This window comes from Polyodon spathula, chromosome 10, assembly GCF_017654505.1.
Source record: "Polyodon spathula isolate WHYD16114869_AA chromosome 10, ASM1765450v1, whole genome shotgun sequence".
NCBI classification, from domain to species: domain Eukaryota; kingdom Metazoa; phylum Chordata; class Actinopteri; order Acipenseriformes; family Polyodontidae; genus Polyodon; species Polyodon spathula.
Window position 1 is genome coordinate 37,845,847 of NC_054543.1, and position 64,354 is coordinate 37,910,200.

The 64,354-nt window shown below is 35.7% G+C and overlaps 2 protein-coding genes across 5 annotated transcripts; both read left to right on the top strand.

Annotated features, from left to right (window-relative positions):
- Window positions 1-2,330: 2,330 nt before the first annotated feature.
- Window positions 2,331-10,449, top strand: LOC121322350 (putative sodium-coupled neutral amino acid transporter 11). Its single transcript, XM_041262192.1, has 12 exons — window positions 2,331-2,461; window positions 2,604-2,724; window positions 3,930-4,004; window positions 4,124-4,258; window positions 4,927-4,992; window positions 5,508-5,614; window positions 5,993-6,072; window positions 7,548-7,618; window positions 7,896-8,057; window positions 8,516-8,628; window positions 8,768-8,899; window positions 9,190-10,449. Exons 1-12 carry the CDS (start codon window positions 2,420-2,422, stop codon window positions 9,466-9,468), a joined length of 1,383 nt encoding a protein of 460 aa, XP_041118126.1. The 5' UTR covers window positions 2,331-2,419; the 3' UTR covers window positions 9,469-10,449.
- Window positions 10,450-17,206: 6,757 nt separating this feature from the next.
- On the top strand, window positions 17,207-59,828 carry LOC121322259 (cordon-bleu protein-like 1). Of its 4 annotated transcripts, XM_041261951.1 has the most exons (14): window positions 17,207-17,733; window positions 18,222-18,305; window positions 42,824-43,012; window positions 45,804-46,008; window positions 46,864-47,089; window positions 49,125-49,163; window positions 49,409-49,503; window positions 49,925-50,146; window positions 51,195-51,327; window positions 54,111-54,357; window positions 54,728-54,819; window positions 56,475-57,964; window positions 58,751-58,933; window positions 59,558-59,828. In XM_041261951.1, exons 2-14 carry the CDS (start codon window positions 18,256-18,258, stop codon window positions 59,633-59,635), a joined length of 3,249 nt encoding a protein of 1,082 aa, XP_041117885.1. In that variant the 5' UTR covers window positions 17,207-17,733; window positions 18,222-18,255; the 3' UTR covers window positions 59,636-59,828. The 4 variants fall into 4 exon arrangements, with proteins under 4 accessions (XP_041117885.1, XP_041117886.1, XP_041117887.1 ...); XM_041261952.1 differs by lacking the exons at window positions 17,207-17,733; window positions 18,222-18,305 and adding an exon at window positions 32,701-32,795; XM_041261953.1 differs by lacking the exons at window positions 17,207-17,733; window positions 18,222-18,305 and adding an exon at window positions 32,857-33,391.
- The last annotated feature ends 4,526 nt before the right edge of the window (window positions 59,829-64,354 follow it).

Here is a 64,354-nt window from a genome sequence, read left to right on the forward strand (position 1 = left end):
AGAGTTAAGATATATTTGGATTTTCAGTCCCCTCTGGCTCCTGGAGAACCTTCCTGGTGGGAGATGAGGCCAGCATGGCTGGGCCTCAGGTTGGGAATTGAGCTTCACTTGCCCCCAGACCCTTGCAGAGGTGGCACAGTGTAGTGGAGGAGAAAGTGAGGATGGAGGAAAATTTAAAAAAGCAAGACAAAGAGCAAGGAGTCCAGAGGAGAAGCCCTAGCTCCTGCCCCACACAAAGCTTACAATTAAAGTAAAATAAAACAGATTTAAATATGAACTTTGCTAGGGGGCTTCATGTTGGCACACGATTAATCAGCAATTATCTGACATTTACACATTCTTCCCATTGATGCCTTTTCTGCTTAGTTCCTGCAGCTTGTTTTGTTATTTGTGCTGAATTACCCATTTGGCCAGTTTACAAGTTTCCTCACTGACCCAATTCTGTGCTTCATAGGCCCTGAAATTGCACATCTCTTAATTTTCAGGACAAGGCTTATCAAGTGCACTCAAGTGTAGACATGTTTATTTTAGCCTGTGTGAATAGCTTTTCAATGACATAAAGAACTACAGTGTACAAACAGTAATGTAATCTTTCTGTATGTAATGTGCAGGACTTGAACAAACAAAAGCAGAGCACCTGCTAAAACAGTACCCTGGGCAGCCATGTATTCTGGAGAGATACAAGTTTCTGATTTTTCTGGGAACTAAGGTGGAAATGATCAGCAAAATCCTTTCTTTTGAAAGATCCATAGAGTAATTCTATTTGATAGTGCTCCTCTTGAAATGTCAGCAGTTTGTATAGTCTTTGTCAATAGTCAATGTAGTAGCCAATTTAAATATATCAGAATGAATGTCAAGGACGCTATATGAATAACAAATTAATCTATCTAGTAGAGGACAGACTGTTTACATAAATGTTTGTACCACCTGCAGGTTTTTTGCTTGTGTCTGAATATTTTTTTTTTTTTTTTTTTTTTTTTTTTTTTTTTTTTATTTATGATTGCTTCTTTGAGCCCTCTGGGTCTGGCTGGGTGTTTTCCTACAGTACAGTGAGTTCAGTCCACTGAATCATTCTCAGTTTATGTCTTTCTTACTGTCTATAAAAAAAGACATTATGCTAAATTACTGTTATGGAATGTATTTGATGTATACCCAATTAAAATAAACATATTTTACCTACATTTTTCCCTTTATTGGTAAGATACATAGAAAGGAACCAGGCTGTTAAGGTTTTTGGTTTGTATTTCAAACAAGTTTATAATGAGCTATTATATTTGACTTCAAAGTATCATCATCATTGGAGATCATCTCCAATCCAAATAAACCTTTAAGCATAATTTAATGATGTAATAATATGACTGGTCCTATTTTCTTAATTGGTGAAACAGAATGGAACACTTCCATATAGGGAAATAATTATATCATGTTACACATTATTCCTAGATTGTTTTACACACCCTCCTGTTTTACACCCCCCCCCCCCCCCCCCCTCTCTCTCTCTCTCTCTCTCTCTCTCTCTCTCTCTCTCTCTCTCTCTCTCTCTCTCTCTCTCTCTCTCTCTCTCTCTCTCTTTAATTCTGTCCACCATCTCCTGTCTGTATTTGGCATGGTAATTGGCATAGTTATGGTTAATACAAATTTTCAGAATGGTGCATTATAACCTTTATAAAAAAAAAAAAAAAACATGTTAGCATACAGTCGAGTCATGAGAAGATTTGTTAATCAATTTAACGTTTCTAATTTTGTTTCTTTTCATGTTACTTACTACAGAGAAACACAATTAACCCACTGTATCTTGCCTGAGGACATTATTTGCCCAGTTGACTGATCACACTGGAATAAACGTCAGTTTCAGAACACAAGAAAGTGGTTTTATGTTTTGTTAAAGCACTCTGATAAACCAAGCTACGTGCTCAAAGCACATTGTGGGAGTTTATTCTAAAAACTCTGCTTATATAATACATGTAATATAATACACTAGAACATAGACCACTAATGCAGATCCTTTATTTGAGAAACTCACAAAGGTCAAAGCAAATATTAAAACTCATTACATTTTTACTGTAGCGAATGTACCATATATTGTACGTCTCCAATCTACATCGCTACATTAGGTTTATTCACAGCTGAAGGGTAGGCTGTCCAATACACTCGCATTATCTATGTTTACGTGTGTTTTACTTGTAACAGTGCACCTTTTAAAGTGCCGACTTCATTTCACATGCATACATTGGATCACCTTGGTTGCAAATGGAACAGGCTGGAGTGGGTGAACTTCGCCGTCCCCTGGATATAATGTGTTATTGCTGCTGATACTAACTGAATGGTGGGATGCTGGGCAAGTAAACACATCTGCTCTGACTGGAAGTTTGATTGTACTGGCAGTATATTCTTCGACAGTTGATCCCTAACTTTAAAAATGGATGAGAAAACGGAATATGCGGATAGCAGCTGTCAACAAGTAAGACAACTACAGAACTTAAACTTTCTTTATTTTGTGCATAATGTGCGATACCTACAGTAGCATACTAACATTTCGTTATAGCTTTACTTACATCGGTCCACTTTTATAACTTAACATCAATATAAATATTGTGTTTTAGGTTGAAACAGGTGACAGAACAGAATTGATTCCAGAAAAACAACTCTGTGGAGGTGGAACAAGTACATTATCTTCAGCTAGTTGTAATGTCATCAATTCAATAACTGGATCTGGAATAATAGGTAAGTACCAGAACAGTTTTCAAAATGCATCTTTATTACCAAAAATATTAACAATCGTAATCCTAATAATCACAATAATAATCTGTAAAACATAAATACTGTTTTACATTTTTAAATAATATCAAGATATATATATATATATATATATATAATATATATATATATATATATATATATATATATATATATATATATATATATATATAGACACACACACACACACACACACAGACACACACACACACACACACAATTGTGTAGGCATACCATGGCCCTGACATACAGTATTAACAGTATTTTTAAATCATAAAAACAAACAAACAAAAAAACTGTTTGCTTTCATCTTCCATAAACTGTGTTGCAGGGCTATGGAATAGGCTTAGTTTCAATAGATCATATGACCCTGAACTCAAATCAAGAGAAACAAACAGCTTATGAAAAGAAAAATAGGTTTATTGTTTGAACTCGTGAGTTACTGCACCCAGCTGCATCACTTGTATTTAAGAGTAAGGCTTCACTAACATAAACATACAGATAAGTAACGTTTGTTTTGCAAGTTTATGGGAGTTGACTTCTGGCTCTGCATACGCAAAGAAGGAAAGAGAGAACTGGGCTGCAATAGGACACAAGGACACAAGGACACAAAACAGGACACAAGCTGTATTTATGTGATTTCATACATTTACATTTAGACTTAACTTTTTCAGTTAACAACATCAGAATTAGTTACCATAGCAATACAGTTAAAGAGAACATTAAAATAACTGGTAGATAGATGCCAGTTTAAAAATGCTTTAAAAAATTACAAAGTAGCCTGCCCTCTAATGAGGACAGCAGCACTTAATAATGGGTTAATAACGTCTATAATGGTACATGAGAGTCTCTTGGTATAATTTTGTATTTGAAAGTAACATTATTTAGATCTGACTCTGTTTAGATCAATTGAGTCACAAAAAGGGACCTCACACTTGAAACTTGATGGCTGTCAGTTCGCTTGGCCTGGGTTGGATCCTGGCCTTTCCTAATCTTCACTTAAACCTCATAATGGAGTATTGTGATTCATCACTAAAAGTCCTACAAATGGTATCTTGGTTTTTGAATGACGAATAAATACAAATTATAGTTGTTATAAATATACGATCCTCCCCTATCACATGTGTGGTCTGTCCTGTCGGTGATAAGTATATATTTTTTTATCTTCCCAGGACTACCTTACTCTATGAAGCAGGCTGGCTTCCCTTTAGGAATGATTCTCCTTCTAGTGGTTGCATACATCACTGGTACTTTTTTGTTATTTTTTTAAGTTTTTCTTACAATAGGAATATATAACATATATTGTATTTTTACAGTATGAGTTCAAATGAGTGGTAAGGGTGTCTACATCTCTTTTTTTCCACAGATTACTCAATTATTCTGCTCATAAAAGCAGGGAATTTGTCAGGAACCACTACATACCAAGCTCTAGTTAACAGAGCTTTTGGCTTGATAGGGTATCTTATACTGTCCACTCTGCAGTTTTTGTACCCCTTTATTGGTAAGTGTCTTCTACATTATCTGAAAATATGTATTAGATTTGGAGTTCACGCTATTGAAGTATTAAATGATGTGTTAACTTCTCACCCTCAAACAGCTGATTTAACTTTTCCGTGCATGTAAATAAAACGTGAGTTAATTCAACAGCGAGAAGATTGTTGCGAGTCTTGAATTTTGTGACTAAACATATTACAGGAAAGAACCAAAAAAATAATAATAATAATAATAACCTGCAAAAATCATACTTGCAAACTCAATCTTAATAAAGTCGATATGTCATACATCCCCCAACATGACTAAGCTCTCAGTCAGTATGACAAAAACATGTACATGATACATGTATAGCAAGAGTATGTGCAGAATAGTATAGAATAACAAAGGGCAATGAATAGTTTAATGAAAATTGGAAAAGTGTTATTTATGTGTCTCAAGAAAGATACATCGATAAAATAAGTATGACATGCAGACAGACAGAGAGACCGCCATACAGTACCCCTCTACAATCGGATACTCCGAATAAGTTTGGATAGATGTTTTTCAAATATATATATATATATATATATATATATATATATATATATATATATATATATATATATATATATATTATTAATTAAATGTAGGCGATTTGTCCCCCCCTTTTAAACTTTTTTTTTGTTATACCTTCAGCCATGGTGAGCTACAACATTATCATTGGAGATACCTTAACTAAGGTCTTTCAGAGAATAGCTGGAGGTATGGATAAAAGCTTTTAGGCATAAACGTGTACCTGAATCATGTATATCGTTGTGTTTGTTGTTTGTTGTGTCATTAGCATGCTGCACAGCATATTTGAAGATACAAGAGGGTGAAGCCACATGTTACCTACCCACACATAACTTGCTGTTTAGAACAAATGTTATTCCACTTTCAAATGAGTTTAATAGCCTTCAAACAAAACAACTTTATTTTATAGAAAACTAAGGAAAAGTTATATATTTATATTCGGGCTTAATCAATTGTGATATACTTAAAGTTTATATGTCTAAACTTTGTAAATGAAAACAATTCCACAACAAATGTACTCATTTCTTGTCCAATCTGTAGCAGCCATGTTATTCATTCAGACTATGTGTACTGTAATGTTGTAAATATGAAACCATGTCAATCTGCTGTAGTGTACTCTATACTGTATACAGTCCCAGAATAATAAGGTAAATATTGTATTTCTATCGATTTTTTAAAACTTTTTTTTGTCCTTTTGTTTGTAGTTGGTCCTGACAACATACTTGCGCAACGTCATTTTGTCATTTTAGTAACAACAATTCTGTTTACTCTTCCTTTGTCCCTTTTTCGTGACATATCCAAGCTGGGAAAGGTAACTAATTATACTTACTGTATACTTTCAGACCTTAAATGTGAGGTTTTAAGTTCAATATATTGTCAATAAAAGAGAAAAGTTTAGTGCAGCAGTCCTCACTAAGAATTTGTGGAGGGACACATTAGTTACCATCAAAACCTTCAGGACCATGGGTTAAATCTATTATTACCTTTATGTTCACAGTTTTTACAGAATCTATCACAGAAGCCACAGGCTAATTTAGATCATTAGATTAATTATATGTTTGTTAAATACAAATCCAGAAACATATATATATATATATATATATATATATATATATATATATATATATATATATATATATATATATATATATGAATTAAACTTGTCTTAAAAGCTAATTTCTTGTTTTAGGTTTCTTTTCTGTCTCTCATGCTAACAGTTGTGATTCTTTTGACTGTGATTATAAGAGCAGCTACACTTGGACCACAAATGTAAGTATAGAATCTACAGCTCTTGGTAATATATACAGTACTAGGAGTAAAGATATAATAATACCCAGATAGTCCCACAGAGCAGAGTGCAGGGTGAGTCAGGCAAGCGTAGCTAAAACATGCTCACGGCAGTTGCCGATCTTAACTGGGGAACTACAGAGGTTAATTGCCTAAGGATGATTTGAGTTCACAGGTTGGACTCATGCCTTGAGGTTTCAGTGGCTCTTGGAATATTTAACCCTGTAAATAGCATTGGGATAAATATGTAGAAAAATAACATACTCAATTAGCGCTGGGTGGTATTTGAACTTACATTTTCGATGGTAATGTAGTTTTACCACATTTAAGAGAAACACACAGAGTGATACTGACAGCATATGGAAATGCATTAGTGTGGTTTGAAGACCGGAATCGATGGGCAAACCGCATGATTCTAAAAGAAAAATAAAAACATGAAAAAAAACCACTCACGTGGTTTTGAGTGTAGCGCACAAAGTGATAAAGCAAAATTTCAATACAAATCATGTTCAGGCCACTTAAAAACAATTAGAAAAGCCACTTAAAAACTCTGTAGAAAATATGCTGCACCCCACCCTCCCCATCCAATTGGTTACACATATCTGTTAGTTTCTGGCTCTGAACCTGACATACAGTATATCATGCACATACTGTATGTGCATCTATATATATATATATATATATCTATATATATTATATATATATATATAATAATATATTATATATATATATATATATGTATGGTGCAGATGCAGATTCTGAATTGCATAGATTTGACAGATAGTTGGCCCAGTTTTCATCACTGGGTTAATTGCCCGTGTCATACATTGACTATGGAGTGGGCAATGTGGCAGTAGAGACAAGCCAGTGTGTGTATAGGCTGTGAAATAGGCTGAAAACAAACCATTGATTTCCATTTAACACACCGTTAAACACCATAGCATTGCTTTAAAAAGCGTTTCAGGTAAAAATATATTTCTAAAACAAAGAGCTTGCATTTATGTACTGCTGTGTTTAACAAAAGATAAGTCTCAGAATATTCTGGTAACTATGGAAACATCACCTAAGACGTGTGGACGGTATGAGGTACTGCAGACTGTTTTGATAATAAAGAAGCTATTGCTCTTGTATTATTTAATAAACACAGGTACAGTTATGCTTTGGTTTTCGATTCTTGCTGATTCTTGCTGATTGTACACGGAAATAGGATAAACAAATGTAATTGAAATAGACGTGATCCTGTTTATGCTTTATATTTGAATACAGATTTTTTTTCCCCAGATTTTTCTGGCTATAAGTTCTGAATTAAGCCTTTGGGGATTCAAGACCTTTCTTTAGCATACTAAATTAATTATTAATACATATTTTCATTGTAGACTAAAGCTTGCAAAACAAAGAAAGAATTTCTTTAAAATATCAAAATGTTCCCTGTTTAATTATTGAATTGCTCTTATTAGCCCCAGAACAGATGAAGCATGGACATTTGCCCAGCCAAATGCAATTCAGGCAATTGGAGTTATGTCCTTTGGTGAGTCTTTTAATGGCACATTCCCTATTGGCATAATATCAAAATTAGTTCATACAGTATTTTAACATGTGTTTTACAGGCTTTGGCACAAGCAAGAAACCTTTTATAAATCTGATTTTTATATGGTAGAATAAATACTCTTTCAGAGAATAAAAACAACCTGATTTTAGTATCATTATAATATGAATGACAAGTAGGTGAACAACCTCCTGATTCTAGCAGCTTTTTAATAATGCCAGACAGTTGAGATATAATGAGATTTGTTATTTCCTTGCAGCGTTTGTTTGCCATCACAACAGCTTTCTGATCTATGGCTCGCTAGAAAAGCCCACAATAAGTAACTGGTCCTGTGTTACTCATGTGTCAGTCTTACTTGCTGCATTTGTCAGTTTACTCTTTGCTGGATGTGGATATTCTACTTTTACTGGTTTCACACAAGGTGAATATTTATTTTTCATTAACAAAACAATTATTTTGTATAAAGGCCAAAGGCTAATTTGATATAACATGTATTTCTTCTTTTGACAAACTCAAGCAGTCTTAGCTTTGTCACCAATATGCCCCAGTATTTTGTAGAATAAATGACTCAGAAGAAAAAGTGACACATAAAAGTGTTCATTTTGTTAACAGTTAACTTTGATTAAAAAAAAAAAGTAATACTGAGCTTCCTTGATATTTTGTCGTTCGATAATTCAGTAAATTTTAGTAGGATAGTAAAATAACAGGTTAGCGTTGAATTCTTGTTTACTAATATTCAAACAAATTTAAAGCATGTGTGAATAGTATATTACACTCAATTTAATGTATGACTACAAGCGTTTTTGGTTATAGTGAGTGCACAGTTATTGGAAATGTACTATAGTAGTTTTATTGATTTTTTATCTGTTTACTTTTTAGGTGACATATTTGAAAATTATTGCAAAAATGATGATCTGGCAACATTTGGAAGGCTCTGCTATGGAATCAGCATAATTCTGACTTTTCCTATTGAATGTTTTGTAACAAGAGAGGTATGTATCTTTCTTTAATGTAAATTAAAATATATATTGATACAACATTCTCATGAGATTCAAAAGCATAACATGTAATATTTTAAATGACATATTTATCATTGGGCTCCTGATTGTAGAAATTCGATTTGATTCACAGGTGGTATCCAATTTGTTTTCTAACGGGGCCCTTACAACTGTATTTCACATCGCTGTGACAGTGGCTGTTATAGCAGTGTCTACAGTCGTATCATTGATCTATGACTGTCTAGGCATTGTTTTAGAGTTAAATGTAAGTACAATATGCATATTTTATAAAATAATTATAAAATAAATCACGTCCTGCATGCAGTGTTTCTTAATTTCTTACTGATAACATGATAACTTTGTAATGCTTCACATATTTGGTTGCATTTTTACTGATGTGTTTGATATGTTAATTAAATAACAAAAATAATATATTTAAAATTATACAAACTTATGTACGTGTAAGGTTGCATATGGTTCTTTAGTGATATCTTTAAAAATATTATTTTATCTTCAGAGGCACAAACCAGTTAATCTTACATTGTGTCTTCACAGGGTGTTGTGAGTGCTACCCCGCTTGTTTTTATCATCCCGATAGCTTGCTATCTAAAGCTCTCTGATGAGCGATGGTACCATGGAGATAACCTTATTTCATGTTTGATTCTCATTGCTGGTGTATCTGTGATGACAGTTGGTTTTGTCATGGCTGTCTTGAACCCCCAAGAATGTTCACATGGAAAAGAAATGTTTTATTGCATGTCCTCAAACTCCTCTTTTAATAACATCACATTTCCCACTAACGTAACACTTGCCCTTAATGCTAGCCTTTTTTAAAAATGATGTTGCCCTTCTAAGCTGAATACAACTAGGTATTGAATGCATATTTTAAAAGGTCACTACTCGCAACACATTTAATGAAAAGTGATCTGCTTTAATGTTTTTTTTTGTTCTAGGATAGAGGATGTTGTGCCGTTACTTTATGGCCACCTGCACTTAAGCAAACACAACCTTAAAATGCCACACTCCTTTTAGTTCAGCATGCTGATTCAGTCAGTGCTTATTTATTAAGCATAAGTGTTTGAATAGTAATTGTATAATGCCTTAAAGTTCATGTCACTTTTAGGATGCACTTCAGTTGCAGTATTTATTTTCAAATTTAGCAATTTGAACCTTTATAAAGTTGCCAGGAATCAAATGTTTTGACTATAGACATCTTTTAAACAATTTGCCTCTTTAGTTTCAAGTAATCAATCTTGTTCTTGAAGGAAAATGGATGTGGTAACGGGGTCTTTAGGGGACTAGGGAATGGTAATATACCTAGGTATCATTAAGCTTCATGTTAGAAATCCCTTGGTTTCACTGATGTACTGTTTGTATTATTAATTGGAGGTCTGTGAAAGGTTTGTTCATCACTGCTCATATTAATAAGTAGTAAAAGTCAAGCTGAATGTATGCAATAAGGCAGGTAATTGTTCTTTGAGCATTGTGTGCTTGCCTTTTTCCTGACTTTTGGTTATATAATGTGTGACAGACCAGTAAATATGCATATGTATCCACTGGTAAAGGTACAATTTTGGTAGTTTTAGCAATGTAATACCATTGTTTTATTGTATCTTTTAAGGTTGTTTCTTTTTTTTTCTCCCAATTAAACAATAAACTGCAATGGTTATTTTATGTATTACCTTAAGAACTACAAGATGCAAGTCCAGGTATTTTGTAGACATAATCCTGCATAAATTATGTAATGTGTGTTGATACGTGTTAGTCACAATGATGTAGTATTTTGCTGATTTGACAGTCTTGAGTCTTCCTAAAACTGTGGCCATAAGTACAGAATAAAGTACAAGGATATAACAGTCTTCTGACTGGGAAAATGCTGTCTCCAAGTAACTTCAATGTGCTATGTACAGTAGCTACAGCTGTTATATGACCAGTGGTTTGAGCTTTCCTCTTTTAAAGTCCTGAATTTGTTTAAGCACAAGTCAGCTGTGTGATGTTTTTCTAATTTTTTTTAGAAACAGCTCATTGTTAACTCTAATTACATTTAATTTAATTAATGAAAACAGGTATTGCTTTGCAAAAAGGGGACCAATGTAACATGTGACATAAAGGGTTTGGTTTATTGAACAATAATGTCTATTATGTTCTATATAGTATAATCTTTTAAAATCAGATTCACTAATAGGGCATGGAAATCCAGTCCTTTTGCACAATACACTCTCCTGCCAGATAAAAACTACATTCCACTTATATCATTCAGTGCCACCCGCTGGATAGCTAACACATTACTTCACCTAACTGTCATCAAAAATTAGGGGCGTTTGCTTTGAGTAGTTAATCAGGAACCACATGTTTCACCTCTTCTGGTGTGAGTCCTGCAGTGCGTTAATAATGGAAAATGCATGGAATAGATCAGTTCCAGTTTCGTAATTCCTGCCCTTTAACACAACAAGGTGTCATGTGCAGTGTATTTGCACAAATACTGTACATGGTGCTGAAGGCCAAAGAATAATACCATCAAGAATAATACAGAAAACTGGAAATCCCAGGCAGGCATTAAATATATGAATCAGTATCTGCTCTTCCCAACTACAGTACTATTGTATTGGAGTTGTGCCTGTTTAGCTTCTTAAACATTGGTAGGTCAAAGGAAGTTTGAACCCTCTTTTGCACTGTGCCTTGGCAAAACAATATTGAATTATCGACATGAATAGACATGTTTAGAGTGAAGTCTGGGTTGGGGGGTATTACACTAAGTGCAAAATTAATGAACCATACCTTTATTCAGTCATGTAATAATAACTTGCTTCTCAAAAGTAGAAACAAATTCAAGTGTCAAAAAACAAAGGCATTTGAAAAAGTAATTTATAATAAATAAACAATAGAAGGAACAAGGGCCAAAACAAAGCAATTTAAACACAAACATGGTCAGAATAATTCATTAGGATTAATGTATAGATGACGTCATAGCTTCCCATAAGTGTTCCTTTGTTTCAAACTCCCATCTCAGAAAACCCTGAAGAGTAGCAAAGTAGCAGAGGCTTGGAATTAGATGGCTCTGGGACATCATGTCATTTTGCTAGGAATGAATACTATCTTGCGTTTTGTCTTGAATTTGAATGATGAATAAAGATTTGTTTTAAATCTAGTGTAGATTCATATTTATTTATTTATTTTGCAGCACATATATGGAATAGCTGTAAACGTTGTTGGTAGTTTACAGCCTTCTCATTTCCAGCTGACAGTGTTACAGGTTAATTCTCACCCAGGGTGAGTTCTTTCCCAGGCTAATCCTCACCCTCTCAGGCCAATTCTCACCCCAGTGCTCTGTACATAGCATAATCGTTTTCATTGTATGATAACTAATCTAAACTAATCAGCAGTAGGACATATATTTGTGAATGTACTGTATATATAAAGTAGACAAAATAAGCAACGTTTATTGAACAATAATAGTGAGAACAATAATATAACAAAAACATTTCATACTACAAACCAATAATCTTGTTTAGAGCAAGCCTATATATATATATATATATATATATATATATATATATATATATATATATATATATATATATATATATATACACTTCGGAATTAGCGCCGCAGCGTGTATTTTAAATTGTTAAAAATGGCACTTGAGGGCGGCATTTATTAGAAATACTACGGTTTTTGAACGGTGCAGTATTTTATGATTACATGATTTAAGGCATTTTAAGAAGCAACCCGTGAGATACTCCGATCTGCAGAAATATGCTCTTGTGTTTTGGGGGGCTTGAATACTGTACATTTACTGGCAGTTAATGAGAGCCTATTAGGTGGGAGTTGGGAGGTCTGCGGAGTACTGTACCAGCGAATCAGGAGTGTGTATTTGTTGCTATGGGGCGGGACAAGAAGAGTCATAGCTGTATGACTCCCAGGGCAAGTCTGAAGGAAACCGCGGGGAAGCTTTTCCCGACAAGTTTTAAAACAAAGAAAAAGGAAGTTAGACACAAACATCTTTAAAAATATCAACCAGTCGCACAAGGACTAGCACACCGCCTGGAGAGCAAAGTTTAACCCCAACGCGCCCGCTGCTGTTTCGTTTTTATAAGGAAGTATAAGTAATCTATAATACGCAGGGGAGGTGAGGGCATACATTCACAAAAACAAGGTGCTCAATTCTAAATCATAAAACGTGAAGGTACAAACTAAAGTGCAAAATAATAAAAATATTTATAAGTGAAAATTCAAATCAACCATGGGGGGGGGGGCGCTGAGGTGTCTTGGTCTTTATGTGCTAAAAGGCACGGTGCAAACATAGATACATAGATAGCATAAAATGTAGTCATTAATGAATGGGTTAACTGCGTTTGCTTTCACTTTTAAACTGTTTACTCCGTCTCCTACGCACACCAGCTGTGTAGTTGGCTCATCGATCTGAGTTGCTCCCGTGGAGACACGTTATGTCAAAGTTGAGCTACAACAGTATTACATTGAAAGTCATAAATAGAGTCTATAAAGTCTACGTTAATAACAAGACACATAAACAAGACACATATTTAGGCCCAGGATATGCAGTTTTAGACCCCTACAAACAGCCTGCCCCCCTCCCCCCGCCCTCCACACACACACACACACACACACACCCACACACACACACACACACACACACACACACACCCACCTGCCTTCAATATAGGATTTCCAGCCTCCTACTTTAAATTAAATGAAAAGACTGAGTTTTACATGTTTAATCAATTAGTAGTTCGTCAATAGCTGGTGTTACTAACAAAGAATACACTCGGAATGATAATGGCCATTGCAGAATTTGTAAACCTGCTCTAACATGACCGTTCCAGAAGAGGGCACCTGAAGCACATACGCTAAATGTCAGCCGTGAATGAAATTGAGTTTTACTCACACATAACCTTCAGCTTTTGTAAACTTTGAAGGATCTATGGCATTTGCAATCATTCTAAATGGTTATTATTACAATTACTGAAATACCCAAATTCGTTGTTTGTTTCTTTGTTGGTTTGTTGTTAAGTTTTAAATGTTTTGACCTGAATTCAGAAGCTGCTCTTCTGTTCTAGTTGCTAGTCAGCAATATAAGTAACACCTGTTGGATCAGTCAAAGTGTCCTTGTTATTGCAGGAACTTCTGAGTCATGATCCTTTGAACACCTATATCTTTTCATCAATCTTTTCAATTGCAGTTGAATATCTTTAGCATAAATTTATTCCAAGTGGACAGATATTTACACTGGAGCAAAAATTATTGGAGGATACGCTTGCATATATTTATTGTGCAAAAAGAGACATTTCCATAATTCATAATTTCCACCACCTGGACAATCTCTGTGGACCACCAGGGTCTCTTGGACCCAGTTAGAGAACCATTCTGAACACTATGCAGCTCATTAAATAGCCTCAGCAACCAGTAATAATATCAATGCATATTCCTTACAAAGATGATTACAACTAATTACTTCTTACTGTGGAATAGCCTGGGTGGAAACACAGTTTATCCTTATCTGAAGCAGTATTGTTGTTTTTCTCAAACAGGTTTCCCCTTGTGTATAGCCTCCATAGTAACCAATGCCCTCCTCCAATTGGAATAAAATTGAAACTGAATGACAAAACAAGTTTGTTAAAACTGAATGCGGGCAGGGTTGAAAGTTATGTAATATTTGTGAATCTGTGACTGCACTGTACTGAATAGCAAGGCAGTGCAATTAAGAAGGCTTAATTCATATTTATTTATATATATATATATATATATATATATATATATATAGATATACGTAAAATTCTTTGTAAATATCTAATTCGTGAATTCGTGATTATTTATATAATAGAGATAAATATAATATATAAGGTACGTCATTATGTATATGACTAAAGACATTATACATTGACCGTCTAACAATAATTGTCTTTTTCGAACGTTGTATCCGGTTATTAGCTTGCATCCTTAAGGGTGATAGTAGGATTCCCACTATCTACGGTATATATATATATATATTATATATATAATATCTATATATATATATATATATATAATTGTGGCAGGGCAAGGCCCTATCTGTAAATAATATTGTTTTGTGGTGTTTTCGTGGTGGTTAGCGGATTTCTTCTTTTTTTTTTAAGGCCAGGAGCTGCAAGTCCTAGAAATTAAAAGGTTCTTAGAGTCTGGCAAGCCAATGCCCTCATTTTTGCTGTTTGTAATTTCTATAATTTTGGTAATTGTAAATACATGGCATTTAGAAATTATCAACCCCAATAGAAAATACTTCAACTATGATTTTATGTATTTATTTACTTATGTATTTATTTATTTTAATTGGAATACTGTTTATTCTGAGTTAAAATATTAGTAATGAAGAGAAAGTGTTATTAAACCTGGAGTGAAATATTTAACCTCAACTTTATAAAAATAACAACACCTCCATAAAGATTTAAAATAGTTTTTTATTTAGGTACATTTATACTACTCTGCAACTATCAAAACACAACATGCTGAGTAGTATCCAATAACTAATTCATTATTTAAAGCGAGCTAACCCTCAAAACCCATTTGCACAAAAACATTAATGGGGGGCATCAGCTTTTGCTTATTTCTTCGTAGCTATGTGAATGATAGAGTGATTACACCAACCGTGTTTCACAGAGAAGTCTGTCTGGCAGTATTCACAGTAGACGTCACTTTGAGACACTCCACTTCTTTTAATGAATGACCATTCTGTGGTAAATTCTTCTCGATATTTCTAACAAGCCAACCGTAATCTTTAAGATGGAGGAGAGTGACTTTTTTAAAATTTGATTGGTGATTCCTCTTTTAGTAACTCATAAGTAAGGAGTTTTGCTGTTTTGAGTTTTTTTTTTTATAACTCACAAGCAGCAGTTTTGCTGCAGGATTACGTTTGGCCAGAACCCCAGATGAGGGAGCTGCTGGCTATATAGAACCACCGCCCCTGTGCCACAGCCCGGCTCCTGGGGGTTGGTTTCCTTGACCTGGTCTCCCAGACACCCAGGTTGCATGTTTGGACCTCTGGCTGCTGGGCTTGACTCTCAGGTCGCGGCACCACCAAGCACAGGTGGTCGCCTGGTCTCCTGCTCTGCTCCCCCTGGTAACCCAGACGTCGCTCCACGGTTGCCTGGGCTCACACTGTTTTGGTGGTGGCTGGCAGAAATGGGGTTAATTGTCTATCCCTGCCAAAATACATGTGAGAATGTGGCTGCTCCTAATTGAACAATTGGTGTTAATTGGGAGCGGCCACATCCTATAAATAGAGAGCACAGGGCTCTATTAAGGTGAAGGAGTTGGTGAGTGAATATTGCTTGTTACAGGATTTGTTTTTAATTTAAATAAATAGTTTGGTTTTGTTTTGATGAAGTTCAGTGAAGGCTCTGCCCAGCCTGAACAGTTTTGTTTTGTCCCATGTGCCTTTTTGTTCGTACTTTGTGTTATTCTGTTTATTAAACAGTGCAGCTGCGCTTAAACTGCAGCGTCTCTGTCCCTGCTGATACCACCTGGGCCTGCAACGCTGCCCTGTCACAATATAATACATTTTTTAAGGGTTTCTATGGGTTTACAATGATATATACAGTATATCATTTAACCCCCTGCATTTTACACATGTATGCACCTCTTACACATGAACTTTCAATATTTTAAACCCCCTGATTTGCACACTTAAACAAATATGACCAGTTATAAAACTGAGGTATGTGATAACTGGTGATGCAACTGGCCCTATCCTATGCAGATGCTGCGCAGCAAGCGTTGCTTGTGAAGTGAGGACATGCTGCACGATCACACTTAAGCTCTGACCAGTTTTTTGGGCGCATATGCAGAGGTTTTGGTGCAAGTGATGACATAAATATATTGTAAAAACAAAACAAAACAAAACAGTTTTAAGCATGAAATGCTTAATTCCCTGTATGGTTGGATTTATGTACATGTTATAACAGTACAGTACATTTATTCTAATTAACATGGTGGATTGTAACCTGAAACATAGCCTGTGGTTTGGTTCTGAGAAAAGTATAAGGTGAGCCTCCCCTGATCGTGAATCTGTTAGACTGTGACACATGTTGCTGCTATGCCTGGCAAGGGTGTATATTTTTCTACCCACATTCTCACAAAATGCTTCCTTCTTTGTAAACTGTAAACTGTTGCTCTGAATGAAAGTCACTTTCTGCAGAATTAAGCCAACCCAGAAGGTTGTTTATGTTTTCCCTGTGATTACCTGTACAACCCAATTCAGCCCCTGGGTGTGTTTTTCTTAAGTCTGGATTCCCCTCTGCTTGCACGCTTGGAACCAGAACACTGCATCTCCTGCTTCGGCAGGTACAGATGTCACTCCAGCTGGGAAAGCTGGCAACATATTATAATGATGGTGAGAGATTCTGAAAAAGGGAAATCCTTTTAAATGGTCTCATGATGTGTGTTTGATTCTGCTCCATCATTCTACATTGAGTGCCCTTTACTATAGATTTAGCAGCATACAGTACTTCACTATATACAGTAGTGTTTAATTTATGTGGGGGCTCAAACGAAATACTATAAAAGGACGTTTCTTTAAAAAAAAAAAAAAACAATGTTAAAATCAAATGCCCTATTCATTATTAACAGACACGTCTCTGTTTTAAGCTTCTGTCGGAACGAACTGCTACTTACCTGTAACAAGTAAGCATTGTTAAAACAAAATCGCTCCTTGTGGCAAGAATGGGAACATTAATTGTATGCGTTTTCACTGAGAGAATGTGAAAAGGAGGTCAAACTTGAAAACTGTGTCTCACTCTGAACATATGCTATTTACTTCTGGAGCCGAAGACCGATGGAGAATGTAATCAGTTACACAGTAAACATTTTGTGCCAGGATTGCGTGAAATGCCGGAGCTGTAGTGCCAGAGCTGACATAAGAATGCTTTGGAAAATTAACTTCTAACTGTGAAATGGAAAAAAAAAAAGCTTTGGCTTTGCCACCCATCATCATGTCATGACTTGAAAATGTAGTCTGCTGGTTTAGTGAAAACAGACCGAGTTAGACTGGTGGCGGTTTGAAATAGAGGAGCAGCTGTTTCCTGAAGCAATACTACGGAAAGAAAGGTGGGAGTTTTCTTTGTATTGCTTGTTGGGCATGTATAGGGAAAGGGAAATAAGGACCAAAACTTGCACATAAATAAATACATGTATGTTTTTTGTTTGTTTGTTTGTTTGTTTTTTAAAGTAATCGCATCATTACAAAAGTTGTAATATTGTTTTTGTTTCTGAAATTGCAAATTGTTATTTAGGTTTCAATGGGTACCAATCCGCACAGATCTGCTGCTGTGTGTGGTTAACGTTGCTGTATAAATTTGAGTGATTGCATTTATTCTGTTCTGTTTTCCCTCAATCTAAGTGTTCTGCTGTGTTTGTTGGCTATGTAATCTTTATCTGTAAAGTAGTGCAGAACGAGTTCGAGGGTTTTTGACGTGGCTGCAAAGTGTCCACTGTTGCGCAATGCCAAAATGTCCCGTTTAACAGGTTGACCACCACATAGATTTGCAAAATCTGTGGTTTATGTTTCTGTGTATATTTTCCCTGTCTATTGCCAGAGTTTTCAAAGAGGTCGCAGGAATTTGCACAAGGATGAATCATCACCAATCTCAGGACGACTCGTCATGTCTAACTCTGACCAGGTATTAATTGCAATGGCTTGTTTATTAGAAATGATCGTTTAATACTTTTTAACAAAACCTGGCTAATAATAATAATAATAATAATAATAATAATAATAATAATAATAATAATAATAATAGACAGCAAATAGTTAACAATTCGATTGTATATTGCTTTACATGAAGCTCTTAGCCTCTCATAGAACAGAACTATTGTTCATTCATGATAAACCCTCAGGTAATAAACGGGAAGGCTCCGATCACAGCATCTACCGGACATTAACAATTCAATTTGTAGTGCTTTATTGAACATAATCACCTTTATAATTACAGATTATTGGTACTATATTCTTAACATTTCAATGTATTATTGTTTGTAAGGATGCTTTTTAAAATATACTGGTTTTCTCTACAAATACTGAATAATACAACTTTTAAACCAATGAATACAAAATAAAACGAGTCTGCTTTACTAAAGGGCTGACTTGACTGGCCTGTACTCCCCTGAGAAGCTTCAGTTTGTTTTTTTAGAACATTTTACAGGACTGAGTAATCGCCCTGGATTGAATTCACCAACTAGATATCCCATCTCAATAGAATGAATAAAAAAGGGTGTTGACTTTCAATGTGAATGTGGTGAGTTGGTACTTAAAGGACAAGCTACAGCAGGATGATTTGCAGCCACAGTTTAAAATGGTCTTATGAGTTTACACAGGGGTTGTTAAATGCAACACAGTGCAAACACCTCTGTGTAAATTGTTTTGGTTCACATGCATGACTTGTTATGGAATTCCTGGAATGTATCCTGTCAAGTCAGTTTCAGTCGTGATGGGCAAGACAGCATATCTGACGGACTTTGATTAAAAAAGTAAGAGTAGGTAATTGGTTCCACAAGGACTGTGGCCCCAATGTATGTTTGGTGTGTTAAGGTCAGGAGGGAGATTGATAACCAGAACAGGCTAGGTAGAGTGTACAGGTCCAGAATATGCAAGCCAGACAGAAAAGATGAAAATATAAAAACCTGTGTCCGAAAGGTCAGACAATTGAACAGGAGTTCTGCTGGGGTTACCTACAACAAATAAATGTATTTGTACCACCACTGACCCTTTTCCCAGCATGCTTCAGATGTCAAAAATTAAATAAACACCTATACATTCCATAACATCACATTACAATATTCGTATTAAAATGCCTTTGATTTTTAAGTTTCAATTATAAAGCTGGCTGTGACTGATAATCCGTTGCTAGGAAATGGTATCACAGTCTTCCAAAAAGTTCTTAAGGATAAAATTCCAATCCTAGTATGAGCCTGTCAAACTGTGACGGCTCCCTGACCAGGCACTTATATGAACTAGTTTTATTGGCAAGGCTCTCCTGTAGATAAACTATCCATATTGAACTTTTAAATGGTAACTTGTTTAATTTGTTGTCATGCAAATGCTTCAAGAATTTGCAACGTATGCAATAAAATAAAAATAGATTAAACAAATGACATGACAGCTGTCACAAAAGGGAAGTTGTTAAACTAGTAAGAAATGCCTTAACTGGGAATGGGAAACTATACATGTTCCATGCAGCATTACTGAAATGGGCTTAGTGTCATTTTTGTTTTTCAAAATGTTGCTGCTCCTTTAATATCAGATTGGAAATTCCCAGTAGCTGTAGCGGTTCCAGTATCCAAATTAATAGTCATCTTTTGGCTTAATTGCAGAAAACATAAACTGCTTTGAGGTTTAGCAACGACTTCAGAAATATATGTTTTACACAGTGTATTCTTCTATCCAGGCAAATAAATATGTTTCTTGTTCATTTGAGGTTTTTTTTTTTTTTTTTTTTTTTTAAATAGGGAAAACATTTGCAAAGTTAAGATTATAAGAATTTATCTTAGATGCAAATTCAGCACTGTTCAGGTATATAGTAAGCTTAATTGTGGTTTTGTTCATCTTTTGAAAAAGAAAAATCATTAGATTGGACTTTGGGGCTTCATCCATTCACACTTGGGTATGTAATCTAACCTATCCTTTTATCATGTGATTATTGTTCTTGCAAGAACAGGCAGGGATTCCCGAAGCATAACCTCACTGAAGAAGTCCTAACCTCTCCCTTATTGTTATGTTGAGACTACCAAGACAGAAAACTACTGTTCTTGCATTCACTGAGTAAGTGTACACTTTCTATTAAGAGGGAAAAAAGGCACCATTGTTCTTTATTGAGAAAATAAATTGCTGGCCGTCCACACAAAAAAAGCCGTATGTTAGCAAAAGAGAAGTCTAGCTAACTTGGTTTGTACCGTCGCTGTGCTCGTTTTAGAGGAAAAGAGAACACTTTTCACGGACATCAAAGAATGCCTCATTCTCCCATAATGGAACAAAACAATGAAACTGAATTTCGTTTTGAAAGAAATGCTAATTTAGTCAAAACTCTGCCATTGTACACAAAGCTGCACTTACAGTAACTTTGTTGTTTTGAACCATTATGAGGATCGGGAGGGTCCCCAACCTGGCAAAAGCAGGGCCACGAGATGCGCAGCACAGCTTCACCTCCTGGCTGTCCGAAGTCGCTGGTCTTCGCTGGGGATTCTAGAGGGAGTGTTGCATTGGCTCTGGCTCTCCAGTGGGTTAGGGAAGCAAAACTGTCATGGACTGTTTCTCTTAGTTGTGCTACAACAGACCCTATCAGCCAGGCACCCAGTGAGCTTAGGCAGACACCTGCAGGGCTGGCCTTTGTCCTCCAGAGGCCCGTAGCTTGCTGGGTGTAAAAGAAAAAAATGGTTTGGTCATGACATCGGAGGACGCTCACTGAACCTTCAGTTCCCCTGTGCTGTGTAGGGAATTGCTGCAGTGAGGGGAACAAATAATTGGCCATTCTAAATTGGGGAGAAAATCAGCAGTTAAATAATTTAATTTATTTATCTAAATAAATAAAACATAAAAAAAACACTATCTTAGACCTAGTACTATTGCAAACCCTAACGACCAACTACAAAAAAAACAAAAAAAAAAACAAGTAGCCTTTGAATGGTAGGATATGTGACCTTCTGTTAGTCAGTCAGCTTCAAACATGATGAAGTGTAGTAATTTGCAACTACCAGGCTGTTAGTTGTTTTCTTTGTGATCTCTTCAGGCCTTTGAAAATAACATGTGTATTGCCAGCATAGGCTTTTAGGCATTAGGCTTTTGTGAGACAAGTTTCAAGTGCTGAGGGGATTTGAAAAATGTAATATGTTATCAACTGTGGGTAAATAAAATGGTAAATGACATTTCGCTCCATAAATCAGGGCAAGAAGAAAGCCTTGTCTTTGGAACAAAAATATACTTTACAAATGCAGTTCATGCTTAATTCTGGGTAGCTGTTTTGTCTAGGGAATACTGAGCCTTTTATGTTTTATGGAAAGTATGCCTTATGTGCCCCACAAGTGAAAAACAGACATTGTGGACAACATCCAGAACTCTGAATAATAGTTATTCTGTGTTAGAATGTAAATATAGCAAAATGACCATAAATCTCTAGATGCTAATCACTGTAGTAGTTTTGACCTCAGATCCAATATTTTTTGCATAATTTAGTTGGCAGCTTTTCTGTATGGTTTAGTCAAGCTGTCCCGCAGAAAACATGTGAAACGAGAAACTGGTATAAGTTGCACAGAGCTGCATGGTCCTTCGACGCTGTAGCTTTGAGGTGGCTGCATGGCGGGCTTGCAGAATGAGGGGGTGGCAGCGGTGGGCTGGGTTGAAATAAACAATAATTGGGCTTACCAAATTGGGGAGAAAATAAAAAACAAGTGCTTTGTAAGGCCACTGTTATACGTCAGAGAGCTGTACAATTACATTACTTTGTGAAAGCTTTTGAAGTCCCATGTGTAACTCCATAAACAAGCATCATAAGTGCCTGGCATTGTTTATGCTATGGCTGCTACCAAGCCACTAATTGTGCCCCGCACTGTCTAGACATGCTTATTTACTCTACTCTTACTACTACCATTTAATCTGACTGTTGAGTGTTTTTATTATAACATGGGTGTTAAGAGATACAAATGCACTTGGGGTCAGCAGATGAACAGACACTGAGAAAGATATGTTTACTGAAGTAGTAGGTTTGTTTTTTTTGTCTAACAACATCAAGTGATTATAATGCTACAATATCAACCCATCTCGTTTTATGATTGGCTATTACTGAGGTGTGTTGTACCATATATTTTAAAATGTAAGAACTGCTACTGTTTGCATTAAAGTGAATTACAAAATGACAAATATATATATATATATATATATATATATATATATATATATATATATATATATATATATATATATATATAGTCACCTGGACACAGCAAAGTACAATGTAAAACGTTTATCATTATAAAGCACAATGTATATTACTTTTAAAAGCGTCTTAAGAGCCCACTGGTGAACAAATTCTGCATACCTGATTATCTTTACAGCTGCATAAAAGACTATTGTACTGTATTGCATTATTTGGACATCATTATTATGTGATAAAGTGTGTCTTGTATATATCTTTCAGAACACTGTATGTTCTGTAACCATAATGTCATTAAGCAACTATTTTTTTTTTATCATAATGGAATACATGATTGTATTTCATGGTTTAAAACTGGTGTAACAGGTGGGACTAATCCACTCCTTACTAATCCTGTACAAATTACAAAAAAAAAATACTTGGAAAAGTCTATTTATACAATAGATACTAGGCTCTATCTACTCTTTAAGTGTAATACTCATTTATTTGTTTATTATTTTTGTGCAGCTTTGGATTTCTTTGACTATAAAGATTTCTTTGACTATATAAAGTCTGCTATTAACTAAAATCACCACAAGGTCCCCTTTCCAAGGCTATTGTTTTACACCAGCAAACCTGAAAAAAAAATACACTTCATTTAACACAAGATTTCATTTAACCAAAGCCCTGCACATAATTAAAAGGGGCAGGGCAAAGCCCTGCATGTAAACATAAATATATTGTTTAGTGATGGGAAAATGTATTGTTTTGTTGTAAAATGTGTGTTTGTATTTTGTGTTTAGGTAACACACAATGAATTATGATTTAAAAATGTATGGGGTTGTGTTTCGTTATAACAAGTGATTATTTGTTATTACTTAATTTAAACGTATTTTGTAATTATTTAAATATGACGGTGAGAAGCCATGTGTTATTATTTGGCAGCATGGATGGGGAAGCCCCATCTCAAAAACCCTATGTAGAAGGTGGTCATCTCCCAAATTAATTAATTGATTAATTTGTTGCTAATTAGAAGATGGTCACCAGTATAAAAAACTACAGTTTTCCTTGTTTCAAAGTGGATGTTAGAGAGGAGGAACGGGAGGGAGAGAGGAGAAAAACAAAACCAAAGTGAAAAACCAAAACAACTGTGCGACTGCTGGAAGATCCAGCGTATTTGTTTAATGTACCAACATGTATTTGTTTAATTTAATTTTTATGTGTGAGATTTGTTTTTGAACAACCTTTTTATTTTCACCCTGTGAGCTGTGACCTTTGTATGATCTTTTTATTTATTTTTGTGTTAAAATAAAAATAGCTGCGCAGTACGCTTCTGCACCTGAGTACTGTCTGTGTAGTCGTTGTTTCTGCCCTGATGTCACCACTCAGCCATCCCTGTCACATGTGGTGTCCAGCATAGGATTACCAGCGCCTCCTGGATTTAGACCAGACTAGGTACTGCGGGTAAATTTATTTTGAAGAAAATGTTATTTGTTTTTTTTTTAAACAAGAGGATGGGAAAGAAGGGAAGAAAGCAGAGTCAGCAACAGAAGCCCTAGGAGGAATGGAAGAGGAGGTGGTGGTGACGGGATCCAACCCGATGGGGACCTGCGGACTGGGCAACAGAACAGGAGCAGTGGAGGACTGAAGGGGCTTCCCTGTTCGCCTTGTGCCGTGTTCTGGCGTGACAGGGAGGACTGCCCCTATGTAGACCCACACTTCTGGGAGATCTATTCAGAGGGGAAGGTGTCAGGTGCACCTGAATGGTTTTGGCTCCTAGAACAGATGACCCCATCACCTCCAAAACCTAAGAGGGGAAAGCCCGACAGTCCTGTGTCCGAGTGGGAGAAGCCTGACTGTCCTACGCCATAGCTGGAGGATCCCGAATGTCCTACGCCTGAGTGGGATGAGCTCGAATGTCCTATACCCAAGTGGGAGGGGCCTGAACATTCTACACTCAAAAAGGGGGAGCCTGAGTGTCCAGCGCCCAAAAGGGGGGAGCCCGAGCATCCAACGCCCAGATGGGGGGAGTCGGTGTGTCCACAGCCCAAGAGGGGGGAGTCGGTGTGTCCGAAGCCCACAGTTCCAGGGCCCAAGCCACCAGCAGAGTGGATTACCTGATTACCTGCTGTGTCCACCTTCACCAACAGAGGGAGAGTGCCTGCTGTTTCCGCCTCCACCAGCAGAGGAAGAGTGCCTGCTGTTTCCAGCCTCCACCAGCAGAGGAAGAGTGCCTGCTGTTTCCACCTCCACCAGCAGAGGAAGAGTGCCTGCTTTTTCTGCCTCCACCAGCAGAGGAAGAGTGCCTGCTGTGTCCACCTCCACCAGCACAAGAGGGAGAAACCCTCCAGGACTACCTGCCGCTCCCATGTCCACTGCCATGGGAGGACTACCTGCAGCTCCCAGCACCACCACCAGGCGGAGAAGTGGAGTTCCCGCTGCCGCCTTCTTGGCTTCCCCTCCCGGTGTCACCTCCCAAGAGTCCACACCTGCCGTCGCCTTCCGAGGGACCGATCAGCCCTGTCCAGCACTGCCTAGGGCTGCAAAGCCTGCATCGCCTGGGGATGCCAGTTCACCACTGCCCGGGGATGCTTGGCACTCACCCTTATTATTTGTATTACGTTCTTGTTTTTTTATTTTCTTTCTCTGAGACTTGTATTTTTGATGGGAAGATTTACATTCACTTTATAAATGTAATTTGTCCAAAAGAAACCCACAAAAACCTGACCTTTCTGGTGGGATGATAATAGCTTTCATCTGCCTTCATGTTTATTCTGCCTGAGATCTGTGCTGTGTAAATGCAGTACTAGATATCTTTAATCTGGCCTGGTTGGTAGTGATGTTTTCAAGGTGATAAAGAATTCCAGTGACTGAGAATGGATACTAAATGTATCCTACATACTTTCCTTAACTCTGAGATTGTGGGGTAGAACAGTAAATACTTTACTGCATAAAAAAATCTGTTGCTTTTGATCCTTACTAAACTAAACATGTACAAAAAAACTCAGTCTTACACTAAATTTAACAAAGATACTATATTATGGAGTCACAGATTGTGGTGTGTCTCCCTTTATACTACCATTTTAATGTATTTATTTATTTTGTCAAGGTACCATATTGTAAGCGCCTCTGTGCTGTTATGCACAACAATACGAGACATTTGATATTACAAAATTACTGTCTGTGGTTGATATAAGCTACTCCTACATTCTGTTGACAGTTAGCTCAAGTTCAACAGGCACACATGATAAGCAATGGCAGTTTTTATTTGTGTTCTCCATGTTGGTCATGCATTTCATTTTTTTTTTCAAGCAAAATTATGCATATTAATTAAACTGATGAGTGGATACCAGAAGATGATCTAATTTGCAAAGCCAGTCAGATATTCAGAATTTTCAGGTTTCACTTGCATATGCAAATATCAGCTGGGGGATTGGAATGGCTGTGCCTCTAATTACTACATAAATAGCTTCTATTAACAAAACCAGTGCTGAAACAGCAGACACAGCTGTGAGAGCCACTCCTTGCAAAGCCATTATCCGTCTTCATTTGAAAACATTTGTAGTGCACAGTACATAGAGGAAAATCCTTCTGCAATGTACCAGAGCTAAACTCTGAGTAGTTAGCCAGGAGAGGCTTGGTTAAGTGCAACAATGTTAAAATGACTGTAACAAACAACTGCATGTACTTATATTCTTTAGCTGTGCTTGTGGAAGTGTGAAACACACAAAGCTGTAGAAAATGATTCTATTTTTATTAGGAAGTGTCACGGATGGCTTGAGTGGTGCATGTGGGTGGTGGTGTCAGGTTCAATAATCAGCAGTAAACACAGATGATACGGGGTGAAACTGAGATGCTATGGCTGCGATTAATGTGTTTAATAAAAGATTTCAACAAAACAGCACACGGCACTTGGGGCCAAAATAAATAGACAAACAAAACTGACTAATACTAAACACAGAGGACTAACAGACAAACGAACAAGTATCATTGCTGGTTCTTCCAGCATGAACTAGCAATTGTAATTTAACTTTTTTTTTCTCTCCTCTCAACATCCGTTCTCCACTCGCCGAACACACAACCGTGAGCGAGTGCTTCATGCCACTATAGATGCAGTTGTGCCGGGATTCATTCACTAATTAATTATTCACTTGAATCCCAGCAGGTGAACTAATTTGTGCAATCCTCATGCTGACATACTATTACATACTTTATCTTCAAGTGATTGTGCATTCCTCGTATCTAAATAAAACTAATATATATTACATCAGTCATGCTACACAGACCCATTTATATCCCGTGCATCAATACCTATTTTAGCACACCAACTTTAACACACCACATGCAACATATAAACACATAACACACACACACATATATATATATATATATATATATATATATATATATATATATATATATATATATACACACACACACACACTGTAATGGTAATAAAATGATAAATAAAATAAACTTACAGTAGTTTGAAAACACTTACTGTGCCTCAAGGTTTTAATATGAAAATGAACTTGTACATTATCTTCAGAAGTCTAAAGATTTTGGAAGCTATATTTTATACTAAGTAAGTTCAGCCCAGAACATTAAGCAGAAAGAAAATGGTAAATATAGCTTCTGTTTTATGTTGGCAGTAAGTAGATGCTGTATGCGCAATGGAGCTTTATCTCAAAATAATAGAAACAGTGTTTAGGATAGTGTAGAGAAAACAGTCAATTTGGCTCACTTATTTGAAGTAAATGTTTACTTCAGTTGTTAAAATAGGTATATATTATAAGGGTTTTGTAAAACTGGCATCCAGTGCTTGAGATTAAACTTTCTCTTGTGATAAATTGGTTTACATGACACTCTTAATGCACCCCATTTTTTTCTAGTCCTGCAAACATGCAGATGTATGCAGATAGCAGGCACCTGGTAAAACATTAGGTCCTTATATGTAAGTGCTCTGCTGATACAGTTTGCTAGTCAACATGCGACTGGATTGTACTGATTCTCTTAATGAGACTTCAAAGACGCCAGGTTGCAATTCAGATCTTAAACGAGCTAGGTATTGCAAATTACATCTTGCAGTAATTTTATGGACATGGAGACTGAACTGTTTTGTCAACCCCCGTCCTGGGAAATAAATCAATAAATAAATATAACATTTTTTGTTTGGATTTTATTATTTGAAGAGGTTATCAGAACTTAGCATACAGCTGTTTGTGAAAGTCTGCGATGGTAAACCCAAAGTGATGCTGTGGGAAAATAAAAAAAAAATCTGAGAAAAGTGGGAAAGGAAATGACATTTTCTCAGGAGGAAATATATAGGCCTGTAATCACATTTTATTTAATTTCTTCCCACATGCTGTTTGAGTAGTAACAGCCTTTCCAGTCCATTCCTAACCCTTCATTCTCATTGACCTCAGTTACAAACATTCCCAGCTGCTGCTGTGACTCTGCATTTCATGTGCCACGGGGGACCAACTCTTCCTCTCTCTAATGCACGGACAAGCCTGAGCAGCGCACTCCTGAGTTCAGTATTACCCTGAAATATCTACTATAAATGTAAGCACGTTTAGAGATTAGTACAATGATAGGAAGAGGACAAAACAGTGTAGAGTAACAGTGAGTCAAGTCCCAGTGTGATAGACTATATACAATTGAGTTAGAAATTAAGTATTTGAATTGTTTGTACATTCATATTTAATTGATATTTACAAGGAAATTTGTGTTTGGTAACACATGGTTTCTAATTGAATTTAAAATTGGTTATGGAGCTGCTTTTGAATATTCCTTCTGTTTTATTTGTGACCCGAGGATGCAGATACCGCTGTGTTCAGAGGACTGACTTATAAAACATTGCTTACATGTACAGTACTGCAGAATGAAGTACAATAGGTAAGATACATAATGAGTTAAAAGACGGTGTATGGAATCCCTTCAAGGTGTTCATAAAGTCTTCAGATACTTCCGCTGTACCTTATGCTGTATTCATCATGAATGATATACAAAAAAAATATTTTAATATCATGCTTAAAAGGTCAAGTTCATTTTGCAGGCAATGCTGTTTGTTGTGCTCCAAGCTTTATTTTTTAGAGAACTCGATTTTAAAACTAAAACTGAAGCATTAAAAAAAAAAAAAAAGTTTGTGCGCAGTACCATGTAGTGTTTACATTTAACCTCCCAGAGGCATGTTTGACATTGCTGACCCTTAATGCAGAAATATAAACTTGTATTCAGTTTTATTCAGAAATTAGTTCATAATCTTGGGTGTATAACATGTGTATAGAATGTCAGTCCAATGTCCAAAAAATAATTTGGTACCTACAATAATGTTGAAAGGTAATACCCATTTGACTTGTTCTGCATATTCTAGGAATGCTGTATTAAGATGTTAGATACAGTACTATAGGTAACCAAGGGACACAAAGTGCAGTTAAGCTAATGAGAAAGAATGTTGTTCCCCTAAAGCAGTAGTTTTTCCCACCTGCTGGAATGGGTGTGATAGTAAACCTAAAATTATATTTAAAATCAATAAGCAATGCGGTATTGTTTATACTGTTATCACAGATTTCACAATATATGTGACACCTGTTGCATATTAACTGCAGAGAAAAATGCAATTTTTTAAATTATTTGTTTATTTAGCAGACACCTTTATGGCAGCTTACAGAGAGGTATGTGAACATCTCACCTGAAAGACAGAGCACACAGAGGTTAAGTGACTTGCTTAGGGTCACCCAATGAGTCAGTGACTGAGTGAACCAAGGACCCCATGGTTACAAGCCCCTTTTCTTTAACCACTGGACCACACAGCCACCTATAATGTGTCAGTGCAATTTTTTTCTGCTTTAATAAATATTATGTTTAATGGTGAAATCTCTAGACCATGGTGTGGTGTGAGAAGAATACAGCCCAGTCAATAAGCTTCCACATTGTATTGTGCACTAATTGTTTCCCAAGATGCTGACAGCATTTTTATCTTTGCTCTGAAAACAACACTTTCTATTAGAAAACCATGGAGGAAAGCTCAAGAGATTTGATGTGCTGATCTTGTGCTTGTTTGTTTGCTCTGATTGTTCTTGCTGTGTAGGAAACTCCTGTGACTCATTGTGCATTGACACTCAAGGTCAAAACTTCCTGCATTCAAATCATTGGAATCTATCAGTTCTTTTCAATAGAAATGGGACCTTAATGTCATACTGTAAGACCACATTGTGAACCAGGGAAGAGGGCAAAAGGGCAACGTACATTATTTTGAGAGATAGCTTTGCATTATTTCACAAAATAATGTTTTGCATAAAACATGCTGATTGGAACCTGCTTGACCAAAGATCGCTCAGGCAAGGACAAAACAAGTAGTGTCACAATTTATCTTGGCAGTGCATACTTAGTTTTTTGAGATCTACGTACTGTATATATGATTAAACTTGCTGATTGGCTCACTTTATTTTAAACATGAAAATAACATAGAATTAAAAGAAAAATCTGTATTGTGTATTTGCCATGCTCAACCATAGATATGTTTCTTTTACCATATTTGACTATATTATTTTGTAGGTGATTCTTTCACTGTGGTTTACTACACTTCACATTGATTTTTACTGTTATTTGCAGTACTATAAAAAAATGGCCTTAACACTAGGCATAGGATACAATTCAGAATAATTTCATACTCACGTGCACAACAGGTCAGAACAGAGGTGTTCGGTTTTACACTCAAATATAATCTGATTGTGTGATTGTGTATCCATTTAGTATACACCATGTTAAAATCATATGGGGAAGTACACCTTATAATGCCTACTCTGTGCTCATTTGAAGTATTGAAGGGGTTATTCCTTGTAAACAAGGGCAGGTGAAAGCAAACATTTGATCACTGTACTGTTGACAATAATAACAGGGAGTTCAAAAAGAAATATATAGGCATATTTGTTTGTTTATTTAAATCAAGGTATGGAGGGAGCATTGAGATGTAAAAAAAACCATGTGTGGGCACTTCTGTTTGATCATCCCTCTATATTGAAGTTAGAAGATGTAGTCATTTATTAATTAACGATAAACAAATTGGATACACAAATGTTTGACATATATATTATATATATATATATATATATATATATATATTATATATCTATATATAGTATAATAAAAATTCATATATATATATATATATATATATTTTTTAATATCTTAAACATTTTGCATATAGGGAAATTACATTAGTACATGTAAGTGCTTGTATTTTGACAGAGATAATGTCAGTGTCATAATTGTTAGTTTAAAACCTATGATGAGCTAAAATATACCCATACCAATGCACCCAAAATTTAAAATAAACATATAGACTACTCCAATAGTGCTGTTTAAACAGCCATAGAGAAACAGAAGCACGGAAATAATTATAGAAATAAACAGGGATTTGCTTTTCAAAATACCAATCACATATAGATAAAGGAAATGAAATGCAATTTGAAAATAGTATTTTGTATTGTATTACAGCATTAATATTATGGCTGTTAGGTGTAGACATGTACAAAGCTAGGCAGTGACTGTTACTGCCTGGTTCTAGCAGGCTCTGTTTAATGTCATCACCTGCATCCTGACGTCTAATGAAAAGCAGATTGCCAGGAAAAATATCAGAGTGGGTTATATGCTGTGTCGTGTAGCTTGCCCGGTGAAAAGAGGTGATTTTACCAGACAGCTGGCACTGATTGATAGTGTTCCTGGACAGGTAGTGCGTGTTTACAAAAGTGAGGTGAAATGGGAAAGAAAACAGTGATAAAAATACACTTGTAAACAAAAAATAAAAATCATGTAACCAGGAAAAAATATTTTGGCTGAATGAAAAATTCTCACAAAGTAAGCCCCAGCTTGGGAAATTGGATGTTGTGCTTATTTTGGAATACAGCAGGTTTGTGCACACATGTGCACACATCATGGCCATATGTGTATTAACCTGAACTGTGTCAGATACATTGAATGCACTTTTCTGTATGGAAACTCCCCATTTGTCTCATTATGACATTTAATATTTAAAAAATGTATTTTAAAGGAGTGCTATTGTGTTACCTCTTTTTAGCTGTATTACCATTACTTCTGGTCTCCCTTGTATAGTGCTGAGAATATTATTCTATTATATCATCATCATCATCATCATCATCATCATCATCATCATCTTCAGCCTTTTTCAATCCACTGCTGGATGAAGGCCTCCTCAAGATTCTTCCACAAAATCCTGTCTGCTGCGTCCCTCATCCACGTTGCTCCGGTGTGTTTCCTAATTTCATCTTGCCATTTTCCTGGAGGTCTACTTCTTGGTGGCTTTATATCTCTTGTATCTCATTGGTCCAGCGATGGTCTGTTCTTCTTGCTGCGTGTCCGGCCCACTGCCATTTCAGTTTTTTCGCTCTTATAATAACATTTCATACTTTTCCTTCTTGTTATTCCTAGCATGCATCAGCAAAGCCTTGAAATATCATAACCAAGGACTGAACACACCAAACAGGCTGTGTCACATGACTAATTCAGTTTGTTCAAATGGCAAGGGCGACATGTACTGCTTTCAGCTATATATAAAAGCTACATTGGTATTTTGAAATTTAGTATTAATCACGAGTGGCAATCCAGGAAATATGTCAAGCTTTGACAGAAGGCTGACAGTAGGTGCTTGGTTGGTAGGTGCTTCGGTAATCAAGACTGCATTAATCGTTGATTTTTCAAAAACTTTAGTGCTATTCTGGTGAAAGTCTTTGCTTCGGATTTTCAAAACCAACGTTGTATATTTGCAATATCTAATCATTGACTTCTTGTGTGTTCACGTGTTCCCAAACCCTAATGACTGCATGTGGTATAAAAACTGTTGCTATCATGGTTTCTGTAAAATAAAATAATAACAAAATGAAATTTAGCATGCAGTTGTCTACCAGAAAACACAGTATAAGTAACTACCTGCAGGTAAAATAGGTGTTCAAACAACCAGACAGAAAAGACACTGTAAACGCCACTAGGCTGTTCAAAGCTGATTACCCCTACTTCACAATTGGCTGAAGAAGGATATATCCAGAGCAATGGCAAGGCATGGCAGACGTAAAGAGCTTTTTTTCAGAGCAGGTTATAGGGATATAAATACTATAGACAGATTTACTGACGTCACATGCAAGGCGGAGCCTTAAGGTGATTCGGTTTAGCATGTGGGAAACTAGCACTTTGTCTCTATTGAAAGAAAATATCTAATGGAAAAGTACACCAACTGAAAGGAATAGAGAGGTAAAATAATCTCAAATCAGAAAGCAAAGGGGATTTACAATAAGAACTTGTATTTAATAGTCCGATAACATTGGTTAAGTCAATATGGTCATTATTAACTACTCATGTGTGATTATTATATTTTGTGTGTGGCCATTTTACAATAGTGTGTTTTATCTGGTTTGACCTTCACGATATCAACTGACCTTCTGGTTAAATACGTACTGTGTTATCCAACATCCAGATCCTTGTGTAGTTTTTTAAGACTTTAAAATATGCTGTGTTTCTAGTGTACCAAGTGGTGACATACTCTTAATAGCGGAAGTAGCCTTTACCTCATACAACAACAGTTTGAAAAATGTCTGAGGTGTGTGAGAATGTGTCTTTCATTTAAAGAGTAAAGCAATAGTCCTCCGTACAATCCTGTATAAACTATGAATTAGACCGAAGAAAATATGAAAGAACGCAACAACTGACATTTTGGAATGTGGCGTTAATCTCAATTCTTAAAATACACCGGGCGTTTCAGATTTGATTTGTTTTGCAAATTGTTTGGGATTTCGTATTGCAAAGCCCACCTTTCCCCAGAGGACGCGTGATTACGACACATACAAATGGTTGGTAGATAATCAGTTCGATTTTGTGTATGGCTGCATTTGGATATTTTTTTGTTTGTTAAAAATATGCATAAACTCATAATTGTAGTACGTCGTTTCAACAAGGAGGAAGATATTTGACGCGTGTTTGAAACTCGCCAAACCCGACCAGAGATCTATCATACCACACACCTGGCAGGGTAGTTCAGTTGTGGATGTCGAAGTGATTGTAGTAGGTAATTTTATAGTTAGATTGGGGCGAATACTGTTTATCATTGTGACAATGGGAGCTGTTAATAAAGATAATGGCATGCATAATGTGTATCAGTTTTAGCGCGCATCCAATTATAATAAATTGGTAAAGGCAATTTCATTGTGTGCCTCGTTTTTCTGTTCGCATCGTTAGTTTTGTAATCACCAAAGAGGTCAAGAAGACATTAAATAGAAAACATTGGCACTGTTTTTCAAAGAAAACACACTTCCATTAGAATGTGTGGAATTCCTGTACGTTTAATGTATACAGTTTGCATGACATTCCATAAGTTTGGTGAGGTAGCATTTAATTGTAAAGGGGAATATATATATATATATATATATATATATATATATATATATATATATATATATATATATATATATATATATGTGTGTGTGTGTGGTGTGTATATTTTAAACAGGCAAATATCTTAAACATTTTGCATATAGGGAAATTACATTAGTACGGAAATATAGTACATTTATATCATTATATTAGTATTATATAATTATATAATACATATTAACATAATCTTTAACGGATAATACTCCATATTATGAGCTAAAAATATACCCTACCATATTATATATATTCTATATATATATATATATATAATATATATATATATAGATATGTATATCTATATAATATATAATAGATATATATAGATATATCTATTAGTATATATATATCTATTTAATATATATATATATATATATATATATATATATATATATATATATATATATATACACTTATATATGAACCTACTTGATAAACTACCGGGTGAATTCGTAAAACCACTTAAATTCGTTAAGGATTTATTTATTAAGTGGTTTATTGTCTACACGACAAATCAATGTGCAAGTAGGTTCTTGTCATTAAACATACGTTTGCTAATGTTACAGAAAAAGGGCGTTGGGGTGATTAGCCACTTCACTGGTGTGTGTTAGTACATGCATGGGATGTGTAAGCAAGCTTGCTTACTTAGCTCTCTTAAGGAAAGAAAGTCTGCTGCAGAGGTGAGTACAGTGCTTGTATATTAGATAGGTTGTAGTTACAAATTCCTACACAGTTGTTTTTAAACAGTAATACATTTTAAAATCGATCGAGTCTATTCACAGATCAAAGGTGACCTACTCGAGTAATAATAAAAAAAAAAAAAAAAAAAAAAACTTTTGCTACCTACGGGATCTATGTGTTCTGTTCTCCTGTTTAGTTGGGGAAACACGCGTTCTTGTGAATCTGGAAGTCGCGTTAAAATGTCAAACAAAAGTACTTATTTAATTGTTGTTACAAGATACAGTGTTTCCATCTTATAAGGTCTTTCTACACAACGTTGTTAGAAAAGTCTGTAGACTCAGCATATGCTTAAAAACGGTTGATTGTAATTCTTCTGTTCTTGTGAAGTAGAAGTTAAACTACTTTTATGTTTTTTCGTTTGTTTCTGGGACTGCCTCTAGTTTTAAAGGGGTTGTGCTTGTGTTTCTGACTTAATTTTAAAATCCAAGCTCTTTCTAACGACCAGAAAACAAGTGGGATTTTAAGTTTACTACAAATTATTTCGGATAAACTCGCAAATTAAAGCAAAACGCCACTGGGACACAGTCACTAATAATGTACTACATTGCACACAGTAATATGTTTTTCAGGATAATGACACAGAAAATATTCTATACATTTTTTATAGGAACTTTATGATTACATTTTAAAAAGTACTAAGTAACAAAAAAAAAAAAAAAAAAAAAAAAAACGATTTTATCAAGGGTTGTTGCTGTAAGTGTAAAATAGTGGCATGCAAAAATACTATTCTAATACTGTAATTTACAGAGCAAAGTTAGATACATGTGAGCTTGTAACTTCAGGAGAGAAGTTACCGTTTGGAAGTAGAGCGTTATATATAAGTTGCTAGTTAATATTTTGCAGGCACTACCTCTGTGACTGATGCCTGACTGATGCAAAGTCATGGCAGGGTAGGGAATATGACAATATAACAACCAGTTTAACAGATGTATGTCCAGAATGAATCTGTCTGACCAGTGTTATTGAGGGTTGCCCTTCTAAGCTCTTTATGACATCTTTTACATGCACTGAACTTTTTACAAACAGAAAAAAAGACAACACCATCATTACTCTGCTTAGTATATAGTGGAGTTATGTCAAAACACATAAAAAATGCCTCCCAAGCAGGGTCTACCAGTATACTCTGCAGGACCGTGATGTTCTTTGCAGGCAAAACTCTGGCAGCTGGTACTCCAGTAATTTCCCTAAAAACAATGTAAAGCAACTGAATAGACCAGTTTGTATTTACATTAGATACAAATATTGCAAAATACCACACTACCTCCTTATTTCTCTCTCTGACTAAGTCTCTTGATGTTTTATATAGATAGGAATAAATAGAGCATACTGATAATATATAGATAGAGAGAGAGAGAGAGAGAGAGAGAGAGAGAGAGAGAGAGAGAGATGAGAGAGAGAATTGCTGAAGGGCTCTGATACAGTACAATGTGGTAGTGTGGTAGATAATTTATAAAATAAATAATAAACACACATGGCTTTGTGCTATATTAAGTAGTCCTTTATTGGTATGGATGAACTACAGAAAAGTCAAGTTTTTTTATATATTGGTGGTCTGGTTTTGATTCTGTTGTATTTGGGAATTGAACTTGTAGTGTCTAATTCACTTCTGTGTCTCAAGATTAACACGTTGAGATACACGTCTGTTTGAGATTATGCACCTGGAGGTTTCAGTAACAGGTATAATGGCCCATGTAGACTGGCATTTTTCACATCCTTAATATTTCTATTGTCAAAATAACTGTATACATGTTGCCTGAGGTGAAATGTGAAACATGAAGCCCATTTTACTGCGATTCTGCTTTTATTTTGCAGGTCTTTAAATGAGCTTGAACTGTTTAAGGTTGTCCTGACGTGTTCGGATAAGTTATCTGTAGGGAGCGCCCTATTTTGTGACTGATGCTAAAGCAGTTGTGAAAGCCAGTCTTAATGTATGTAAATCTGGCTGTGAACGGTATCTTAATTGTGTATTCTCCGAAATTCCATCAAGGATCTTTTTGTTTAACATTTATGAGAACATATATACTTAAAGGGACAATTACAAAATTATCATTTTTGGGGAAGAATAATATTGCTGACTTTTCAGAATACAGGAGTTTTGTTATGTACATCTACAAATGGGGTGTGATTAAAAGACATGACTAGTGTGAAAATCTTCAGACCATATTGTACAATGAAAGTTTTTAGTCAGTAACTTTTCAAAACTAAATTGTTTGTCAAATTCTGTGATATGTCCCTCTTATTTTCAAAGAAGGGTATTGACTGACAGAGGGGTGCATCTTGTATTCACAAGGTTAGTTCAGCCATTTAAATCTCAAGGTCTAATCTACTTGACAGGGATGTAGTGCTATATTAAGAAGTGAGGGGTCACTATTATCTACCCTCATCCCTTAACCCTTATCCCATATCATGCCCCCTGCCGCCCCTGTTTCCTATGTGTAACACCCCACCCCCATATATTGAATGGTTTGGTCCAGAATCAGCCTTTCTTGCTGTCGTATTGAAACTACTTAAGAGCGAATGAAACTGATGTTTTGAAACGGAAGTGCATTTGTTTGCAAAAAAAAAAAAAAAAAAAATATGTAAGACCGCAGGTACCCTATTTGTTGCAATTGAGTTTTGTCTTTTAAATAAATATTTAGCTTATTTTATCAACTTTCTGATATATGGGTCTCAAAATATAAGAACTGTTCCAATTATTACATCTAATTGTAAAACTGTGACAGACACCTAAGCACAGCATGGATACAGGTTCCCTTTACCTGTCTTACTCATTATTCTAGACAAGGCACGCTATATTCAAATTTTTTTGTTGTTTCTCTGTCAAGGGTTTCTTGCAGCTGTTGTTTTCTTTGTTTGTTTGTATGGGTTATATACACATCTATAGCTATCTCCATATATTAATAGGAGCAAAACAGTTAAATATTCTACATGTGAAGTATGGAAGCAAGGGGTTGTTGCCCAAGAAGTGAGAGGTCGGCGCTTCCTGCCGACCCCGCAAGACTAAACCTCTGATGCTTGAATAGTATTTAAATATATTGCTTTCCTTCTGTATATGTTTGTGACTCTGTATTTCATCCCTGTCTGCAAGTATGCTACAGTAATTACAATTTCACTAAAAAGTAACATTTAGTCTAAATAACCAAGCAATAGTCACAGGTACAAGTACAGAAACATATGATATAACCTGCACTATTTCAAACGTACTTGACTCCAGGTCTGCTTCCTACTCTGGAATATCCCTACAGAAAAGTAATTCACACGAATCAGTGTAGAGGTAGTTGATTTTGAAAGACTGTGGTAGCTGGAAGCTTTCGTGTACTGCACAAGGATTAATGTCTCTGCTTCTGTACATTGTCACATGCCAATGCACTTTAAAGAAGACCCTAGGAATAGATTTAACAACTTTAAATGGGGAGGGGAAATGTGGTAATTATTAGGAATACCATCATACAGAAAGGAATCCTGATAGTTTTGTTCAGGTTTAAAATGTATTTTTATATTATTGCATCAATGTTAAACTGAAATAACCTTGAAAGACCTTGAAACTGAACTTTGTATTTGTGTATATAGTGGTGTGTGTTTTTTTTCTTTCTCTTCCTGATTGTATTGCCCAGCTGCTAGCCTCGACATAGGGACTTACAAAATATGAAATACCAAATGCAAAGTGTTATGCAAATGCCTGTTTTGTGATGGTAGAGTGTTGTGGTTAAACGTGTCACTTCAGTATATATCTTTTTTTATGAAGGAACATATTTGGAGGTGACTGAAGTAAAGTGTAACAGGATCTTTTGTGCTTGGCTTGGTGCATTTCTCATGTATTCTACCTATGAAGTGGACCCTCAGTTGCTGCTGCCTGCAGTATTTGCCTGTTAAATCATAGTGAAGTTTCTTGTCATGTCTTGAACATGCTCTTAATCTGAAACAGTGCCACTGCAAGCAAGCAGGCTTCATTTTCAAAGGCCAGCCCAATATGGTCATGTGAAGTCCAGTCACACTTTAACATAGACAGCTTTGTTCTGTTTAATCCAGCCCAGCCCTGCTATTTCATTTTAAGCATAACTTTGTTTCACCAACTGGCAGGCCTAAGAAATAAGGTAAAGTGAATATTGGAAAGGGGGAGGGGGGCGGGGGCGGGGGGAATAATAATTCGTCTATGTCCTCGGCTGTTTGGGGTGGGGCTGGAGGTGTTTTGAAACCATAGCTGTACATCTATATCTACACAAGACAATAATAGTAAACTGCTGTGTAGGATGAAAACATTTCTGGAATTCCAGCTTTGTCTGGTGTCAGTGGAAGATATTTCACACTGGAATTTAGATTTTCACTTGGGCAAGCATGTGGGGTGGGGAGGTCTAACGGGAAGATGCATACCCTGTTATCTGTTTTGGGCAAAAAGAAGTTCTTTGAATTTGAAGTTTTCTTAATCTTCTTGTTTAATAGGGACATGTCAACAATAATTTGGCCAGGATAATGAAGTTTGATTCTGTTTTTTATACTGTACAGGATGTCTTGGAGGTTGTTTTTATTCCAGATCTTGGGAGTTTACCCATTTGCCTGATTGTTAAATGATCTGCCTTCATAATAAATATTATGGAATTTGGCTTGCTTTGGAACGCTGTGGTTGAATTTTATGTATATATATATATATATTATTAAAAAAAATAACAAATGGGTAAATTGGGAAATATGCAAATTTCAGCATTACATATTGCTGGCTCTTGTAATGCTGTCAGCATTACAAGCGCCAGTAATATGTAATGCTGAAATTTGCATATTTCCCAATTTACCCATTTGTTCTCTAATCAGTGCATTCATTCCCCTTAACTCAAAAGCTACTTGGTTTTTACTTATCTCATCGATTCGTCTGTAGCGGGAATGGTTGCAGCATCTGTAATCCATGATTCTGGAGCTAAAGCTTTTTTGTAAGCAGTAATCCTCAAACTTCAACTGCTGTACGGTATTTCATGAGCCGTCAGACGTAGAGAGAGAAGTGACTATTTTCTGTTTCAAGTGATTCCCACTTATAATTTTGTTTCATTGTTGTTTTTTGTGTCTTGCCAATTCCTGCTTCAGAAATTCTTTAGAATGTTACTTTCTTGTCTGTGTGATTTTTAATATCCAGGTTTAAACCTACATCATTGCAAATGTTCATGTCTGGTACTGTACTAGAAGTGACTAGTTGTGTCATAAAAAAGTGACTAAAGAGAGAATAATCAGAAGCTACTGTTGTGCAGTTATTACTTATTGAAGTAAAAATATAACAATATAAAAGTAACAGATGGGTATATATGTGCTTTTCTGTGTACAATAGTGGTACAATGCAATTAAAAAATAATGTGGGCATAGACGACTTGTTTTTGTTGTACTGAACTATAGATAAAATAAGACTGTATATGAATATAACGCATGGGCCAAAGAATTAATTAGCCAGTCATGTTGGTTCAGGAGCTTGACTGCAAGCATATCAGTGCCTGACAAGGGGCAGCACACCTGTGGATTTAACAAAAATTACATGTTCTTCTACGTGAGTAATTAGATTTTGTCACAGTGTGAGTCTTTTGTGACAATAGTGCTGGAGCATAATTGAAACACAAGTGTGAAGGAGCCATAAAAGACAGTGAGAGAAACAAATCATATGTGTAATACAAAGTTTTGTATCAACAGAAAGGAAAAATACTGGGGATTTACAATGTCAAGCAGTCTGTAGGTAATCAATCAATCAATCAGTCTTTATTTTTATATAGCGCCTTTCATAGTGGACCACCATGACAAAGTGCTTTTGCAAGATGCAGTAACAAGAAGAAAATCCATAATAGTTTAAGTACAGAGAAATACATAATACATGATATACAGTCAAACAATGCCTAACACAATACAGTGAAAAATGCATAATACATGATATAGCAGCATAATACAAGAAATAGTAGCAACAACAATGTAGCTAATAGTAGGTGTCAGGCTTAAAGAGCATGGAAAGCAAGAGAGAACAAGTGGGTCTTGAGAGTTGATTTAAAGCGAGCGACGGTGGGAGCGTCACGCACCAAAGCTGGGAGAGAGTTCCAAAGAGTCGGAGCCATGAAGCTAAACGAGCGTTCTCCAAGTGTGCTGCACTTTTGCTTGGGTATAACAAGCAGGCCAGAGTAGGAGGACATAGTGGGTCAGCAGGTTGAGGAGGTACTGGGGACCTGTGTGATGAAGGACATTGTAGGTGAGCGGGAGAGTTTTGAAAGTAATCCTGAACTTTACAGGTAGCCAGTGCAGCTGGGCAAGACGGGTGATGATTTTACATTTTTGTTACATCTGGTAAGGATCCTGACAGCGGCATGCTGAACTAGCTGCAGTTGGTTTATGGTGCCGGCTGGGAGACTACCATAGAGAGAGTTGCAGTAGTCGAGTCGAGAGGAGACAAATGCATGAAAAGTATCGCCCCATCCGGGAGGGAAAGGTGGGGATGGACTTTGGGGGATAATGGCACTTTTTATTACACTTTTCCTACAAATATACAGTGTGTTAAGAAAGAATGACAATTTAAAAAGTTATGCTGGACAGTGCCCAATCAATTACACTACCTGGGAAACATGGAAAAATCCAGCATACACAAGGAAACGTGCTTCCTCATGTATTCTGGGCTTAAGATGGCAGATACTAGTTGGCTTGAAATCTGGGGCATACAGCCCATGCTCTTGCGGCTGTGTACAGTACGTGCTGTTTTTAGTATACAACAGCAGTCCTAGTTGTATTTTGTTCGGATAGGGTAGGTCCTTGCTGAAAACTAATGTCTTTGTAGCATGTATTCCTTCTAGAGTTAATGCATTTTGCAACCATGAGTGGAACATTCACAATCTAGCTTTCTGAAGAAGGCAGATTTAATTTATTGAAATTTTTGGTTTTGATTTTTTTTTTTTTTTTTTTTTTTCAAATTGAAGCCTGTCAACAGTATTGTGAAGATTAACAAACGCACACTTACTTGCTGTTACTTATCACCAAGCTATATTCTGATACTCTACGTAAAGTATTTGCAGTGAGTAGATGACACTAGACAGAAGGGATGATTTTTCTGTCTTGCCAGTGTTTGAGTGACTGCAAGTAATTGACAATATGGGGTATTTCGATTTGGAAAATGAGCAATACAAAAGCTGGAAAGAGATTAAAAAGAGAGGCCCTGTAGGGAAGAGCTACAGGGGAGTTGAGACGGGGATTTGAACTGAGCTAGGGCACAGACAAAGCAAAGAACAGAGGAAATAAGGCAATGAAACAAGCAAATTCAGCTTGGAAACTGTCATAAGGAGAAGGGTTTAAGCAGTGGATGGTTAAGTAGTTCCTGTTTGTACATTTGTCCAAGTTTTAGAATGGTAAGAGTGCAGTAGATGTTGGTTAATGTTTGACAGTAGGTTAAGTAAACAATCCAGTTTTGAGCTGTCAAGGACAATTCAGGCAGATGAGATTGCAACACAGCTACCGTTGTTACCCTGTTTATCGTTTTGCATCTACATTGTGACATAGGAGTCGAAACTTCTGTTGGGGCTGAAAATCTTTTTAGTTCTAAAACTGAGCTTAATGCATGTGGTTACAGCTGCTCTTTGCATTTGCAATACCATTTCAGTTTGTTCTGCTTTAAAGAAAGGGGTATTTGTATTTTTTTTTATTAGCTACGTTGACAACATCATCTAAACTGGTAAAAAATAATAATAATAAAAAAAAAATCAAGTGAAAGCTAAATGCTCTGTCCAGTCTAGTGCAGTATTTATCTTGTTTCTTATTTTATTTAAAAAAAGAGTGCAGCCACCATTTTGTCCAATCTCCATCCACTAGAATGATATATTTTTTGCACCGTTTGAAATTACCTGCCGTTCTCAAATAAAAATACTCCTACCAGTTTTCTTCTCTTCACGTTACACTCCATCAATCACTTCATTGTTTTACAAAAGTTACTCTTTGTCTGAGATCAGTTGTTGTTGTTGTTGTTGTTGAGTTTTTTTTTTTTTGTTTTTTTTTTGGAATTTCAAGCTAGAAAAATTGGAACTAAGATAAACCAATATTAAAATGGCGACAGAACCTAGTAATATAATCGAAAGAACTGTTTATTTATTAACGGTGTTCTTTTTTCATGACAGAAGAACAGCTAAAGGGAAGGCTCCACCTCTTCCATCCACAGCAAAGCGCTTTGATGGTTCTTCAGTTTCTCAGAGTGTGGAATCTCCAAACATAGTCATGGATCGGAAGGAGAACTTCATTGATCAGGACATCACTCTCACAGTGGTGCTTCCAGGAGGTGCGGAGAAGTCGGCTACTGTACATGGAAGGTAACAACAAACAGTGCAGTTGTGACAACACAAAACCTATAAGATAATGGGTAGAAAAGAATAAAGAATATGAGCTCAGTTTAGGAACAGAACTATTTTAAATGGTATACAAACATCTAAAACCTGGTTGTAGCAAGGCTCAGGTAAACACCTGTTTTAGATTTCTAATTTTAGGTTTCCTTTTCACAAAATGTACCTTTTTCTTGCCCTTCTTGCTAAATGGTTCTTTTGCCTTTTTTTTTTTTAATTTTTTTCCTTATTTTTAGACTTTTTGGTTATTGGAGGAACTCCCTAAGACTTTGTATTTGGGTTTTGGCTGGAAAATTTGTCTTTTAAATGTTAGATTTGTAGATTTAATGTTACCTAACGTAGGAGTACCTTTGATGTAAAAGAATTCTAGGAACCTGTCTTTTGTTTCTGTAATGTGTCTGAATTCATTAAAAGCTTTTACATTTTTTTTTTTTTTTTAAATGTTCTGAACAGCGAAAGATGTGACAGTAGTTTTTTCTACAAGTATACCCCCACACTCTTATTTGCAGTCCATTTAGGGTTATGATAGCATGGACTATGTCTGGCTCGCGTTCAGGATACAAATGCTGGGTTATTGGCATTCATTTCATAATAGAATATTGCCATACAAGTTATAGCTACCATTTGAATGCTCGTGATGGCAGTCTCAAAGATGGCAATCAAGTGAGTCCCAAAGAATGCATTGAGACAAATGGGGCTCAATCCATGTCTTCCTCCAGCCCTGTCTAATATACTACCACAGGGGTCATGGTTTTCATATAGCGTTAATTTCTAATGTGAATTTATCTAATGAAAATACAGCTTTTAAAACAAATCAATAATAATTTTAATCGCAACACAAGCGACAAGGTTTATTACAAAGGATTTAGCCTCAAAGACTTTATCCAAACTGCTAATTCCAAACTTGATCCCCAAGTATTTCAGGGATACAAAGTGTTCATTATTATACAGATTAAACTGTTGGCATTCTATTTCCTAAAGCTCGGCTTAATTCCATAGTCTGGCTGTGCTGGAAACCTGTGCAAATGGCATTTCTAACAGGTTTAGTAGTGAGTGAATGTTATGTATTTTTTTTTTGCATTAGAGTCCATGGTGTAAAATTGTGATGTGATTTATTTATTTGTCAATAGTTAGCATTTACTGTGATATTGTGTGTGTTTGTTCTTGTGCAAATTCTTAGCACACAAAATAGATTATATGATAAAACATTAGGCTGAAGAGTATTGGGTTTGTGGCAGCATTTTTTTCTTGTACTGATTCTACTGTGTTGAGGCTTTCTAGGAGCCAAGTGCTAGATCTTCATGAGTGGGAACATGTTCAGTTCTTGCATGTTTTAATTTTACAGTCAAATCTCTAGTGTCAAGGTGTTTGTGTTCTATCTTGCTTTTTTTGTTGAACATTAATATATCATAAAAATGGTTGTGCACATCATGGTTTACAGGCACGCCGACGTGTCCATATTATACAAACAAAAGAAAGTGACTTTTTACAATTTCATGCCTAGATTCTAAAAAAAAAAATGTTATTTAGGGGGTGGTGGAATTTACACTTTTGCGTTATGCTAATGTAGTTTACATTGTGTGGTAATTTTTGAAAGACATTTTCTTGTATCATTCAGTTGATACCAGGGGTGATTATACACAATATATACAAGGTAGTTTGTATTTCCCCTTCTACAATACATAAAACCTGTTTTGATGACCTCCAACACGTTTAACCTTTTATTATTGGTAAGTTTTTGTGATAAAGTTTTAGTGAGAAGTTGGTGGGGCTGAAAATTGACTATTTAACTATTTGTTCCTAATGAAAAGAATTGCTCTGATACTGTTGTTCTGGCAAAAAGTCTGAGCTTTTGAATGTGGTAGAGTTCAGAGCCCTCTTTTGGAAATCTTGGTGTATTACTTCTCCCCGTGTTTCAAAAAGCTGTCATGTACAGTTTCTTTGTATTTGTACAGGGTGATGGAAGTAGATGTATTTTTAAATATATTGGTGAATGACATTACAAAATATTAAAATAAGTCATGTACTGTATCTGAAGTATCTCTTATGCTTTTGTATTGAGTGCTTCTTTGAGCAAGCATTTACTGGCCCTTTTATTTGCAGTTTAAGCTAAACTTGATTAACTGCATTGAATGACCTTCTAGAGACAAACAGTGTGAACTATATTGAAAGTGCCAGCTAGAAGTCATTTCATGACCTTCGTAAAGACAAAAGTCCTACTAGGCATTAGATTAGGAAACAGCTGACACAGCATGAAACTCATTATGCTCTGGGGTGCAGCTGCCAAGTCTAAACAAAAATGTAAGTTATTACTACCATGTTAGATTTTAATCTGCTGGGTATGTATGGAATAGTCCAGCAGGCTGTACTGTTGAAGTCAGGGCATTGTCTGTGCTGTTCCATTAGTACATGCTGGTAAAAGTATGAAGCAGTTTGATTAGTTTCCAGATTCTACAACTGGCAAGCACATGATTTGAGTAAATTTATATGCAAGAGCATTTAGGGATCAGGATACAAGGTTGCACAAGACAAAGGCAATAAAGCACGAGACACTTATTCCCCCTTAAAATCTGCAGGGATTTCACAAAAAAACTCAATGTCCATCATTTTTGTACAGGTACTTTGGAATACATGTGCCCCACTACCATAAGTGAGGGGCTATCTGTAAGTGATGAATCATTGCTCAGTTAATATTTTGAATGATCAGCATCCCTCTGCTTTACATTGTTTGTTTGTTTTTTCTTTGTGTGTTTTTTTTCAGCAAGCCTATGATGGACTTGTTGGTTGTACTGTGTGGGAAGTATCGTCTAAACCCATCGAGCCATACCATAGAACTCCTGTCAGCTAACAGAAACCAAATCAAGTTTAAACCAAATGCATTGATAGGAGAACTGGAAGCAGAAAAAGTGATATTGAAGCCAAAAGGCATGAATGAGAAGAAGAAGTCTGCTCCTGTAGTGCCTGAGGTAGGAATCTTTGAAACTTGTCTCGGTGCCTGACACCATGCTGTAAGGGGTTGAGAACAGCAACTTGGTATATATTACTATTAGTTTTTGCACACTAGTACGTAAGCCCTGTCTTGGTTGCTTGTTACTCCTTTCCCATGGTCAGTCCTAAAACACATGTTCTAGCATCCCCTTACATCATGGGTCTCCAACCGTGGTCCTGGAGAGCCCCTATCCAGCAGGTTTTATAAGTGTCTTTACATCATCTGTGGATAAACATCTGGAACGCCTGTTAATATTGACTAATTAAACCAGTAACTGGTTCAACTAAGTAACACATTGGTTGAAATGAAAACCAGCAGCCACAGTAGCTCTCCAGGACCAGGGTTGAAGACCCCTGCTTTGCATCAACAATAGAGTTGTTTCTTTCTTTCTTTTTTTTTTTTTTTACCAACAGGAGTGTTTATTTTTGTTTTATGGCTAAAAAAAAAAAAAAATCTCAAGTTCGCAAACGGCCCGGCACAGAGTGGCTTTATAAGAATTGGACCCTTTGTTGCCTACCACTTAAACATAGCACCATTTGATATACCCAAAACCAAAATCCCATTTGGAAGGACATTCTGCACACGTAAAAACAATGTATGCAGATATCACACTGCAAAGAAAAGGGAGGTCAAAGGGGAGGTTGATGGGTCATTGTCCTGAGGTTCTTAAAAAAAAAAAAAAAAAAAAAAAAAAAAAAAAAAATTTTTTTTTTTTTTTTTTTAAATTGTGATAAGCGACAAGCATAAGAACTGAAGTGTTATAATATTAATTAACAAAGAAAGCAATACACATTGAGCAGCCCAGCTAACAAGACGTTTCTGGTTTCTTCAGGCAACGGTCCGGCTGGTAATAAACTATAAAAAGACTCAAAAAACCATTTTAAGAGTTAGTCCACAAGTACCTCTTCAACAACTGATCCCTGCAGTTAGTGAAAAATGTGAATTTGATCCAAAGCACATTGTATTGCTTAAAGAGGAACGGTCCCGGGAGGGTCTGGACTTGACAAAATCCCTCAATGATCTGGGCTTAAGAGAAGTGTATGCACTGGACACTGGAGGTGAGTCACATTGCAGTTATCAGCAGAAGATAGAAACTAACAGATTCCCAGTGCAATTTTAAATTTATTTGTCAGAAAAAAGTTGTATTTAAAAAACCTGTCTTATAGATTTGTAATACTAGGTTCCCTGTACTGGTATGTGTTTTCTTCAACTTCAGTCTAGGGGATTGTTCTTCTATAATCTTTTGCTACCCCTGTTATTGTTCTGCTATACCTCATTTAGGGAGTATCGATACGATAATACACAGTATCATGATATATGAAACACTGTTGTGGAAGCTGATTTACAAGGCTACTTCAAGAAATGGCTTGATGAGGTTCTTTGATCAATAAACAACCAAATGAGCAAGATGGGCCAAATGGACCTCCTCTTGTTTATAACATTTCTTATATTCGTAAGAAGTCACTATAATATAACGCCTCCATAAATCTATACTGTTCAAATGTTTTACAACAAGTAAACTACCAATAAAACTAGTAAACACAGTATAATGCTAAACTAGACATGCCTGAGTGATGTCTTTTTAAACAAACACAGTAATGTGTTGCATTAGGGAATACACGCAAATGTTATGTTCTTTAATTTTAAACACTGCGTTCCTTTTTCAATTTTATAGTGTTACATATTTTAAAAATCACCCCTTACAAATAATTTAATAAAATTATATTTAGTGCTACATTTCTAAACAAACAGGCCACTAGTGTTGATGCCTTCCTCTTGCGTGCTGTTAGAACATAATGTTGTTTAAACGTATTCAAGCCAAATGTCTCCATCAAAGCAATGCCCCAGTGCACCGTAAATAAGAAATTGTGCTAGCGAGAGGAGACCATTCGGCCCATCATGCTCTTTTAGTTGTTAAAAATCTTGCAAAGTAAATTAGGCAAAAGACAACCACTATACTTATTATAATAAACTGCAAGTACTTTTTATCACTTTCGTGCTGAACCTGTAGCCGTCTGCATTGGTGGACTTGTGTTGTGTGATTCGGAACCTCTTCTGGCGAAGCGTCACGTTGATCCTGTTGGGGAAACTGATACACTGGCAGTGAAATGTGTATTCGTTCTGGTCTTTCCACCGCCCATGCATGCTATTCAAAACACAGGATTTATTGTACTTTATGAAATGTGTTCTACAAGCATCAGCAGTCAAAAGTATAATCCACAATTGAGAGCACTGCCAAAGGTTAAGTCTAATCCTTTAAATGCCCTTTAAAGTGACATTACATGTGTGGTTGGAAGCCGTCACTTTAGCTTTTTGACAAACACTATACACTTACATTTAAAAAAAAAAAATTAAATGAAAAAATGTTTGATATGTAGCTGTAACGGCTTCCTCTCTTTCCTAACTTCCTCCTAGTGTAACTAGGAGGCCATTTCCTGGTCTGTTCAGTGGAGAACAAGCTAGCCACAATATTAAGTGATATGTGAATTGTGCAGCTTTACATAAAACAGAAAATTCATTTTTAAAATGGGAGGGGAGGCAGAATTGAGTTGGCGTTTTTGTATTTTTTTTTTTTTTTATTATTCCACGTAATACATAGCATGTGTCGTTTTCAGTCTTCAGTAAAACCCAGCTACAAACCATTTATTCACAGCAGTGACATATTTTATATTGTAGACATGGCGTTTCAATTGGATAACTTCTTTTCCAATTGTATTTAGTTCACCAGATAATTGAAACGTCTTTAGTGGTAGCCACATTCCAGCCTTGCGTGTGTGTAGGCATGGGTGCCAAGGATTCTGCAGAGTCAGAAGTTTATTGTAAGGCAGCATCCAGTCCTCTTATGGAGGTACAGTATAGCAGAGCAGGTGATCTAGAATAGGTTCATAGGCTTGTGAATCTGGAAGTAAGAAAATATGTACTCTAAACATAAGCTTGATAATCTTGCCTCATAAGCTTGTCTTGTAGTATGTTGTAGAAGAAAAAAGCCCAGTGTCTAAACAGATGAATCGCGGTGACCTGTAATTATATCGCTGTCCTGCTTTATTTTTATTGTGTACACAATCACATATTGTCATTGTATTTCTCTTCCAGGCATTTCTTCAGGTTTGCACAGCTTTTCTGTCCATCAAGGTACAGTGATACATAGCATTGATTATCTAATGAATATAAAAAAAGACTATCTTCATAATGAACTTGGTAATCTAGTTCAGACTGAAAAAAAAGTCAAATTTTTGAAAATGCACTACAAAATAAAATATGTATTTTGTTACCTTGGTATTGTGAATACAGGCTTATTTTTGAAGCTGTTTTGTAGAAATCAAAAGCAGGTTTCTGAACTGTATTTCTTTTGTTATTGTTTTGTTTGTTTCTACTAGATCACATAGACCAAACAAGCAGTGAGATTCTTAAGGAGAAAGAAAACAAAGGATTCTTCAATATATTTAGAAGAAGCAAGAAAAAAAATGAACAGGTTGGTTATGTTTGATAACATGGTTTCCTGTCTCAGTATGTCAAATTGACACTTCTAGTGTTTGCACTTACAACTTGAACCTAAAATGGCTTAGACTCGAGCAGATTAAAAAACATATTTTTAAAATCAATCTTCCAGCTTCGGTTTTTCATTTGATGCTGCATTTAACACAGCATTACCCAAACACCTGTGTGTTTTTGCACAGTATAGAATACAGTGAACCAGTCAAAACTGTAGATTTCCACGTTCACAGCGAGTAACATTTTATTTTGGAAATATAGGGCCTGTTTCATATGTGGGGAGGGGGGGGGGGTCTTGAAAAGGCATGCTGTGTACATTTGCTATGTTTGATTTTGAATGACCTCTTTATCTGTTAAAATATTATTTATAATCTTTCTTTTTTTTTCTTGTTTCTTTCCAGGCTGCGAGTGCTCCAGCGTCGCCGACTTTAATTCAGAGACCTGGTATGCGGACATCCCAAAGTGTCCGTGCTCATACTTACAGCTCCAGCACACTGCTCTCAGACATGCCGAAGAAGAGGCGAGCACCCCTACCTCCAATGACTGCTTCACCGAGCATGCCCCAGGACCTGAGCAACGTGCAGAGGAACACACAGCCTGCATCTCGGCCAGAAAGGGAGAAGGTTAGTGGCCAGCTTAGCTGTGCACTACGTCACATGCTTGTCGAGGATATTGGTGTGTAGCATGATTTGGAGTCCCAGTGAAAGTGAATGAATGTCAGAGATGATCCACTTGTTATATAATATAGATCATACACCTCTGTGGTCTTCCATTGCTTAACTTAACCTTATACATCACACAGTCAAAGTCCTGGAATAAAGACTTTGAAATGAATGAGGTGTGTAATGAGTTTAGTAAGCCATTCACATTAAACTGAAATTAAGAAACTAACACAGACCAAGATTCCTTTTAGTCAAGTGATGCATTCTACTACTTCTCATAGGACAAAGAGCCTATTGAGCTAATACACTGAATTGCAATTGAAACAGTGTATTTAACACTGATCATTCATTATGAGTGGTGTGCTGGGTCTAACACCTTAGCCACCTGTACCTCTTTATTATACCCTTACACTACTACATGTTTAATGTTTGAGTTGGCAGTACATGAGTAATATTACATTCTTTAGGGTGTGCAATTATTAGACAGAAAAAATACATGTAAATCATTGAAAGAAAGCATCTGTTTGAAAGATTTGAGCTTGATGACATATATAGGTAATTAGTACAGATTTAGTGAGTAAGCTTGAAGTGCTTCCTTTTGTGTGCTGTGCACATTGTTGGAACAAAAAACCTGGTCTGTACAACATGTTGCAGACTTCACCAGCTATAGAAAACTGGGCTGTAAATATGAGTGATTTATAACACTAGATGTAAATGTAATTGGTCTGCATAAAGTTACTCAGGTGTAACACAATATTAAAGAGATTTGAGGTTGAGGAGTAGTTGAGAACCTGTACCTTTTTTTTTTTTTTCTACCAAGCCAACTTTTTTGTTTATCATTAATTATCCAAGAAAAACAATATTTTAGGGCGGATTTTTTTTTTTTCTGTTCTTTAGGCATTCTAAACTTCACTTACTGTTACAATTCAATACAGACATATTTCGTTCCTATTTGTTTTTGAATGTCTACATACGAAGCAAATACTATATAAATTGTTACATTTTTCAGGATTTTGCTGGAATAAGCAGACAAGCATCCTCTGAATCCTCTCTGAGGAGTACCAAACGGAAAGCCCCACCTCCTCCAGCACCACCCTGCAAAATGGCACAAGAACAGCCCCTGCAGGAGACTCATAATAAAGGTAGGCTTCATGAGGATTTATTCCAATACAAATGAAAGCAATAGTTGCATATCAATGAACACAAAATCTTAGCATGAATTTGTGTCTTATACTGTAAATGAATTTGGACTAACACGTGTAAATGGCATTTGTAGAAGCACACATTTAGATTAAGTACATGTGTTCTATGAAGCAATAACTGTATCCCACAGTTCAAGAAATAAATATGATTCTGGTTTCAGAACAAAAGCAGTAAAGTTACCCTAGTTAAATATTGCTAGAAACATGTATTATATACTGCAGTGTGCCAGGGAATGAAAAATAAGATAACAATGAATGGCCTTAGTATTTTACATGATTCAATACGATTGAGTTGGCATGTGAGAGGAAAAGGGCTGATAACAAAGATTACGTTTCATGCTTGGTTTTAAATATACATGCTTTCATACACTTCTGTGTGGTTTCATTTATGTTTGTTCTAAAGTCTGCTCTGTGAAAAATATAATGGTCTAGGATGTTGAAATGAAATCCCTGAAAGTGAATCTGTTTGTGTAGTAGGTCGGTGCTCTGCACTGTGTCATGTGGGATGTTTTAATACTTGTTTTCAGTGATTACAGTAATTTCAGTGGATTTTGATGCTGGTAACTCTAACTTCTGCTCTGTAACAACTTTTAAATCACAAACTTAACATATGCACTGACACCTACTGTATATGCATTACTGAAATTATGGTGCACTGATGCTATTGCTACAAGTGATTTCATCGTTACCAGTACCCTATGTAGTTAATTTGCATATTTTTTTATAGCCTGTAGTAATTTTAAAGTTTGAATGCATTCTAAAAGCTTTAAACATGTTCTATAAAACACCTGCATGGCCTTCTACCTGAAAGCTTTTTTCTTTTGTTTTTGTTTTTTGCTTGCATACCAGTACCTTTTAGTATATATTTATGCAATCAATATTATTATTATTATTATTATTGTCTACATATTTTCATGTTGTGCCTTTTCACAATCTGGAAATGTGAAATGCCTTTCAAAATCATAGAAATATTACTAGCCTGTCAGCCAGTACTGATTTAGAGTACCAGCTGAAGACTGCTGAATGTTTTAGTTCATAATTTTCAATGGTTTAACACTAGAAGCGCTGGAATTTTGAAACTACCTGGAAGCACCAAACTGGTCATTTTAAACAGCTATAGTATGGTAATGAAAGCCAAATGATCATATAAAACTCAAAAGTTTTACTTATGAACATCAAATCAAACCCTTGCATAGCAGAAACATAGCAGAATATATATTTGGGGCATTGTAGTAATCCATGGTCTCAGGCTTTTTTTTTTTTTTTTGGTTTCCGATCGCCACTGTTTTGTGCATAGAGCTGAGAGTGAACCTGCAGTGCTATACACAGGGGGGGTACCTATGACACAGAGAGGCGTGCTTTTCAAGCACTCAAAGAATGTAGACAGGACTGATTTGCATTGAAAATGGCAGGCAGGATTAAAGGCTATATTTTATGAATAAATATCAATATAAATATAACGATCAAATTGACCGGCTTGGCGCTTCTAGTGTTAAAGAACTTTGGTGCATTGATAATACTAGGCTAAATGATAACCCTTTCAGTTGTAAGAGGAGCTGCCATTCCTGAACACTACATGTACATATCATTTGCAAATCTGAGTAACGTTTCTGTTCCCATCTACAGATATTGATGAGTTTCAAGAAGGAAGTGAATGAGTGTCTGAAATGTTGCAAGCTCCTTCTCCTCTCTACCTGCTCCAAGCTTCTGCTTTTCACCCTTGCAGCCGTCTCTTCCTTGTTTGGTGGCGTTTTTATTTATCCTGTTCTTCTTCTGTGTCTTGTATTGATTGTTTCTGTCCATTCAAACCCCTTCACTATGAGATTGTGTGCCGTACTCTGACATGCTGTTTTTTCTTTACTTTTGTTCTATTGCTGTCTGAAATGAGTGTGTTTTTATTTTATAATTGGAGTGCTATCGGACACACAAAAAAAATGTTTACAGGAAAGCTAATAATTTATTTCATATAATGGATTTTTTAAAATCCTATATACTGTCTATGGGATTATTTTAGTAATTTCTGTCACCAAAGTGTAACCACCTTTCTTGTTTTATTAAATGTTTTATGCAAATTCTGTTTTCTGTGTTTACTTTGTATCTTTGTATTCTCCCAGAAACATTGCTATTGCTTTCATTCGATTAAACCCTTATTGTTTACCTGTACTTTGTGTTCGCTGATGTTTTGGTTCACCATATGTCACATTTTAAGTAAACGAGTCCTGAAGAAATATATTTCTTTTATTATATATTTAAATATTACATATTTAAATTATAATAGACATTATTATAATTTAGTATACAAGTCTATTAAATTAAATTATTTAATTTAATATAAATTTAATGTAGTATATTAAATTAAATTATTTAAATATGTCAGTCACAAAAAATGATTCTTTTTGATAATGATTCTGTTTTATTTTAAAACCCTCCCCACATACTTATTTCAGTGGTTGGGGTGTGTGTGTGTGTGTTTTTGGTTTATAATGGTATTAATATCCCCCTACAGTGCTCAATACATGTGAGATTTATTGACCTTGTCTGAGGACCATTGTCTAGTGGATAATAACCTCTTTGTCGAATATGATTATCTGTAAAGTATTGATTTAGTTAAAACATTTGGGCTGGAGATTTGTTTTTCTTTAACCAGATGCACAGTATGATACTTTAAATGATCTTATTAATTTTGCGTGATTTTTATATATTTTCTTTCTTTGTGGGTTCAGCTGGAGTTTTCTCCCAACAATGCCTTGAGGAAATAAATGAAAAGGAAGAAGCAACTGTTCCAAATACTGAGGATTCAGGAACCACTATGCAGGAACGACAGTCAGTGCATCGCCCCTATACATCGTCTGATTTACCATCAGACACTCCAGAAATTGAACCTACTTCACTAGCTGATAGTGCAGACAGGCAGAGCTCCCCGACTATGTCTGAAAGCTGTGAAAGAGGTGGCATGACCACAGATGGCAAGTACGAACTCTTGAGAAGAGCACTTATTAGTTCTCCATACAGGCAGTAGGAGAAGGGGTGCATTTTAGCATTAGTACAGAATTTTAAAGAGCCTGCTTCCGTTACATTCTGACTTTTATGTACTGCATGTTCAAAAAAAAAATGCACTTCTCATTCTATTAAATATTGTACTACAACTAGATGTTCACAAATGTTGGCAACATAATATAGATGGTCTGTTTTATAATTATTATACTTCTATAATGTAAAGCAACTTGGAAGTACAAGGCATCAGTATCTTAGTGGCCATTTTCAATAACAAGTTTAAGTGTTTTTAGACAGGTGTGCTTTTAACTTTTATTTCAAACAAAATAATAACCTGTGTTGACAGACAAGCCAGCGTCGTTGTAAACAGCCAAGAGCGTGACCACAGTGTCGAGGAAATTAGAGGGCATTCTGTAACTCCTGGCTTGCAGAACAATGGTAAGTTTTAAAAACATAATATCTGACTCTGGGTGATTTAGCATTTAAATCTGGAATGGATTGAAAGTACATTTCACTTTCGCTTTTCTTTTTTGTGATTATTTTCATGTCATTATTCAAGTCAAAGTTAAATACACTATGTAACACAATTTTTGTTACTGGGCAGTAAGTGTTATTTCCTAATTGCTTATGCCTCAAAAGTATAGAAAATGGCTATTATTCCCCACAAACTTTGCTTTTGTGACCAGGACAGTGATATTTTTAAATTTATCTATTTCCAATGAGAAAACGGGCGAATTTGTGTCTTCGTTCACATAAAGTCAGAAAAAAACAACATATGAATCCAAATTAACATATATTTATACTAAAGTAATACAAAAATGACTACAAAAGATTTAGAAGTGAGTAGTTTTTCGAGATTTACGATTATACTGTAAATCACTTTCACGAATCAGCCCCCAAATGTAGTCTCCTATCATGTTCTTGTTATACTGTCCTTGGTAGCGGCGTTCAAAGTCCAGTATATCCTGGTGGAAGCGCTCGCCTTGCTCCTCCGAGTACCCTCCCATGTTCTCCTTGAATTTATCAAGATGAGCATCAAGGATATGGACTTTGAGGGACATCCTACAGCCCATTGTGCCGTAGTTCTTCACCAGAGTCTCAACCAGCTCCACATAGTTTTCGGCCTTGTGATTGCCCAGGAAGCCCCGAACCACTGTGACAAAGCTGTTCCAAGCCGCTTTCTCCTTACTAGTGAGCTTCTTGGGGAATTCATTGCACTCCAGGATCTTCTTTGTCTGTGGTCCGACGAAGACACCGGCTTTGACCTTTACCTCAGACAGCTTAGGGGAGAAGTCTTGAAGGTACTTGAAGGCTGCTGACTCCTTATCTAGAGCTCTGACAAATTGTTTCATAAGGCCCAATTTGATGTGCAGTGGTGGCATCAGCACCTTCCGGGGGTCCACCAGTGGCTCCCACTTGACGTTGTTCCTCCCCACAGAGAACTCGGTCCGCTGTGGCCAGTCCCGCCTGTGGTAGTGTGCCTTGGTGTCCCTGCTGTCCCAAAGGCAAAGATAGCAGGGAAACTTGGTAAAACTGCCTTGGAGACCCATCAGGAATGCCACCATTGCAGCCTCTTGATGCCATCTCAGAAAAATGCAGATATGTATCCACTTAGGCAGCTGGAACTAAACTGAACTGGTGGGCTTAAGGCCCCTGTATTTATACTACTATTTATATTACTGGAAAGTTCTAGAAAGTTCTAGAAGTTACTCCAAGTTTACTCAGCACTGAATCTATCTGGAATGTTCTGGAAAATAGGTAAATTTCAAAATATCACTGTCCTGGTCACAAAAGCAAAGTTTGTGGGGAATAATAGCCATTTTCTATACTTTTGAGGCATAAGCAATTAGGAAATAACACTTACTACCCAGGAACCAAAAAAAATAAAAATATTGTTACACGGTGGTATCAACCTCCATATCTGAAACAATTAGAGATGCATATTTTGCAGGAATATATATATAATATTATATATATATATATATATATATATATATATATATATATATATATATATATATATATATATATATATATAAATAATTGTATAAATTGCACAAGAGTAAAACCTTTTGTTCTGGGGTTCATTTCAGAAGTGGGATCTGTGACATGCAAGAGTGAGGAGACATGCACTGTGACTGCAAGTGAGGAGCCTGTAAAAGAGCAACAGGTTACAGTGAGCTGCATAGCCGTGCCAGCAGATGAAAGCAGTTACGAATGTGACACTGAAAAAACAAACGACTTTGAAAAGATTCAGGACCCTAAAACTAATTTTGCTATTAGAAAATCTGTGAAAATGATAGATGCAGCCATTCAAGCATCAGTTGAAATGGACAGTGAAGACCCAGCACTTGAGGAGACCAATGAAGAGATACAGGACCAAAGTATTGTTAAAACACATTTTATAACTTCAGAAAAAAAAGTACATGCATCTACTGTAACGGATATCAATTCGACTACACAAGAGGGATGGTCACAGGATATGTCAATTAAGAAATTAAATCTAACAGAGAATGAATGTACACCTCAAACCTATGAAAAGACTGCTGACTGCCAAACAAAAAGCCCTGTGGTCTACAAGAGAGACTCTGAGCCTAAACCAAAGCCGTCTAATGAAGCGACAAGGGACTACATACCAAAGATTGGAATGACTACTTACAAAATTGTGCCTCAAAAGTCCTTGGAGAAGCTAAAGTTCTACGAGGTTGAAGTGACACTGGAGGTCCAAGACAAGACTAGGAATCTAGAAATATTGACTCCGTTAACCGACTCCAATCCAGAGGTACCACAGTACTCCGATGTACAGAGTGCCTCTGATTCAAATGAGATTCAGTGTCTTAACACTGGTGGAACTGTTCAACCTGCCAAAAATGACTTTGTTGTAATTCATAATGAAGCTGCAATATCAGTTTATAACACGGCCCAAGTAACCGTAAAAGAAGCTGCGGGAACTTCAAGTAATGGCCAACCTTTATCTCCATCTGAGACGCACTGCCAGCCACTACCTCTGTCAGGAGTGGAAGAAAAGAAAAATCCACCTGCTACTAAACCAAAACCTGGGTCTTTCCGCTTGCCACAGCAAAAAAGAACACCTGGGTATTATGTAACTTCAGCAGCTAGTAAACATGGCATAGGGTGTACCAGCCCTGGTCCTAACGAGACTCCCCAGAGCCCTGCAAATGTGAAGGATGCCACGCCTGACGAGACTCTTCAAACTGTAGACGAAACCAGTTCTCCTCCCCCTCCACCAATTAATTTGTCTGAAATATCAGTAGAAAAAGATAAAGAAGAAAGAGAAGCTGCAGTGGTTTCAAGGCCCCTAAGTTATCCTAATAAAGGGTCAGCAGGATTGAGTTTCCTTAAATATCGAAGTTTTGCTGCTCCTAAACCATATCCATCTCCCTTTGCTCTTGCCGTGTCTTCGGCGGTCAAGCGCGCTCAGTTTAGTAGAGGATCATCTTTAAAGGCTCACACTTCTCAAGAATTTCCAAGTGCATCTTTTCTTCAAAGTTATACTAAAGAGGTGAAAGAACCATCAAAAGTCTTAAAAGAATCATCTAATACTATTTGCAGTTCTGTACAGGTAAATATTTAATAACACCTTTCTTAATATTCAATATATGATATGAACAAGTCCAGTAATACACTATGAACTTGATTTAACTCTTGAAAACAAGGTAAATATAAACACATTTCTAAAAGTATTCCTGTGAAGCAAGGTTTTACCGCTACTAGCATTGTAACTGTTTTTTGCTATTGAAAGGTTCTTGGATGTGTGCTTGTGTTGTATACTTCAAATATGCAAAGACAACATTTACAAGTAAAAGGTACTGCTACATTCATGTGCCAAATCCCTTCCTGTGCTGGTTAAATTTCACTCCAGTTAGGTCATGTGATCAACCACACAGACGGTCCCTTTTGATTGCAAATCTCTGAAGAATTCCCTCTATAGTGACCAGTTCTCTTTATTTTAATATTGCTGATTACACTATGTAACACAATTTTTGTTCCTGGGTAGTAAGTGTTATTTCCTAATTGCTTATGCCTCAAAAGTATAGAAAATAGCTATTATTCCCCACAAACTTTGCTTTTGTGACCAGGACAGTGATATTTCAAAATATCACTATTTCCAAAGGGAAAACGGGCAAATGGGTGTCTTTTCGTTCCCATAAAGTTAGAAAAAAACAACATATGAATCCAAATTAACATGTATTTATACTAAAGTAATACAAAAATGACTACAAAAGATTTAGAAGTGAGTAGTTTTTCGAGATTTACGATTATACTGTAAATACAGTATAAGACATAAGCAATTAGGAAATAAATCTCAAAAAAAAAAATTGTTACACAGTGTTTATTTTTATTCTAGGAAAATGACTGTCAGGAAAGACCAGAAGAACATCAGGTGAAGCTGCAGGTCCAAGCCCAGTCGTGCACTTCACTGGGTAATGGGACTCCCGCCCGGGTATCTGACATTGGTGACCCTGAGGAGATCCACAACACCCTCCTAGATGCTATTCTGTCAGGAGACGGGGCTGCCAAATTGAAAAAGGTAAAGGGTTTCTAAATATTGAAACTACTGAATTATTACTGTAGTGTTTTTTTTTTTTTTGTAAAATAAGGGGTTTGGCTTTCAGTTGAAACAATGATGATATTCTTTTTATTTAGGTTATATTTTAGGATTGTGTTTTATTTAGTCTGCTACATTACTTCTCTGTAGTCTTGCCATAAACCATGTTTTACAGCAATTCTACTTTTTCCACAACGGCCAGGCCAGCACAGCACATACGAATCAAGGTCCCCCCCACCCCCCCCCACATATCTTTTTACATTTATCTTCTCTGACTTTGTGCTTATGTAAGCTGTGATTTGTGTAAATGTAATATAACATTTTATAAATAATATGCAAGTTTGCCAGTACCAGTATTTGCAAGAATACCTTTTTTTTTCCTTTTAATAATTACAATAATTGTGCATGTATAGAGCCAGGCAGCCACATTTACATACTTCTGTGTTGAATGGCAGCTTTGCTCTGGGGTTGCTATTTTTTTGTATATACTTTAACAGTATGTTTGCGTATATTTACTGTGCAACATTTCATGTGGCATCCAGATGTACTGTTACGTAATTCAATAACACTATTTTGTATAATGACACATTTGTGTTCTTTTTCCAGGCTCCTGTTGCATTGAATACTATATCTGTTAATGGAGGATCCATACCAACTCAACCTTGTTCTTCATCGACAGAGTAGCAACTTAAACTGCATTTGATGACTTACGTTTAACCACCTGCATTATAAACACCAAATCAATAGGTACTTTATTGTACAAAACATGCAAGGTAGCGTGACTCAAGACTGCAGTGGAGTTGAAATACTGTACTTCTGAAACTGATTATTTTGATAATTGTTCATATTCTTGTTACTAAATGAGTATTATAATATTTGCCAAAATTGTTGTTTGCTATAAATTATTTAGGTATTAATATATATATATATATATATATATATATATATATATATATATATATATATATATATATATATATATATATATATATATATACACACACACACACACACACTAGAATATTATATTTTGCTTCAGTGGGTTTGCTGATCATTTTAAAAAATCTACTTCTATCACTTGTTTCCTTGACGTATTTGGCTTTTTTGATGTTTGTTTTTTGCATTGATCTGCAAGTATTTTGATTTTGAAAGTGAATTGTATTTTTACAGTATCATATTTTCAGGTGTTATTCCCAGGAATCCTGTAGCAAGAACTAACTTAATATACAGTGCTGTCAGAAACAAATTGCTTTATTTATTTCCTTGCCTTTGTCTTGAACAATCATATAACTGTATTTCTTTAAAAATGGCAATAAAAGGAAAGTCTAGTTATTGTGGTGAACTGCTTGTGGCAGTTGCATGGACTTTCATACAGCAAGTATGTCGAATATGTCCAGAATACTGACCAGTTAATGTATGTTATATCGCTTAACAATATGTACACGCACGAGTTTAACTACATGTGTACTTGTCTGGTGTTGCATTGGGTCATTCAATAAACATAAGAATCTGTATGGTATACAAAATAAAAATGTCGCCTGCCTTTTAAAACATTTCCTTGGCATTATACAAAATATTTGTGACTTGAAAGTTTACTTTTGGTAAAACACCTCAGGAAAGGTATGATTTTATATATATATATATATATATATATATATATATATATATATATATATATATATATATATATATATATATATATATATATATATAACCATGTTTATTCATCTAAATACCCAACAAAACAAATGATTTAATAATTTGACTGAACTGTACATTTATGCAATCCATCATTTCAAATGAGTTGATTCATGCTTGTTTGTTAATTTTTTAACCAAAGTGTTGGTCTTTCCAGAACTAACATCCTAGTGTACTTCTCTTATTTAAACATGTGCAGGGATCACAGTAAGCTTCAGTAGACTCATTTTTGTTAGGAAGAACAAACAGTAATTTGTGAACTGAAGCCACACATGCCTTGAAAAAACAAGACGTGTGCTGCATACCGGTATACATAACAAATGAGTTAAAGATATTGTTAATATTTAATCTAGTGTGTGTTTCAACAGAATCAACACCAAAGTATTTGAATTCAGTGAATGAAATGCAAAAGCTGTTACAAGTTAATGTTAGTGAAACTATGTAGTTTCATTCCAAAATCCTTTCTACCCAATGAAGTATAGGGGGGAAAAATGCACACCACTAAGATGTTTGAAAGTTAAAGCCTATTTATTATGTATTTATTCAGCAAGATAGGATTAGTTTTATATAATGCAAATGTATACATTCTTATCTAAAGATCTTTTCTGCAACTTAGTTACACACATTTTTGTATGTGTTATCTTGGAAATAACATTCCCTTTGATTAAAACAAACAAAAAAACTAAATGAAATAAAAAACAAATACTTAAATCAGTTTCTGTAGATGTGGTGACGAAGTAAGATGCAATATGCAGTTCAGAAGCAGTGCCAACTTTTAGTTTTCAAGCATTGAGTATGATTATATATGAAGCATTTGAATTGTTTCTGAAACCATCGGTGATGTAATATTCAATATAAAAATAACTTTAAATATCAGGCTTCTTGGGTCACTTCAAAAATAATTAAATACATGATTTCTAGCAATGTATTGGCAAGGTCTATATATATATATATATATATATATATATATATATATATATATATATATATATATATATATATATATATATATCTTTCACTTTTTTTTATAATCTGGCAAGTTTACAGAAGTAAACCTTGGTGCTAAGTGATTCATGCATGCATAGTGCAGAAAGTACACCTCACTGACCCTAACCTATTTCCATGGACACATTTTTGAGACAGTGACATGTTATTCAGTGTATTTTCATTAATCCATAGCTTGCTTTCTGTATTTTATACTATCCCATTATCTTCAAATAAAGTTTTCCCATGGTCCGAGAGAAATTAAATTGTGGTTACTTTTACAATAGATTGAAGAAGCTGAGGTCAAAACACGTTACATTCATCAATGTAAGCAGTGACTGTGGAATCTTTTATTTCAATTGAATAACAACGTAATGGATTTCTACAATTTGGATCCATTGATTTACAATATTTTCAAACCTAAATGTTAAATTGACAAAACAGTTCCCCCCAAAACACTGCTTATTACAGAGGTGAAGTTTCCACATGGTAACTTTGTACAGTGTGTTGTGGCTTTTTAATGACAGGATAATTGGTGTGCTGGCTTGATTGGGTGGAGCAGTTACTCATAAAAATGTGGATTAACCAACACCATGCTAGTTAAGATACGGCTGCTTGTATTATGTAGTGTTATTTATACTTAAGACACATCACACACATAAACAATTATACAAGGACAGTCACCTATAATTGGCCTCAACTTTCTCTGCTCATGCTCATATGTTGACTGAGATGGGTCAATAGGATGTTTTATCAACTAACCATGGTACATTTCATGCCAGGCATTCTGGGTAATAAAAAACTATAATTATTTTTAAGTACTTAACCTCCCTCTGAGACTTCCGCTAAGGCGTGCCTCTAGAATTGGGTGAGTTTATTTGTTGTCATCATTTTGGAATGAATCTTGAGCGAGACAAAGAATGAGTTACGCTTTTAAGAAGTAAAATACCAGAACTAGTAATCCTTTTGCTTTTATTTAATATGTTATCTACATACAGCTATGGCCAAAACATTTGCATTGTCTAGAATTTTAGGATTGAGACAATGTAAAAAAAAAAAAAAAAAAAAAAAAAAAAAAAAAACTATGAGCATAGTTTATATTTATTTAATGTAATCCTGTAATCAAAGAAACTACAAAATGACACCACAAAAGTCTATCAGAAGTCATAATAATAGTACAGTATTACATGTTAGATTTTGAAATGTCAATTTTTAATTGTTGACAGCTTCATTAACTACACGGAAAACTATAAAATGGTATGTAATTCATTAGTAATGTAAAATTATTCAGCAGGTTTCATTCGACTTTATGAAGCAAAATTAGTTAATTCTATAGAGTGATGCAAAACCATTGCCCATAGCTGTGGTTTAACTAGTTAGATCGACAAATGCATATAAAAAATGAACAGAATTAATTGATGGTAAGAGGCGTGTAGTGCCGTGACCCAGAGGGAAATAAATTTGGCTAAAGTGAAGTTTTCAAGAGTAGGTAGCACAGCATGATGGCCAACACAAGGGTGCGATAGAGAGAGCTGTCGGGGGAATCTTCGATTGGTGAAGCCACTTTTTATTTGTCTATTTGTTCTGCTGGAGCTATGGGTCATTATTTTCATTTGTTTGTTAAAGTGAAGAGAGCAGTCTGGTTTTCATTGAAAATGTAACTGCTTCTTACCAGTACTTTAATATTTTTTTTAATTCAACAAATTAGTTTTAAGTAGCATCTGTTACAAGAGGCCCTGAAATGAAAAAAAAAAAAAGCTCAGCAATTTTTGTATTGCACTTAGGAGCTCTTTGATGTCTGCAGAACAGCGCATACTGTAAAGTACTGCGTCATCCCTGTACCGAGAATTCTTTGCTAATGTAGAAGATGGTAAGGAGAAGAACATCCAGTATTTATGTAAATTATTCTAATTGCACAACAGGCAGGCTTGTTCTTTACATTAAATCATGCATTCCTTATGCTGCTGTCTATGTACTTCCAAAACGCAAGTTTCCTTGGCAATAAAATCAGTTGAGCCTGTATACATATATCTATAGACTACACCAAGCTCTTCAATTAAAAACATAGTAACTGCATTTATTGGGGCCCTAATCACATTTCCTGTCTGTGTCTATTGTTAGGTCTGCTCAGACACAAACTTAAGACCCTATTGTTTAATTTTGTTATTTTATTTTTATAGATAAATAGACGTGTGGGGTACACATACCCTTCTATAATTAGATCTAAAACATCTACATTATAATTTTGCTATAAATCGTTCAATCTAATACCTACTGCACACCTATAATATGTTGGCAGCAGTCATGGACTTTGTCATAATTAAAAAGTGAAATTATGTATATAAAGGAACTTGCAGGAATTTGAGGAAAGAAAAAAAAAAAAAAAGTTGGTTATTATCCCTGACAACCATGTATTAGTGAAACGGTGGAAAGAAAACCAACCTCATGGTAATCTGTATTTTTATAAATTCTTAAAGATATCTAGAAATACTGAAATAACATACATTGAGGTGCAACTTTTAAATTACGCCCAGTTGCACAATTAAATGATTGAGTGTATATTAATCTGAGGATATAGACCTATCTTTATTATGTATTTTTACGTATCTAGAGAGCTGATTTTCCTACAGTGAATTGTGATAAAAGGAAATGTCTTACGTGGTGGAAATGTTTCCTGCAAGTCGTGGTTAAAAATTGAATATTTAATTAAATAAACTTGTC

Bases quoted from the DNA above. Each gene is read 5' to 3' on its own strand.
- LOC121322350 (XM_041262192.1), top strand. From the start codon at position 2,420: ATGGATGAGAAAACGGAATATGCGGATAGCAGCTGTCAACAA. The intron at 2,462-2,603 runs GTAAGACAACTA...ATTGTGTTTTAG, and splicing joins CGGATAGCAGCTGTCAACAA to GTTGAAACAGGTGACAGAAC. The intron at 8,900-9,189 runs GTAAGTACAATA...GTGTCTTCACAG, and splicing joins GCATTGTTTTAGAGTTAAAT to GGTGTTGTGAGTGCTACCCC.
- LOC121322259 (XM_041261950.1), top strand. From the start codon at position 34,587: ATGGGATGTGTAAGCAAGCTTGCTTACTTAGCTCTCTTAAGGAAAGAA. The intron at 46,009-46,863 runs GTAGGAATCTTT...TGGTTTCTTCAG, and splicing joins CTGCTCCTGTAGTGCCTGAG to GCAACGGTCCGGCTGGTAAT. The intron at 51,328-54,110 runs GTAGGCTTCATG...TTGTGGGTTCAG, and splicing joins GCAGGAGACTCATAATAAAG to CTGGAGTTTTCTCCCAACAA.